This window comes from Nycticebus coucang, chromosome 7 (assembly GCF_027406575.1).
Source record: "Nycticebus coucang isolate mNycCou1 chromosome 7, mNycCou1.pri, whole genome shotgun sequence".
NCBI classification, from domain to species: domain Eukaryota; kingdom Metazoa; phylum Chordata; class Mammalia; order Primates; family Lorisidae; genus Nycticebus; species Nycticebus coucang.
In genome coordinates, this window is record NC_069786.1 from 95,956,426 (window position 1) to 96,028,514 (window position 72,089).

Genomic DNA, 72,089 nt, shown 5'->3' on the forward strand with positions numbered 1-72,089 from the left:
TACTTTTATTAGAAACAAAATAATTCTGTGAGATTCAGGGAAAATATTAACAAATTTAATAACACTAGAAGCAGAAAAAGTATTGACAAATTTATCTATAAGTTAGTTCTTTGGAAAAAGAAGACGCATATGTGTCAACCCGGGTAAAGAAAGGAAGAAGTAACATGAACATGCAAAGGATGACTGGAAGAAAGAAGGCGGGGGAGTAAAAGAGGATAGAAGGAAGCGCAATGATAAATGTGGGGCCTTTTTTTGATGTAAGTAAAATTCAACATTTATCCCTGAATGAAAGTTAGAAAATCAGAAATAGCAGTATATTTTCTTAACATGATTAATGATGAAAGTCAAACTTCCATTTGCATAAAAAATAAAGAACTACCACAGACTCACAACATTATAAGTTTAAAAAGAGAAAAGTTACAAAGTAGAAACTTAATATTATCGCCTTAATAAGTGTAGTATTTTTAAATACAAAATTTTATAATCATTTAGCTTGGGCTGTTTAAGAACAACTTTATTATTAATTTTAAAAATTATAATTCTGCAGCAGATCCTGCATATTCTTTTGAATGGATTTTGTCTACGGGTGAAAACTCAGTTGCTCTATAAAACTATTAAAATCTCTCCTTATCAAAACAGTTTCTTAATCGAATTTAAAGCATAGGAACTAGTAGAAAATAAAGTTTCATTCAGACTACTTTCCTTTTTTTTTTTTTTTGTAGAGACAGGGTCTCACTTTTATGGCCCTCGGTAGAGTGCCGTGGCCTCACACAGCTCACAGCAACCTCCAACTCCTGGGCTTAAGCGATTCTCTTGCCTCAGCCTCCCGAGTAGCAGACTACTTTTCAAACACAGAATTTATATAAACGAATCTCTTCAAACTCAGAGACTCTAGGCAGCCCCTGACTTTCAAGGCCAGTTCACAGCTGCACAACTCTTTGGAGACGCTGTCGTCACGTGACCACATGCGGGCCAAGGAGATGCAGGAGTGGCCACGACCACCTGGAAGCTCTGGGGGTGTGCCCTCTCCTGCCTTCTTTCATCTGTCCTGAAAGCAAATGGGCCCGCTGGGTAGGAAGCAGCCACCTTGAACTGCGATGTGGAAGCTGAGTGTGGAGTAGCAGAACCACGGACAGAAGGAGCCTAATTCCCCAACAAATTGGAAACTGACACGTCAGTTCTAAACTGCTTACAGACATCTTCATGAGAGAGAAGTGTACTTCTTTCTTTTTAAATCCACAACTTTTTAAGGTCTTTCACTCATGATTAAGTACCATTTTTGTTGTTGTTGTTGCGGTTTTTAGCTGGGGCTGGGTTTGAACCTGCCACCCTCCTGTACATGGGGCCCGCACCCTACTCCTTGAGCCACAGGCACCGCCCTAAGTATCATCTTAACTAATGAAAACAGTGAATGTCCCAGTCTAGTATCTCCATTCTGCTGCCATACAGATATGGTCACTGTTCTTCTCTCAGTGTTGAGAAGCACCTTCAGCTTGATCACATCCACAACTCAAGCTTATTAGATTCTCTCCAATACTATTCAGATTTTAAATTATCAATGCACTTGGACTCAGAAACCTACCAGGGACTTGCAGTGTGAGCCTGAGTAAATCATGCAATCTTCTGCCCTCATTTCCTCCTCTCCTGAGTACAGCACTCCTGTCTCAGTGGTGTTAGAATGATGCTGTGAGGTAGACGCTGGAATTGTCACTTTGCAGAAAAGCAGACAGAGGTTCAGAGAAATTAAGTCCCCAAGATTACACAGATAGCAAATAGAAGAACTGGAATCCAAACTCAGATAAGTCTATTCTAAGTTCTATGATCCATCAGATCAATCACTATTTTCTACTTCTCTTGCCTTCTGAACAATAACTGAGATAGCCTGTGCACTGAGATTACCTGTCTCATAGTAGATGCATATGATGTGTGAATCATCTCTCCCTTTGCTCTTACGTGTTGGTGAAACAAGAATATTTTGCTGAGGCGGCACCTGTGGCTCAGTGAGTAGGGCGCCGGCCCCATATGCTGAGGGTGGCAGGTTCAAACCCAGCCCCGGCCAAACTGCAACAAAAAAATAGCCGGGCGTTGTGGCGGGCGCCTGTAGTCCCAGCTGCTTGGGAGGCTGAGGCAAGAGAATTGCGTAAGCCCAAGAGTTGGAGGTTGCTGTGAGCCGTGTGACGCCACGGCACTCTACCGAGGGCGGTACAGTGAGACTCTGTCTCTACAAAAAAAAAAAAAAAAGAATATTTTGCTTTTATTCTCCTCCATATACTACATACATTAGGGCAGCTTTGTGAAAGAATCAGTCTGGACGAATTCCATGTTTAAATGAAAATATCATAGAATATAATTTTACCCTTGAAGAATCCCAGGCCTGGTAATTTTTCAACAGATTGAATGCATTAAGCTTTTGTATACACATACACCCATGCTAGAAGATATACAAAGTAAATCGAAGAGTAACAATTTATGTCCTTTAAGAATGTATAACTTAAAATACGCCACAGAGATATGGGCTCAAATACACAAATTCAAATAAACATCAACATGTGAATAAAGAAGAACAATACAACCTTTCAGTCCTGTGTTGAACAGAGCTGCATTTAACATACACACACAAATCAGAATAGTATTTAAACATAAACAGAACCTTCATGAGTGGGAAGGATGGAGAGTTTTTCTAAAGGAAGAAGGCATCCTCCTCCCAATCAACTTGACACACCAGAATTTCTCTAATAGGTATACAGTGATAAAAAAGCAAGCATTCAGATGCTGGGTTGCAAAACTATGTTTGTACAAACCATTTATTCAGCAAAATGACCCCAATAAAGTGAAGCTACTTCTCTAAAGTTGGGGATTTTGGAAACTTATTCCACTTAAGTTTCTTTCTTAATTATTAAAGAATTAAATTTTTTTAATTAATAATGTTATAGAGAAGCAACAAAGCAAGGATTTTTTTCCTCTTTGTTTTGACATTTAGAAACCCTCTACCCATTTGTTGCTTATAGACTAAAAAATACATTAGGAAAGAAAATCAACAATGAAGTTCACACCATAGGAAAACCAATTAGCCAAAATTTTAATTAACGTTTAGTGTATGACAGGACAGTAATGAGGCAGGGAAAGTCAGGGCTTCTTCATGTGTTTTTCACTTTGAATGAAATACTTCTTTGCCTCATTTCTAGAAAGTCCAAGTTATACTTCCCTTAAGCAGTAGACTTCCGCACTGGTTAAATCAAACACTCTCCACCTCACTTCCACTTCTCTATTGCTCAAATTCCTTTTCCCAAAGTCTGACTTTCAAAAAAAAAAAAGTTCTCATAATAAATTTAAGTTAGGTCAACTCTGCTCCTCTTCAAAACTTAAAAGAAAGAGCAGCTTCGATTGCAGCCTCTGGCCAAATCTACCACCTGTGTATTGACAGATTTAAAGAAAATCAACATTAGAAATAAACAAAGCAAAACTCTATTCTACTTCCACTTATGAACTGTGTCTGGAAGATTAACCTGAAAATTAGAGTAGGGAAGACTCTGCAGTGATTCTAACACTGAATATAAACACAGCCCGAAGCTGAAGGTTTTCATCTTGGCCTGATTTACTCCTTCCTTTCCTCCATCTATTTCATTCCCAAGGCAGTGACTCAATATTTCCTTCTATTGAAGGCGCTGAAGGAATAAAATCTGTCTTATCCAAGCACAACAATTTCATTCATCTTATTGTAGTCACATCAATTAGGAGTTAACAGGTAAAAATAAAACATCAAGGACCTTCCTTTTGACCCATGAGATCTTTTCTGACCAATCCTGGTGTCCTAGGACAGCTCAGTTCAAACTTTTCACTATTTTTTATTTATTTGTTTAACAAATATTTATTCAACGCCCATTCACTGACCATGCACCGCACTAGATATTTGCTGTTTATCACTTATTTGATATTTGGCTTGTGCAGACATAGACTGATTGAGCCTTCTTATTCACATCTCTTACCATCCGACACAAATATAAGTTCCTTGATGGGAGTGGGAGTTGGAAGAGAGGTGGACTATACCTTGCTCGTCTTTTTGTTGCCTAGCAGAGCACCCAAATAGTATTTTCTCAGTAAATATTTTAAATAGTGAAGACCAGGGTTAAGCTGAATGTTATTTCCAGTTTGAAGGCTTATTAGACTCAAACCGTTGTCGCCTTTTCTCAATTAAAAATTTTGAGGTTACTTTATGGTCTGTGGACTGTAATGGGTACAGTTCACCTCTCTACAAGTTAAAAGGAAATTGAATTTCAATCTTTGGGGATTCACCTACATTCCAGACGCTGCCAGATGTGCTGGTTACACATGCCTGCTTTGTGACTACAATGGGCCCAACTTATTTTACTGACTGCATTGAAACAATAGCTAATTTTATTCCAGACTCTGCACAGTTCCCCCAAACTTCAGCTACCATAATAATATATTAAGAACTTTAACACTTCAATGCAAGACCTGCCAACAAGAAATGCACCTTTAGTGATGTGGGCTGGCTTGAGACTGTTTTAGGAAAGGTAAATATCTTTTTAATTCTTTAGTCTTTCATTAAATATAGATGTACAGTTTCCCTGTATTCTCCCAAAATATATGACCAAGGAATTTATAGCATTTAATTAAAATTCATGTTACAGAGTACAAAAATGGGACATTGTTATTACTATTTCCATTGAGTGTACAACACTGAAAACAGAATTGTTAAGTTGTTAAATGCCCATGTCTCCGATATGGTACTAGAATATTTATGTAGAACTTATTAATATGGGGGACAAAAATTGGTTCTGTCAGCCTTACCCTTTCATTACCTCTGCCAGGGTAACCAACCTATTGCCCTGGGGCACATGCTGATTATTTGAGGACCATTTTGTTCCCCTATGGTATCAGATATGGCAAAAAGTATACATGGACCTTTTTCTTTGCTTGTCAACTGTCCTTATTGTTCGAGTATTTAATGTGTGGCCCAAGGCAACTCTTATTCTTCCAGTTTTCAGAGGAGAACAAAAGTTGGACGCCACTGCATCTGTAGGATGTAAAAGAAAGAGATGTGATAGAAGAAGGTGGTTCAGTTATTAGAAAAAAACCTCTGAGGAGCAAGTACTTAGGGTATTTTGTGTTTCTTAAAAGAGGAGGAAAACGGCTTACCACCAATGTCAGAACACTTGGGGGGAAACAGAGGCTTTATGAATCTTCTGGAAAGTTTGAGATGAGTCTTACATGATTTGGAGACTAGTAATTGATTCTGACATTAAAAATGTTAAAAGAACCAAAGCTGTCTCTTGTGGGGTGACAAGAAAAAAGAAGCTACGGTGTGAGAAAACATCACCTCTGTCATTGACAGACAAAGGGAAACCCTTGAGAAAGGGATGGGCTTGAGTCAGATTGTGTCACTGATGCTGAATGCCAGGGCCCGGGTTCCCTCCATAGAAGAGTCTATGGGGCAAAGCTGATATAAAATTAGATGAGGACGTGTATTTTGCTTTAGGGAACAATGCAAGAAGTCCCAAGTAAAGTTGGGTTTCTGAAAAGTCCACAAGGTTGTCCCAGAAGGCTTGACAGCGTAATTTGAAACTGCTCTATAATTTGTAAATGTTTTCAATGAAGACCAGTTTTAAACCATTTGAGGATATTAACTTGGAGTTATAATAATAGCATAGTTTTTCATATCTAAATGGCACATTTTATAAATGATCATTCATTCCATAAGCAACAATTAGCTATCTACTATGCACCAAACACACAGGGAATGGCACGCTGCCCTAAATAAGATAAAAGGACTGGAATTTAGAGTCTAGAGAAAATAGTGATGTTATCAAATATAATCACAAGTGTGATGAGTGTTGTAGGACGACTCACCTTGCCTAAATGGCTTAATCTATCCAAATATCTATCATCTGTAAAATGAGGATAATCATAATAATTTTTTCTTATAGTTTCTGTGTGGATTAAATGAGGTAAATTACCTGAAATATTATGATTCTTCAATAAATCTTAGCTCTAACCATTTTTTGTATGATTACATGATGACAAGGAATTGTGTAGCAGGGATATTTATATTGCTTTTAAGGGTATAATATGATCTCTAAGGAAGTTATATTAAGGAAAAGTAATAATTAGCTGAATAAAGTATAAAGGGGTGTTTTAGGCAGAAAGAATAATACATTTACAAATAATTTTAAGGGCTGGAACTGAGAAATAATGCATCTTATTTGAGAACCTATACTTGTTCTGTCCAATACAATAACCTTTAGCCAAATGTGGCTAAGTTGAAATGAAAATTAATTATAATTTTAAAAGTATAAAAATTCAATTCCTTAGTTACGCCAGGCACATTTCAAATCCCAACAGTAATATGAGACTAATGGTTACTGTCTTAGAGAGCATACCAACAGAACATTTCTGTCATTTCAGTAAGTTCTACTGAAAAGCAATGAACTATGATTTAGAACAGCTTGAACCTAGAGTACCAAGGAGACAGTGGTGTGTTGTGAGACTGGAGAGGCCAGTACAGTCAGAGATTATAGTGGACATTGTGAGCCATGTAAATGACCTGGGATTTTATTTTGGAGGTTATGGAAATCTTTTCTTAACAAATCATCTATTTTATAAAGTAAATAAAAATGAAACTATCTTTACCCTTAACCTTATATAAATTGTGTAATACCTATCTTTACACCACACCTTTGCAATTTAACTTCTCACCAAGAAAAATTTGAGGCAATGAGGATTACATTCACATTTTTTCTTTTATACTACAATTCTGTGCTTGCCCCAAGCCAACAGCAACTAGTCAAAGTTTAAACTACAATCCAGTCTACCTTTTGTCCAAAGGAGTCTGTGACTAAATACATCCACATTATATATTTTTGCTTATTTGCAAAATATATAACTATATATAGTTCTATATATAGAACTTTTTGTAAATGTTTACAAAAAGAAACTGATGTTGCTGTCCTTAGATTCCATTAAAAAAAATAAATACTGATGCCATGAAAATGTTGAAAACATACTTCTGGAAGGAAATAATTTTTTCAAGTTAACTGTCTACAAAAAGCCTTTAATTTTGCCTCTGTATTTTTCTATGCAAGCAAAGTTATAGGTAGTTCTACATGGTAAATAAAGCCAACTTGAGAAGGGTAAATTGTTGGCACAGTTGTTAGGAGCAGCAATTGAGGACAGTGTGGAAGATGTGTACAAAAATCTAACTAACACTCACATTGACTTTGTATGTTGGGCACCACCACAGCTCTTAAAATATGATGTAGTCCTTTATTAATGAATTTTACAGTACTAAAAATTGCTGCTACTCTATTAGCAACATTCATTCCTTGCATTATTAATCTTTCTAACCCCTTCAAGCCCTTACTATCTAGTTATAAAAAACACTTGAACAAATAATAGAGACAAAAAAAAATCACTCCCTGCAGAATCAAAAAGAATGTTACATGAGGTTCAAGACAAAAATAAAAACACTTCTTATATTCTGAGGGAAATAGAATTCAGATTAAACCCAATTTATACTGGGTGGCTTTATTAGGCTTTTTTTCTACTTCAATGGGGCCTTCTCAAGAGCCTGTGAAGGTTACAAAGCTTATTCACTAGGTTCTCTTCATTATAAATGGAGAGCTATGTCAGGACCAACAAAGCAATTTGAAAATTATTAGGCATTATATTCAGCCACATAGTTATAATGTACAGCCCTCAGAAATGTTGAGGATGGATGGTGTATTCAAGTGAATTGATAAAATAAATCACTTACTAGCTGAACTCTGATTTCACAGTATATTTATTTATTCAACTTAGAGTTTCTTAACTTTATGAAAACCTCCAAAGTATAGAGGCTGTCCATAAATAATCACCACATTCATTTAAGTAAAATAAAATATATTTAGTAAACTTTTACCAGGTGTATTATTTCTCACCTGATATGTTTATTATTCTATACTGTGGTCACCAAAATCTATTTCAATGAGGCTAGTTAACGTAAAAAAGAAAGCCAAAAAACACGAGCCAAAAATGTCCCTTAGCATTATTCAGCAGATAAGTTCCATATCATAATCAGTTCTCCACAAAATGAGTCATTCTTATAATTATGTATCCATAGAAATAACCTAAAACATTGGCAACCAGACAGAACATTCCAGCAGCTGCCAATGAATGAACCCAAAAGTCACCAATAGTACTCCAAAACTGAATATTTGCACTTGAAATTTATTTGCTGTAGCTTTCACTTAAAATAGGGAATTATTTTAAAATTTTGCATTAAGAAGTTTCATCTATGCTGTATTGTCTGATACATAAAATAAAATGAGGGCATTCAGTGTTCACAAACCAACGTACTACAAAATGAGTAGATCTTTTTTTTCAAGAGAGTGTTGGAATTGACTGTGCATAAGCATCATAGCATAAATCTAACCTCTATTACATTTTCAAGTCAATCAGTCATAAATGTGCAAATTCAAGTTTATTTCTGAATCATGCAATAGTCCATGGAACTGAGTCCATAATAAAGGCTTTTATTTATTCATTTAAAAATGACATTTACTGAGTGCCTATCATGTCCTGGATGGTCTGGGGTCCAAGGAAACTGAGAGAACAAGACAGACATGTTTGCTGTCCTCATAAACCACAGTTTAGTAGGGAAATGAAGTGTGGCTTAAACATTACTTTATATTTGATTTTCTACCCTGTGAAGTAGGCAGAATAGGCATCTCTAACCCTGGCTTCCTGCTTAGGAAATCAAAGTCCTGGGAAGAAGAATTAGGAGTTGTCCTTCAGCTCCATTATTATGTGGAACAACCTGTACTTGAGCAAAATTCATCCATCTCTGAGTTGAAAACGATTGCATGTGTCTCTGTCGCTTACCAAGCTCAAAACTAGACAATTTGTAAATGGGCTTACTGATCAAAGAACATGTAAAACTTTTATTGTATGTACCTTTGGGGTGCACCATCATGTTTTGATATATGTATACATCATGAAATGATTAAACTAAACTAATTAATATGTCTGTTTCCTCACCTAACCATGATTTTTTTTGTAGTGAAAACACTTGAAATCTACTCCGTTCTTAACTCAAACTTTAAATCTACTCCTTTAGCTAACTTCTTTAAGAGTAAAATAACATTAACAACTAGAAATACACAACACATTATTAACTATAGTCACCATGCTAAGCAATGGATTAGTAACACTTTTTTCCTCCCATCTAAATGAAACTTTGTACCTTTGGACCATCATCTCCCTTTTCTCTATCCTCCTTAAATGAATGGGATGAAGATCCCTGAGATTAAGGCAGAGGCAGGGCTTTAGGAGTTATGTTGAAATTGGGTCAACAACACAGGAGGCTGCAGTATTATTTCTTTCATTGTATTTTAGTAATGCAATCTCAGAAAGAACCTTGAATTTAAGAGCTAGTTAGGATTTTACTTTCAGATATTACTGTTAGTTTATATGCAAGGAAACAGAGGACCAAGAATCTGATCAAATCACACAGCTACTTAGAAATAAGTTAGGATAAAAAACAAGGATTCCCAAATGCATTGGTTATTTTTCCAGAAAACTATATTGTACACCAAGATTTGCAAAGTTTCATGATTCCATAGCAACCACAATGTTATCTAAGACCTCAAGATATCCTCATCATCCTCTCTAGAGAAAAATATTGCTTCATGAAATAGACCAGACTCTCCTTTGAAAATAAAATTAAACTTACATTAAATGGAGGTAATGTGTTCCCTTAGTTTAAAAAAAATACCAACAGCAAAATTATTTCACATGCATTGAGAGGAATAAAATATGACTCAGGTTGCAATTATCAGTGAAGAACAGTCATTCTGTAGCCAGCCCCTTTGGGGAAATGGATAGTTTCTTTATGCCCTTCATTTACACATTTTTCTTAGACTTAATGGCTGACAAGTGACCATTTCATTACTATAAGATGCTTCACTCCTTTCCAGAGTTGATTCTTCTTTTACTTGTGCTTAACAGTAGCAATAGCATTTATAATTAGTTGCACCTTCATTTTCAATGTCAAAGTGACTTTGTGGATGGTTACATGACAGCATCCCAGTTTCTCAAACATTTTACTGTTGGTAAGAGACCATGTACATTTGCTGAAATACACATCACATATGTTTTTGTCCCGTTACTTCCCAGCGGTAAATGAAAAATGTGTCTGTTTTTCCAAGCCAAGAAGAGAGAAGAATCTTAGCTATGTACATATACCTCAGATTTATGGTCCAAGGAATCTACACCTACATGGTGGTATTTTGGTCTGGGAAGGCCCTTGTTCATGTCTCCTTCTGCCTGGACCTATGTAAATCTGTGCAGCTATTAATACACTTAATTCACAGAATAGAAGAAACTCAGGAACTTTTAGAATGCCACGATAGTTAGGAGCATGGGTGTGGAAACACGACAACCTGAGTTTGAATCCTAGCCTGTGTAACCTTGTGTGAAGTGTTTTACTTTGTGTATCTAGATAACAGTATCTTTTAAAACGTAGATATTAATTGTTCTTACATCATCAGCTTCTTATGATAATTAAATGAGACCATTCAAGTAAATTAAAGAAGTTTTGTGCTTAGCACATGTGTATATCACATAGGAAGAACACAAAGCCACTTGGCTATTGGCATTGTGATTGTCTTTTTAACTGAAAAATATTGATATTTACAGGCTTTCTATCAATGCTGTACATCTCATAGTTTTATAATGTCCGGGCCCATGTACCTGCTCTGAGCTACACATACAGAAATAATATAGTGGGAAGAAAGAGTTGCCTATTTTACTCAGCAGAGGGAAAACCTGTTCTTCTGGTTTTGTATGGTCTTGTATGGTTTCACACATACAAGAAATAATATACTGGGAAGAAAGAGAGTTTCCTATTTTACTTTCACACATACAAGAAATAATATACTGGGAAGAAAGAGAGTTTCCTATTTTACTCAGCAGAAAAGGAAAGGTTTTCCCTCTGCTTTTACCTATGAGTGATTAGAAAAAAATCCATGCCATTCTTCACTATCAAAAAATCCTGATAAAACTCAAGCAGGAGAACTTAATAGCAACAGTAGATATGTAGCTAGATTACAGGTGCTAGTCTATGCACTTGGCTCACCGTGATGCTACAAGACTAGAAGGTGTAGAGGTATCCCCATTTTACAAAGAGGGAGGGAAGTATCCAGGGTCATGAAGCTGAAACTGGGAGCCTCGATTAGAACCTAAGCATCTCAGGTTCATAGTCTGGCTCTTTACCACTCTATTATAAAATTTCTCTATGTAAGTCTTGAATAATTTGCTACAAACCAATAGTCATGAAGATAAAAGGCAAATGAATTTTTATAGGAGGCTTTAACAAGGATGTTCAGAGCTCTTAGTGGTGAGAGCTATTAACAGAATATTTATTAAGACCATACTATGTACCCTATTCTAAGACATGGGTGTAAAACAATTAAGGGAAAAGTCCATTTCCTTAGTTTATGAAGTGAATAGAGATGGTAGGCTAGAATAATAAAAGAGATGTGTCTGATTATAAATTCTCTAGAAAAAAATAACCACCAACCATGATCAAAGACTTCCATCTACCATTTCTACCTTGCCTCCCCCACATCGATTCACGGGGCCACTGTTCACATCTCTCCCTGAGCCAGTGATACGAGTCATGTAGACCCAGTTCATCAAATCCTTCCATAATTGCAGGAATAACTGTTCTACAGAAAAACTGCAGTTGACACTTATAACCCGAGGTGATGACATTTATAAGACCTCACTCAGCACAAATGGGGTTACCAAGTTAATAAATTTAATAGAAAAATAGTAGGGGGTGCAGGTGGAAATGTAGTTATAGTAGGTATATTTGTGTCAAAGAGAAAGGTTTGACAGACTGGAAACAAGAGGGACCAGTGAGGGACACCTGTCCAAAACCTGGGAGAATTGTTGACAAATCATATGCCTGTGGTTCTTCAGGCGTGATTCCGGCCCCCTCCCTGAGGGGTGCCCAAGATACTTTCAGGAAGTCTGTAAGGTCAAAACTGTTTTCATATAATACATTTTGTTTTTCACTTTCATTTTCTTACAGTGATACAGTTTCACACTCTAGATTGCAACTAACTGTTAGGAAACTGGTAGAGCTTGGTGGTATAGCAAAGCACAGTATCCATATTTTTCTGTCTAGTCTATTGAGATTGTTATAAGAAGAATACTGTGGACTGTGTGGCTTATAAACAACAGAACCTATTTCTCACAATTCTGGAGGCTGTGAACTCCAAGATTAAGGTGCCAGCAGATTTGTTGTCTGGTTGTTACCAGACAAAGAGGTCCAGTTGCCTGTCACTGTCAGCCAATATGCAGAGGTGGGATAGTTCCACCAAACTTTGTCAGAAGGTCAGCAATTCCAGATAATAGTGAGATTAGAGTCTCTAAGACTGCTCTGTTCTTCCATTTTCAAAATCACAGTTTTATATACAAAAAATTCAAAGCAAAGACCTCATTAAATAATAATAAACAATTTTAGGGCGGCACCTGTGGCTCAGTGAGTAGGGCGCCGGCCCCATATGCCGAGGGTGGTGGGTTCAAACCCAGCCCCGGCCAAACTGCAATAAAAAAATAGCCGGGCGTTGTGGCGGGCGCCTGTAGTCCCAGCTGCTCGGAAGGCTGAGGCAAGAGAATCACGTAAGCCCAAGAGTTAGAGGTTGCTGTGAGCCGTGTGACGCCACGGCACTCTACCGAGGGTGGTACAGTGAGACTCTGTCTCAAAAAAAATAATAATAATAATAAACAATTTTAAAATATTAAAATAATAATAATTTTAAATAATAATCAGCATAACTCACTGACCTATTACAACATTCCAGTACAAAAGTTAATTTCCTAAACCAATCTACCTAAACTACTCAAGATAGACATCTTTGGGATGGGAGCTAAATTTATAAAATAAGAATGGCCAGAGACTATCCTAAGTTTAATCACCAGAGAAATGCAAATCAAAACCACTCTGAGATATCTAATCCCCATAAGGCTAGCCCACATCACAAAATCCCAAAACTATAGATGTTGGCATGGTGGGAATGCCAATTAATATGGCCCTTTTGTAAAGAAGTTTGGAGAATACTCAAGAAACTAAAAGTAGACCTGCCATTAGATCCTGCAATTCCTCTACTAGGTATATACCCAGATGATCACAAATCATTTTACAATAAATATATTTGCACCAGATTGTTTATTGCAGCCCAATTCATAATTTTCAAGTCATAGAAGCATCCCAAGTGCCCATTGACTCATGAATAGATTAAGAAATTGTGGTATATGTATGTCATGGAATACTATGCAGCCATGAAAAAGATGGATACTTTACTTCTTTTATGTTTACCTGGATGGAGCTGGAACATATTCTTCTTAGTAAAGTATCTAAAGAATGGGAGAAAAAAGTATCTAATGTACTCAATACAACTATGAAACCAACATATAATTACTTACACATTCATACAACTGATAAAACATAACTATAGTCCCGAAAGAAAGAAGGAAGAGGAGGGAGAGGGGAGAGGAGGGGTACTGATGGGAGGAGGGAGGGTATTTTATGGGACCTCACCTAACATGCATAATACAATGGTACATTTCAGAACTATTAAGAGTAGAGTATAAATGTCTTACCACAACAAATAAGCAAGCGAGGTGATGGTTATGTTAATCAGTTTGATGTAAGCATTCCACATTGTTTATCAATTCAGCACATTGTACCCCATTAATGCATTAATGTACATGGTCATAATTTAATAAAGGAAAAAAATAAGAATGGGAGACAGGAGGTAAAGGTCACTAAGGACCTAACCCGACCAGACTAGCTGTGTCATGTTGGCCCTGCCTGACTCTACCTTATTCTCACCATGTGTGCTTTCATGATGAGTGACCTTCCTCCTGAAGTCCATAGGTGGCTGTGTTGTCATGTGTCTTTATATCATGAAAAGGAGTGAAGGAGGTGTCTCAGGTCTCCTTATATAGTGGAATGATCAGCTCTCAAAGAACCCACCTCCTAATGCTATTCTATTAGTGTTAGGATTTCAGTATATAGGTTGAGCATCTTAAGTCTGAAAATCCGAAGTCCAAAATGCTCCAAAATTTAAGACTTTTAATTTCAAAATATAAGGGGGTAGGGCAGCGCCTGTGGCTCAAAGGAGTAGGGCGCCGGCCCCATGTGCTGGAGGTGGTGGGTTTAAACCCAGCCCCGGCCAAAAACTGCAATATTATTTATATATAATACAGATGAATTATATATATAATATATAATTACCCATATATATATGGGTAAAATGTTCATTGTACCCAATAGGTGAGTTTTTACCCGTCCTTCCTCCTCCACTTTTTGATTTATGATTTACATCCCTTTGTGCCTGTGTGTGTTATTCAATTAGCTCCCATCATCAGAAAGTACATATGGCATTTGTCTTTACAACTCTAAGGTACTTTGCTTAGGCTGATGATCTCCAATTCTATCAAAGTTGCTGTAAAAGACATTATTTCATTCCTTTTAATACTTCATGATATATGTACTAATATATACCAGATTTTCGTCATCCACCCATGAATTGTTGGGCACTTATTTTGATTCCACATTTGCCATTGTGAATTGTGATGCAGTAAACCTTTGAATGTAGGTATCTTTTTGATAAAAAAATAACTAATTTTCCATTGGGTAGATACTCAGCACTGGGATTGCCAGGAATGATAGGTTGATATTTATTTACTTGAGCCATCTCCATACTGTTTTCCACAGGGCTTGTACTAACTTGCAGTCCCACAAACAGTGTGTAAGCATTTATTTTCCTCTGCATCTACACCAGCATCTTCTGTTTTTTGACTTTTTATTAATGACCATTCCTAACAGAGTAAGGTGATATCTCATTGTGGTTTTAATTTGCATTTCCCTAATGATTAGTAATGCTGAAAATTTATTCATGATTTTTGGTTATTTTCATATCGTTTTTGGAGAAAACTTCTATTTACATTGTTTGCCTACTTTTCAATGGGGTTGTTTTCTTTTTCTTGCTGATTTTTTTTTTTTGAGTTCTTTGTAGGTTCTATATATTAGCCCTGCATGAGACATATACTTTGTGAACACTTTCTCCCAATCTGTAGGTTGTCTACTTGCTATGTTGATTCTTTTCTTTGCTGTGTAGAAGCTTTTAATTTAATCAGGTCCCATTTATTTATTTTTGTTATTGCTGCATTTGCCTTTGGGGTCTCAGCCATAAATTCTTTGCCCAGGCTGATGTCCAGAAGAGTTTTTCCTACATTTTCTAATAAATTTGTGTAGTTTCATGTTTTACATAGACCTTTAATGATATCAAACAGAAATAGAAGATAAAAGACCAAAATAAGCTCAATCCAAAATAAAAAGGAGATATTACAAATGATGCCACAAAAATACAGAATATTATTTATAAACACTACAAAAATATCAATGTACATAAACTAGACAATGTAGAGTAAATGAACAAATTTTTAGAAACACACAACTATCCAAGACTCAGTCAGGAAGAAATAGAAACCCTGAAAACACCAATAGCAAGCAATGAAATTGAGACAACAATAAAAATCTACCAACTTAATATAGCCTCAGCCCCAGTGAGATTTATAGACAAACTGTACCAGGCCTACAAAGGACTGGTATCTATCCTACAGAAATGATTTCATAGGATTGAGAAGGAGAATCCTCCCTAATTCATTTTATGAAGCCAGTATCATCTTGATAACAAAGCCAGGAAAGAATATAACAAGGAAATAAAACTACAAATGAACATCCTTATGAATATAGGTGTGAAAAGCCACAATAAAATACCAACAAATCTGGAGGCAACATATTACAGGCTTCAAATTATACTACAAAGCTATAGTAACCAAAACAGCATGGTCCTGGTATAAAAGTGAAGACATATACTTACAACCAACTGATCTTTGACAAAGCAGACCAGACACTGGAGGAAAGAAGCCTTAATCACTAAATGGTGCTGGGAAAACGCCACAGGCAGAAGAATGGAAAAGGACCCCTATCCCTCACTACCTGTAAAAATTAATTGTTGATAGACAAAATGCAAGACTTTTTAAGTGCTGACATGATGCTCAAAGAAAATACTCATTGGAACATTTTGGATTTGTTAAATTTGATACTGAAAAGAGAATATAATAGAAATATTCCTATAGGCACCCTCCCCCAAGAAAAGTCAAATTTGAAATAGTTCTGTTCCCCAAAATTTTGGATAAGGGATGCTTAACCTGTATAAATTTTGAATGGATGTAAATAGCTAATCTATTGCAGCTATTAAAACAAACATTGGTTTTCTAACCAAAAGCTTGTGTCAATCTAGGTTTTCTACCTATTTTTCCACCAGAACAAGATTTCAGCAAATTGAATACAGAAGCAGGCCTGTGAAGCCAGATGCCTCTTCTTTTTTTTCTTGTTTTTTATTGCAGCTCAATTTATTTTTATTTTTTATAAAAATTCTTTTTTTTTTTTTTATTGTTGAGGATTCAATGAGGGTACAATAAGCCAGGTTACACTGATTGCAATTGTTAGGTAAAGTCCCTCTTGCAATCATGTCTTGCCCCCATAAAGTGTGACACACACCAAGGCCCCACCCCCCTCCCTCCATCCCTCTTTCTGCTCCCCCCATAACCTTAATTGTCATTAATTGTCCTCATATCAAAATTGAGTACATAGGATTCATGCTTCTCCATTAAATTACACATACAAGAGATTCTTTGAAATGTCAAATAATGTCATCATTATTATTAAACTTTTGTTTGTTTGGAAAACATTTGTTTTTCATTTAAAAATATTATTTATGTTAATATGTAATAAAATATTATTTTAGAACAAATATTATTTTGAATGTTTCTCAGTTTTAATCTAATACAGTAAATATTGATAGGTATGATTCACATACATAAAATAACTTTAGGGCCTTAAATAATTTTCAAGAATTTTAAGGGGCACTAACACATAAATGTGTAAGAACTTCTTGTCTAGACACACAAAGCTAGAAATAATAAGATCAAGTTCCACCTTCCCCTTGAAAAGATCACTGGAAGTATATCACACAAAATAAATAAAAGAAGGCACATACCAAGTTTAGTTACAGAACCAATGAAGATTATAAGTTGGAAATAAAGGAGTAAGGTAACAATTAGAAAGAATAATTACTTTATGGACTTACTTTAATAAACATTATACCAGCCATATATATATATATATAATTTATATATTATATTATTTATATTCATTTTACATATTCTGTATATATTAACAGCTAGCAATATTAGGAAGATATTATTCCTCATTTAGAGATAAGAGAACATGTGATGCTCAGAGCTGTTTAGCTATTTGTGTAAAGTCACACTGCTACAAACTCAGATCTTTCAGATTCCATGCCTAACAGAAAACCATTTTTTTGCATCTAGAATTCTGGATTTTCTTGCTACATTAAAATAAATGCAGTTCTATCTCCCCAGTATATTAGTAATAACACTGCTGCAACTTTTCATACCCTAAGATACAGGGAGAGAAAATATGGCAAACTTCAAAGATAACATTTCTGCTTTTCTCTTGGGAGAGAACTGTCTTTGCAGCATTGTGCAAATGAAGCCCTGGCTAATGGCAGGTGGCATTAGGGGCTGAATGAAACAGCGAGAACATTAACAATTTACTATAAATGATTTTTCAATTGAAGAAAAACAGGAAATGTGCCAGAAGGCTGTGGATCAGAGGTCAACACCTGCTCCTCCCTGCGTGTGTCCACAAACTCTGTCATCTTATCTGCTGGGAAATCACATGCAGTGAGATGCTAGCCAAGCGAGGGAGTACCGAAGCCTTTCTGCCAGTGACTGCTGGGTCTTAGCTTCCCAAATGCCACTTAGTGGCATTGTTTTCTTAAAAGAACTCACATAACCCCCTTAACACTATGGCAAAATGAAGTCCAAACATGACTTTTCTTGAGGATCAGATGCCTCTATGCCTCACCAGTGTGTGTTATAAGTGACATATACATTGCTTCATTGCACATGTGCATTCATAGGAGTCGTTAGAAATGGAAGAGGGGAGTGTCCCTTTGTAAAATGGTTGAATATTCAGAAAATTTTGAGTGCTTGCTACCTATTGCTAAAACTAAGTTCTAGGCAAGTAGGGTCAAGAGTTGGGGCCCTCCTTTGCCCAGTCTCCAATAAGAAAGGAAAATACAACTTGGGGATGCTGCCACAGAGAACACTGATGTCCCAATTACCAATATTCAGGCTTATAGAATAGTAGTTATGTACCAGGGAGGCAAGTTAAGAAAACTTGAGGTACTACCCAACCATTCATTGATGGTGTAGCATGAATTGCTACAATATTTTATCCCCTCAGCTCCTACAGAGGGGATATCAGTTGGAGAAAAGGATGCCCTATGTCCCATCCCCAGCTTAAGAGCCTTGGCTGGGAGATTTTGCCTGGGAACAGAAACAAGCTTTAAAAGCATATAGCTCCTAATCACTTCCCAGAGAAACTATCTTCATTTGAAAGGGAATGTATTAGTGTGCTCTCAAAACCTATCAAAAGCCTCAGCTCAGTGAGATGGGAACTTCACTCCAGATTGGTGCAACCAAGAATACTGTTGTCTCCTCCCTCAGCTACCAGTCACAGGCTTATTCTCCTGGGAGAAGCACAATTTCACTATTTCTCACCCTACCACCAGATACCTAATGCCTAGGTTAGAGAAGGTAATGCCCTTACTTTTTCTACCCAACTCCCACTGGTGAGACAGAAGCTCTATCTTGAACATGGTGCCAGTGACAATACTGGGGATCTGGCCCATAAGGTAGTGATTCTACATCCCACAAGGGATAAGTGAGAAGACTTATGGCCACTACCTACCCTCTAACAGAACATCAGCACACAAAGCTAGATGAGAGAAGCAGAGCTGTCTCTAACTCCACCTTCAGAGCCATGGCCCTGTATAATAGGGAGGAAATAGAGAACTTGAGAAAGAGAAAGCTAGGAGGAATCCACCTGGAGTCAAACAAACAAATTTCAAACTCTGACCAATGAAACTACTCCTTTTAGGCAGCCCAAATTTGATTGGATTCGTTCATAGTGCAATTTAGGCCCTTGAGTATTGTTGGAAACAATACATCAATCTTCTGGCAATTAATAGTGCTTTATAGCTGCATGTAGTCAGGAAAAGAGACAATCACACTGAGTTCTGCTAAACTATCATTATCTTAGGGTATCTGTGGTATACCAGGCTTGTACCTTGCTGAGGAGAAACATCAGAGGCTTAATACTGCTGGAAAAATAAATTTCACTAAAATAATCCAGCCAGTCACTAAACAGATAAACAAGCAAATAAAAATAAGGCATAGATGGAAGAGGGAACAAGTACCAATTGCTACAATATCTTGTCTAAAGTGTCTAATTTTTAACAAACAAAACCTATGGGACGTTAAAAAAAAAAAAAAACTCAGGAAAACTTGATCCTTACACTGGAAAAAAAAAAATTAGGCAAATTAAATTGCCTGTGAAAGCAACCAGATGGCAGACTTAACAAAGATTTCAAAATAGCCATTATAAATATGTTCAAAGAACTAAAGGAAACATAATTAAATAAGCAAGAGATATATATGTTATAACAAGGTCATGTCAAATAAAGAATATCAATAAAGAAATAAAAATTATAAAAAATAGTCAACAGGAAGTCTGAAGTTGAAAAGTATAATAACTGAAATGAAAAAACTCATTAGAATTTTCCAATAGTAAATTTGAATTGGCAGAAAAGAATTTAATGAAACTGAAGATGAATCAATAGAATGTGAACTGAAAAACAGAGAGAAGAAATAATAGATACATTTAAATAAAATTTCAGAGAAAAGGGAGACACCAGTATGGGTACCAGCATGCACAGAGTGGAAATCCCAGAAGAAGAGGAGAGAGGAAAAGGAACAGAAAAAATATTCCAAGAAATGACTAAAAACTTCTCAAATCGACTAAAAAAACTGTGATCTATAATCCTAGGAAGCTCACTGAACTTCAAGTAAGATAAATGCAAAGACATCCACAAACAGATTCCAGTAATGAGAAATAAAAATAAAATACTAAGGCTCACAATGGGCTGAATGGACCCACTGTTGTTCAAGGAGACCCCTAACCACCGTTAGGCTTTCTTTCCTAAGAGTAAATTTGAAACCAGAGCTTTTGAAAGTCTTGCTCCTCTACTTGTACAACTGACCAGCATTTCTTCCTCTTAAGAGACCACTGACCATGGATTGGTTCTGGTTGCTTTATGGAGGTTGCACCCAGGAATGCCACTGTGTCCTCTGTTTCACCTTATGGTGTATAGAGCCTAATTTTAATGCATTTAAGTGAACATGAGACTGTGTAATATGGAAATTTGTTTGCTATGTATGCACAAGCACCCCTTTGTAAATATACATAGCTCTTCCTAAGTGAATATGTACACTTAAACAACCTATTCAGCATAAATTCCTTCTCCCCCTCCTCCCTTGAGGTTCTTCTTGCTCTTTGTTTCTAATGGAGGTTACGCTGCTAGCCTACAAGATGGCCAGCCTGCAAGCTGCAAACCTTTATAAGAAATAAAACTCTTCTTTCCAAATGTATGAACCTTGTGAGTCTTTGGTTGGCAGTAAAAATATTGAAAACCAAAGCCAAGAAGGAAATCTTGAAAGCAATGAGAAAAAACACAAAAAAATCAATGTTCAGCTAACTTCTTGGCTGAAACAGTGGAGACCAGAACATAGTATGATAATGTACTCAAAGTGCTTAGAGACAAAAACTGCCAAAGTCAACTAGAATTTCACACCAAGCAAAGCTATCTTTCAAAGATAAAGATGAAATAAAGACATTTTCAGATATACAAAAACTGATAGAAATTTTTTCTAGAGGACTTGTCTTATAAGAAATACTGTAAGATGGCTCGGTGACCGTGGCTCAAGTGGCTAAGGTGCCAGCCACATACACCTGAGCTGGCAGGTTCGAATTAAGCCTGGGGCCACCAAACAACAATGACGCTGCAACCAAAAAGTAGCTAAGCATTGTGGCAGGTGCTTGTAATCCCAGCTACTTGGGAGGCGGAATCGGGAGGATCATTTGAGCCCAGGAGTTGGAGGTTGCTGTAAGCTGTGATGCCATGGAACTCTAACCAGGGTGACAGCTTGAGGCTCTGTCTCAAAAAAAAAAAAAAAAAGAAAGAAAGAAAGAAATATAATTCAAACACACACACACACACACACACACACCCCTTACATGTACACACACAGAACTGAAGATAATATGTAATTACAAAAGACATTGTACGTGCATCATTTTCTCCCTTAACTGATTCTACTCTTAACTGATTTTAAAAGAATTGTGTAAAATAATATATATATGATGTTTTATTAGGTATATAATATAGAAACATACTATATTTGCTTAAATATATAAAGAAAAGAGGTGAGTAGAAGCAAAGCTATACTGGTCTAACAAAATAACTCCAGGAGGAGGAGACAAGATGGCTGACTGAAGCCAGCTTTCCACAGAGGCTCCCATCCAGAAGGAGAGTTAAAGGTCAAAAATTTAGCAAGTAAACTGGTGGATTTGAGCTGCACTAAGAGAGAAGGTTGAAAAATGCATGTCAACCATGCTGAGGCGAGCTGCGACCACAAGGATACAAACAAAAGGTACAAAATACATCACCAAGCGGACAGAAGTCCCCTCCCCCATGAGAACGGATCGGAGTGCCCCACAAACAATCAGGCAGAGTTCAAAGGTCCTCCCACTACACTCCATGGGAGAGAACCTCTAAAAACTGGACTTACCTCCCCTACTAGGGTGCCACAGCTTTCTCCTGCCAGGCATAAAACTGTATAAAACTGTATATAGGCTATACCTGGAATTCTGAGCTCCCAGCACTCCCTTCCACTCACACTGAGGTCTGGAGGCCATTCCCCCAGGAGTTCAGAGTCTTGGGTGATTTCTCAAGGGGTGAGGATGGTGCCTGGACTGCAGCTGGTTGGCGCCGGCTCCAGGGCATGGGAGTGAGGAGAGGACAGTTGGCTGAGAGGGGACCACACCGGAGTGATGCTCCCAGCACTCCCCTCCGCTCTCACTCTGATATCTGCAGGCCTGTCCCCCAGGAGTCCAGACTCTTGGGTGATTGCTTGAGGGGTGTAGACAGTGCCAGGGCTGCAGCCGGTCGGTGCAGACTCTGGGGTGCAGGAGCGGAGAGAGGACAGTTGGCTGGAAGGAAGCTCCACCAGAGCAGCAGTTCCCTGAGGCATAAAACAGCAGCCCTCTTTTGCTAGCAATACGGCTCGCTACCGAATATTCTGAAGCCACACCCTCTGTCTCCCTGGGCAACCAGAGATTGTGAGTATAGGATTTGCCTGAGGCAACACCAATGTGCAAACCAGGGAAACTACCAGGGCGGGGCTGACCCAGAGGTCTGCTTTACTGAGCCTAAGACGCACCTGGCCCTCAGGGGATTGTCAGCCTATAGACAATACAAAAGCAAAGACAAGCTGATTTGGAACTCAATTCAGCTTCTCTTCTGCAGGGGAACCACAAAGTTGTTCTGTTCTGTTCTGTCAGTAACATTAATCAGGGGCGAGACTGGACCTGAGGAAAAAAACCCCAACCTTCATCGAGCACCCGAGGTTGTGAGGTCTCACCTCCTCCTGCTAGAGAGAGGCAAAACACAGCAGCCTGGCAGACTTCCTTGTGATTCAGGCAGGTGCAAACTCCTGGAGTATCGGTTGACTACAGGCAACTGGGTCAGCCAACTGCAGGGCTATAAGTGACTGGGTGTGACAGTGGTGCAAGGTGGGGAAGGAGGCATTCACCTTCCCAGACTGATCTATTGGCTGGGTGGCTTCTCCTGACTCCATGCAGCACTGGAATAAGCCACACCAGAGTAGTCACCAGACCCCTGTGATCCAGTTCCCAGAGACCTCTTAAACTCTTTCACCCAAGACAGGTGCAGACTGAGACAATTGACTTGGACCTTTTGAACTGAACCAATCGCCTGAGGATAAATCAGGTGGTGCCCTGGGTGCACAGTGGTAGGAAGATTTGATTTTTCTTTTCCAATTGTTTGCCTGTGGGGGGCAGGGTGACTTAATTGCTGATATTTCTCCATAGCTGAGACTTCAATCCAGAGTATCTGTTTCACTAGAGTGGAAGAGAAACCAGCTAAAAACAAGACAGAACCACTTAGCCCAACCACACCAGACAGGCTCCAGTTTCTCAGGACACAACATTATACAGGCCCTCGACAAAGCCCCAGGGGAAAAAAATCAAAGGAAGTAAAACAACCATGGGGTGGAATCAGTGGCAAAACTCTGGTAACATGAATAACCAGAATAGGTCAACCCCCCCAAGGAAAGATATGGCAGAAGTAATTGAAGATCCCATTCATAAACAACTGGCTGAGATGTCAGAAATCGAATTCAGAATTTGGATTGCAGACAAGATTAATAAAGTGGAATTAGGAATTCGAGGAGAAATTCAAAAGTTGTCTCAAGAATATAATGAATTTAAAGACAAAACCACCAAAGACTTAGACACACTGAAGCAAGAATTTGCAGCCCTCAAAGATATGAAAAATACAGTAGAATCCCTCAGCAAGAGAATGGAGAAAGCAGAAGAAAGGATTTCTGACATTGAAGATAAAGCCTTTGAACACTCCCAAACTCTCAAAGAGGAAGAGAAATGGAGAACAAAACCAGCTCATTCTTTCAGAGAGCTCTGGGATAATTCGAAGAAGGGCAATGTCCGAATCACTGGAGTTCCTGAAACAGATAAAGTGGCCTCGCTGGGCACAGAGGCACTTCTGCATGAAATTATGAAAGAGAATTTTCCAGACATGCCTAGAGATTCTGAAATTCAGATAGCAGACAGCTTCAGAACCCCAGCATGATTCAACCCCAATAAGACATCCCCCAGGCATATCATAATTAACTACACTAAAGTTAATATGAAGGAGAAAATTCTCAAAGCTGCCAGGAGAAAGAAGACAATTACCTTCAAAGGGAAGAATATTAGAATGACTGCAGATCTCTCTGCTGAAACTTTTCAAGCCAGAAGAGGGTGGTCACCGACTGTTAATCTCCTAAAGCAAAATAATTTTCAACCCCGGATCTTATATCCAGCTAAACTGAGTTTCATTTATGATGGAAAAATTAAATACTTTAATGACATTCATATGTAGAAGAAATTTGCCATAACCAAACCAGCTCTTCAGGATATTCTCAGACCTATCCTCCATAATGACCAACCCAATCCTATACCACAAAAGTAAACTCACTCAGAAACTTTGGATCAAACTGCAATTTCCACACTGGCAAAAGGATTAAAAATGCCCACTGGACTTTTGAAAAACTCGATACCCAAAACTTCACCAGACTTATCAATATTCTCGATTAATGTGAACGGATTAAACTGTCCTCTAAAGAGGCATAGGTTAGCTGACTGGATACAAAAACTCAGGCCAGATATTTGTTGCATACAAGAGTCACATCTTAACTTAAAAGAGAAATTCAGACTCAGGGTGAAAGGATGGTCATCCATATTTCACGCAAATGGTAATCAGAAAAAAGCAGGTGTTGCAATTTTATTTGCAGATACAGAAGGCTTTAAACCATCAAAAGTAAGGAAGGACAAGAATGGTCACTTCATATTTGTTAAGGGTAATACTCAATATGATGAGATTTCAATCATTAATATCTATGCACCCAACCAGAAGGCACCTCAATTTATAAGAGAAACTCTAAAAGACATGAGCAACTTGATTTCCTCTAGTTCAATAATAGTCGGAGATTTCAACACTCCTTTGGCAGTGTTGGATCGATCCTCCAACAAGAAGCTGAGCAAAGAAATTTTAGATTGAAACCTAACCATCCAACATTTGGATTTAGCAGACATCTACAGAACATTTCATCCCAACAAAACTGAATACACATACTTCTCATCAGCCCACGGAACTTACTCCAAAATTGATCACATCTTAGGTCACAAGTCTAACCTCAGTAAATTTAAAGGAATAGAAATTATTCCATGCATCTTCTCGGACCACCATGGAATAAAACTTGAGCTGAGTAACAACAGGAATCTGCATACTCATACAAAAACATGGAAGTTAAATAACTTTATGCTGAATGATAGCTGGGTCAGAGATGAGATTAAGAAAGAAATTGCCAATTTTTTGGAACAAAACGACAATGAAGACACGAGCTATCAGAACATCTGGGATACCGCAAAGGCAGTCCTAAGAGGAAAATTTATAGCACTGCAAGCCTTCCTCAAGAGAACGGAAAGAGAGGAAGTTAACAAGTTAATGGGACATCTCAAGCAACTGGAAAAGGAAGAACTTTACAACCCCAAACCCAGTAGAAGAGAAGAAATAACCAAAATTAGAGCAGAATTAAATGAAATTGAAAACAAGAATTATACAACAGATCAATAAATCAAAAAGCTGGTTTTTTGAAAAGGTCAATAAAAGAGATAAACCTTTGGCCAACCTAATCAGGAAAAAAAGACTAAAATCTCTAATCTCATCAATCAGAAACTACAAAGACGAAATAACAACAGACTCCTCAGAAATCGAAAAAAATCCTTAATGAATATTACAAGAAACTTTATTCTCAGAAATATAAAAATCTGAAGGAAATTGACTGATACTTGGAAGCACGTCAGCTTCCAAGACTTAGCCAGAATCAAGTGGCAATGTTGAACAGGCCCATATCAAGTTCTGAAATAGCATCAACCATACAAAACCTCCCTAAAAAGAAAAGTCCGGGACCAAATGTTTTAATGTCAGAATTCTACCAAACCTTTAAAGAGGAATTAGTACCTATATTACTCAACCTGTTCCAAAAGGTAGACAAAGAAGGAAGACTACCCAACACATTCTATGAAGCAAACATCACCCTGATCCTCAAACCAGGAAAAGACCCAACAAGAAAAGAAAATTATATACCAATATCACTAATGAATATAGATGCTAAAATATTCAACAAGATCCTAACAAACAGAATCCAGCAACACATCAAACAAATTATACATCATGACCAAGTTGGTTTTATCCCAGGGTCTCAAGACTGGTTCAATATACATAAATATATAAATATAATTCAGCACATAAATAAATTAAAAACCAAAGACCATATGATTCTCTCAATTGATGCAGAGAAAGCTTTTGATACTATCCAGCATCCCTTCATGATCAGAACACTTAAGAAAATTGGTATTTTCTTAAACTGATAGAGTCTATCTATAGTAAATCCACAGCTGATATCGTATTGAATGGAGTTAAATTGAAATCATTTCCACTCAGATCAGGAACCAGGCAAGGTTGCCCATTGTCTCCACTGGTCTTTAACATTGTAATGGAAGTTTTAGCCAATGCAATTAGGGAAGAAAAGGTGATTGAGGGTGTCCCTATAGGGTTAGACGAGATCAAACTTTTGCTCTTCGCAGATGATAAGATTGTATATCTGGAATACACCAGGGATTCTACTACAAAACTCTTAGAAGTGATCAAGGAATACAGCAGCGTATCAGGTTACAAAATCAACATTCATAAATCCATAGCCTTTATATATACCAACAATAGTCAAGCTGAAAAAAAAAAACAGTTAAGGACTCTATTCCATTCACAGTAGTGCCAAAGAAGATGAATATTTTAGATGAATATTTTGGCACAGTAGTGCCAAAGTATATCTAACAAAGGATGTGAAAGACCTCTATAAAGAGAACTATGAACCTCTAAAAAAAGAAATATCTGAAAATGTTAACAAATGGAAAAACTTACCATGCTCATGGCTGGGAAGAATCAACATTGTTAAAATGTCCATACTACCCAAAGCAATACACAATTTTAATGCAATCCCCATTAAAGCTCCACTGTCATACTTTAAAGATCTTGAAAAAATAATACTTCTTTTTATATGGAATCATAAAAAAAACTTGAATAGCCAAAACATTACTCAAAAATAAAAACAAAGCAGGAGGAATCACACTACCAGAACTCAGACTATGCTATAAATTGATAGTGATCAAAACAGCATGGTACTGGCACAAAAACAGACAGGTAGATGTATGGAACAGAATAGAGAACAAAGAGATGAACCCAGCTACTTACCGTTATTTGATCTTTGACAAGCCAATTAAAAACATTCAATGGAGAAAAGATTCCCTATTTAACAAAAGGTTCTGGGTGAACTGGCTGGCAACCTGTAGAGAACTGAAACTGGACCCATACCTTTCACCATTAACTAAGATAGACTCTCACTGGATTAGAGATTTAAACTTAAGACATGAAACTATAAAAATACTAGAAGAAAGTCAGGGGAAACTCTTGAAGAAATCGGTCTGGGTGAATATTTTATGAGGAGGACCCCACGGGCAATTGAAGCAACTTCAAAAATACACTACTGGGACCTAATCAAACTAAAAAGCTTCTGCACAGCCAAGAACACAGTAAGCAAAGCAAGCAGACAGCCCTCAGAATGGGAGAAGATATTTGCTGGTTATGTCTCTGACAAAGGTTTAATAACCAGAATCCACAGAGAACTCAAACATATAAGCAGGAAAAGAACAAGTGATCCCATCGCAGGGTGTGCAAGGAACTTGAAGAGAAACTTCTCTGAAGAAGACAGGCTCATCATCCTTAATCATCAGAGAAATGCAAATCAAAACTACTTTCTAACTCTCGTAAGATTAGCGCATATCACAAAATTCCAAGAACAGAGATGTTGGCATGGACGTGGAGAAAAGGGAACACTTCTACACTGCTGGTGGGAATGCAAATTAGTACATGCATTTTGGAAAGAGATATGGAGAACACTTAGAGATCTAAAAATAGATCTGACATTCAATCCTGTAATTCCTCTACTGGGCATATACCCAGAAGACCAAAAATCACATCATAACAAAGATATTTGTACCAGAATGTTTATTGCAGCCCTATTCATAATTGCTAAATCATGGAAAAAGCCCAAGTGCCCATCAATCCACGAATAGATTAATGAATTGTGGTATATGTACACCATGGAATATTATGCAGCCTTAAAGAAAGATGGAGACTTTACCTCTTTCATGTTTACATGGATGGAGCTGGAACATATTCTTCTTAGTAAAGTATCTCAAGAATGGAAGAAAAAGTATCCAATGTACTCAGCCCTACTATGAAACTAATTTATGGCTTTCATATGAAAGCTGTAACCCAGTTATAAACTAAGAATAGGGGAAAGGGGGAGAGGGAGGGGAGGGAGGTGGATGGGTATGGGCGGAGGGAGGGTGATTGGTGGGATTACACCTACGGTGCATCTTACAAGGGTACATGTAAAACTTACTAAATGTAGAATATAAATGTCTTAACACAATAACTAAGAAAATGCCAGGAAGGCTATGTTAACAGTATGATGAAAATGTGTCAAACAGTCTATAAAACCAGTAGCATATGGTGCCCCATGATCGCATTAATGTACACAGCTATGACTTAATTTTTTTAAAAAAGGCAGAAATTATCAGACTGGATGAAAAACCATGATCCACATGTTTCCTATGGGAAACACAATTCAGATTCAAATATACAAATTAATGGGAAGTAAATGAATAAAAAGTAATATCATATTAGCACCAACTGTAAAAAAACTGGAGTGTCTATAGTTATTATACACAAAATAAAATTTGAAAGAAAATGTGTTACTAGAGATAAAGAAGCTTATAATTATACAATAATAAAGCTTATAATGATACAATGATAACAATAATACAATAATTGTTACATATTCCATCAGGAATATATAACAATATCAAAAATATATTCCTCTGGTAACGCAGTACCAAATACATGAAGCAAAAGGCAACAGAAATGAAGAGAGAAGTAAACAAGGCAAAAATACTGTCGTAGACTTCATTACCTCTCGTTGAATAATGAAAAGAACTACCAGGCAGAAGAGAAAGAAACAGAAGATGTGGACAATATCATAAATCAACTAGAGTTAACACTTTACCCAGTAAACAAAATATGTGTTTTTCTCAAGTGCATGTGAAACATTCTCCATGGCTTTAAACAAACATCAAAAATTTAAAAGTATAACAATAATAATGTAAATGAGATTAGAATATCAAAAAGAAATTTGGTAAACTCACAAATATATTGCAATTAAATAACACACTTAGGGAATTCTGGGAAGATGGCTGAGTAGTAGCAACCCTCAACAGAGGCTCCTGACCAGAGGGAGAATAACTGGAAAGAATCCGATTCTATGAAGCCAAAGGTGGGGAGGTGAGCCAAGAAAAGTTTGTCAAGTGTGACCCCAAGGAAGAGCATTCAAGAAAACAAATTTCAGATATAAAGTCTATCGACTAGAGGATGGGAGACCCCTCCCCCAAGTGGAAGGCCCACCACGGGCTCCCTGCCAGCAAGCAGGCAACAAAAGACCTCTCATTTTACCTCACTGGAGATAGCCACTAAACACCAGCTCTCTTTCTCCAAGGAGGTCCCACTTATGAACCTAGACACCACCCCACCACGCATAAAACTGAACAAATATTTTCCCCCACAATTCCACCCTTCCCCCCTGGCATGGTGATCTGAAGTTCTGACCCTTGCAGAGCTCAGTGTGTTTGGTCTTTTCCTGTGAGATCTGGGCATAATGTGGACCACCAACCATCAGGATAGAATCTGTGACTACTGGGAAAGAAAGAAGACATGGGAAGAAAGGGACACTTGGCGGGAGGAGGAGCAGTCCTCTGGTTATGACTTTGCCCAGCCAGTGGTAGGGTTGACCCTCAGTTCAGACTGTGTCTGGCAGGAGGCGGTGCAGAATCACCAGTGTCTGATAGTGCCCACAAGCAGGAGAATGGTTGCCTGGTGTGGACTGAGTTTTGTGGGTCGGACTGGTTCCTGGCCCCAGGTGGCGGGCAAACAGAGGCTTGCTAAGTATAGACTGAGACCTGAGGGCAGGGTGTGGTCCCCTGATTCCAACAGAGTGTCAAACCTCTGGGTGTGGACTGAGACCTATGAGCGGGGGCATATTCCCCTGCATCCAACTGGGCCAGAGGCAGAGGTTTGCTGGGTGTGGACTGAGACTAGAGGGTAGGGCATGGTAAGACCAGCAGGCAGAGTCATGGTCCACATCTCCAACTGGGCTACCAAGCAGAGAAGCAGACACCAGTGTGGACTGAGTCTGGTGGGCAGGGGCATGGACCCCTATCTCCAATTGTGCTGTTGGATACCTTTGGATCCCTCTCTGTTGATCAGGGCTTTTAGTTTTGACTGGAAGTTGTGTCTAGGGCTGTCCACCTGGGGACCCTCTAAGGTGACCTTCGAAGCAGTGTAGTGGAAAGGACTGAAGGGAGGGGGGCAGGGCACCACAGCTGTCTGTATCTCTCCACAGCTGAGATTTAAACCTAATACCATGGCTTCTTAGGATAGGGTAGAGTTTGGCTGATATCAAAACAGAGCTAGCTTGTGTTTTTCACCAAGTAGGTCCTCAGAGTCTCTGGTCAAAACTCTGAAAGGGGCCTTTGTAAGGTTGTAGGGGATAAGGCACAATTACAAAGCCTAGTGCTTTGGTAAGGGGCTGATTATCTCTACTACCTGGGAACCCTAATTCAATCTCACCCTGCAAGTTCTAATAATCAAACGGTGGAAAATAAACATGGTGCAGAACAAATGGAAGAACTTTGGCTTCATGAATAACCAGAGTAGATCATCCCCACCCAAGGAATGACAAAGGAGATACAACTGAAGATGCCATGCATAGACAAATGGCTGAAATGTCAGAAATTGAATTCAGAATATGGACAGCAAATAAGATGAATAGAATGGAAAAACAGTTAGAAATTGAAATCCAAAGAGTAGTTCTATAGTTGTCTCCAGAAATTAATAAATTCAAAGGCAAAGTCACCAAAGATATGAACACAATGAGAAAAGAGCTCAAGGAAATGAAAAAGGTATTTGAGGATCTCTGAAAAACAGTAGAATATCCTCAGTAAAAGAGTTGACAAGACAGAAGAAAGTATCCTGAAATTGAAGACAAAGCTTTTGAATGTTCCCAAATGCTCAAAGGGGCAGACAAATGGAGAGCAAAAACTGATCATTCCCTGAGAGACTTGTGGGATCACTCCAAAAGATCAAACATATGTCTTATAGGAATTCCTGAAGAAAAAGAGAATGGTCCTAAAGGTAAGGACGCTTTACTCCAAGAGATTATGGAGGAGAATTTCCCAAGCATTGCAAGAGATACGGAACTTCAGATAATAGACAGTTTCAGAACCCCAGCAAGAGTCAATCCAAATAAAGCATCTCCTAGACATATTGTGTTAAACTTTGACAAAGTTAAAATAAAGATGAAAATTCTGCAAGCAGCCAGACATAAGGAAAACATCACCTACAAAGAGAGAAATATCAGAATGACTGCAGATCTCTCAGCTGAAACATTTCAAGCCAAAAGAGATGATCATTGGCCTTCAACCTCCTAAAACAAAACAACTTTTAGCCTAGGCTCCTGTATCCAGCTAAACTGAGTTTCATTTGTGATGGAGAAATCAAATACTTTAACGACATACACATGTTGAAAAAATTTGCCATAACTAAACCAGCTCTATAGGATATTCTCAAACCCATCCTCCACAAAGACCAGCACAATCCTCTACCACCAAAGTAAATCACTCAGAAATTTTAGAACAAAACCCAACTTCCACAGTGGTGAAAGGATTAAAAATGTTCACTGGACATTCGAAAAACATGACACCCAAAATATCACCAGGCTTATCTATTCTCTCCATTAATGTGAATGGTTTAAATTGTCCTCTAAAGAGGCAGAGGTTGCTTGACTGGATACATAAACTCAGACCAGATACTCATCTTACCTTAAAGCAGCAGTTCTCAACCTGTGGGTCATGACCCCTTTTAACAATGAAAATACATTGCAGCATTAGTAATGTTGAGAACCACTGCCTTACAGGATAAAAGTAGACTCAGGGTGAAGAAATGGTCATCTATAATACAGGCAAATGGAAATCAAAAAAAGCAGGAGTTGCAATTTTTTTTGCAGATATAATTGGCTTTAAACTAAGAAGATAAAGAAAGATATGGATGGTCACTACATATTTGTCAAGGGAAACACCCAACATGAAGAGATTTCAATACTTAACATTTATGCACCCTACCAGAATGCTCTTCAATTTATAAAACAAACCCTAATGAAGATGAACAACTTGATATCTTCTGCACTATAATAGTTGGAGATTTTAACACCCCTTTGACAGTTTTGGATAGAACCTCCAAGAAGAAACTAAACAAAGAAATATTAGACTTAAACCTGGCCCAAGAACAAATGGACCTAACAGACCTCTACAGAACATTTCATCCTAATAAAACAGAATATACATTCTTCTCATCAGCCTACAGATCATCCTCCAAAATTGATCATATCTTAGGACACAAGTCAAACCTCAGCAAATTTAAAAGAATAGAAATTATTCCTTGTATCTTCTCAGACCAGCATGGAATAAAAGTCAAACTCAACATCAGTGGTAATCTTCATACTCAAACAAAGTCATGGAAAGTAAACAAGCTTAGGCTGAATAATAGCTGGGTCAAAGAGGAGGTTAAGAAAGAAATCACCAAATTTTTGGAACAAAACGATAATGAAGACACAAACCATTAAAACTTGTGGGATACTGCAAAGGCAGTCCTAAGAGGGAAATTTATAGTAGTGGAAACCTTCATCAAGAAAACAGAAAGAGAGAAAGCCAACAACTTAATATATCATCTCAAGCAACTAGAAAAGGAAAAACATGTCAACCCCAAACCCAGCAGAAGAAAAGAAATAACCAAAATTAGGCCAGAATTAAATGAAATAGAAAACAAAAAGAGTCATTCAGAAGATCAACAAAACAAAAACTTGATTTTTTGAAAAAAATTACTAAAATTGATAAACCTTTGGCCATCTTAAGCAGAAACAGAAAAGTAAAATCTCTAATGTTGTCTATCAGAAATGATAAAGGAGAAATAACAACAGACACCTCAGAAATTCAAAAAATACCCAATGATTACTACAAAAAAAAGAACTCTATTCCCAGAAATATGGAAATCTGAAAGAAATGGACCAATACCTGGAAGCACACCACCTTCCTAGACTCAACCATAAAGAATTAGGAATCTGGAATGACTTATATCAATCACTGAAATAGCATCAACAATATAAAATCTCCAAAAAAAGAAAAGTCTGGGACCAGATGGCTTCACATCCGAATTCTATCAAACCTTTCAAGAGGAACTAGTACCTATATTATACAACTTTTTTCAAAGCATAGAAAAAGAAGGAATAGTTCCCAACACGTTCTATGAAGCAAATATCACCCTGATCCCCAAACTAGGAAAAGACCTAACAAAGAAAGAAAATTATAGACCAGTATCATTAACGACTATCAATGCAAAAATATTCAATAAGATCTTAGCAAACAGATTTCAACAACATATCAATAAAATTATACACCATGATCAAGTTGGTTTTATTCCACACTTACAGGGTTGGTTCAACATATGCAAATCTATAAATATAATAAATCACGTCAATAAAATAAAAAAACAAAGACCATATGATTCTCTCAATTGATGCAGAAAAAGCTTTTGATAATTTCCAACAACCTTTCATGATTAGAACACTTAAGAAAATGGCATAGAAGAGACATTTCTTAAATGGATAGAGGCCATCTACAGCAAAGCCACAGCCAATATCATATTGAATGGAGTAAAACTGAAAACATTTCCACTAAGATCTGGAACTAGGCAAGGATGTCTACTGTCTCTATTGCTATTCAACATAGTAACGGAAGTCTTAGCCTTCGCAATGAGGCAAGAGAAGGCGATCGGGGTATCCAAATAGGGTCATAGGAGATCAAACTCTCACTCTTCACTGATGATATGATCCTATACCTGGAAAATCCCAGGGACTAAACTTCAAAACCATTAGAAGTGATCAAGGAATACAGCAGCATCTCAGGATACAAAATCAATACTCACAAATCAGTACCTTTTGCATATGCCAACAATAGTCAAACTGAAAATATAGTCAAGGACTCTATTCCTTTTACAGTAGTGCCAAAGAATATGAAATATCTGGGAATTTACCTGACAAAGGATGTGGAAGATCTCTATAAAGAGAATTATGAAACTCTGAGAAAAGAAATAGCTGAAGATGTTAACAAATGGAAATACATACCATGCTCATGGCTGGGAGGAATCAACATTGTTAAAATGTCCATACTACCCAAAGCCATCTGAAGATTTAATGCAATCCCTATTAAAGTACTTTTGTCATACATTAAAGATCTTGAAAAAAATAGTGCTTCATTTAATATGGAATCAGGAAAAAACCTCGAATAGCCAATACGTTACTCAGAAATAAAAACAAATCAAGAGGTATCATGTTACCAGACTTCAGTCTATACTACAAATCTATAGGGATCAAAACAGCATGGTACTGGCACAAAAATAGAGAGGTAGATTTATGGAACAGAATGGAGAACCAACAGATGAATCCAGCTACTTATCATCATTTGATCTTTTCTAAGCCTATCAAAAACATTCAGTGGGGGAAAGACTCCCTATTTAATAAAGGGTACTGGGTGAACTGGCTGGTAACCTGTAGAAGACTGAAACTGGACCCCAACCTTTCACCATTAACAAAAAATTGATTCCCACTGAATAAAAGATTTAAATTTAAGAAATGAAACTATAAAACTACTAGAAGATAGTACAAGAAAAACTCTTGAAAAAAATCAGCCTGGGAAACTATTTTATGAGAAGGAACCCCCAGGGCAACTGAAACAACACCAAAAATACATTCCTGGGATCTGATTGAACTAAAAACCTTTTGCACAGCCAAGAGTACAGTAAGTCAAGCAGACAGACAACCTTCAGAATGGGAGAAGATTTTTGCAGATTATGCTTTTGACAAAGGTCTGATAACTAGAATCCACAGAGAACTCAAATTAATCAATAAGAAAAGAACAAATAACCCAATTTCTATGTGGGCAAGAGACTTGAACAGAAACTTCTCTGATGAAGAAAGGTGCATGGCCTACAAACACATGATAAAATGCTCATTATCTTTAATCATCAAAGAAATGCAAATCAAAACCACTTTGAGATATCATCTAACTCCAGTAAGATTGGCCCACATAACAAAATCCCAAAACTACAGATGTTGGCATGGATGTGGAGAGAAGGGAACACTTCTACACTGGGGTGGGAATGCAAACTACTACAACCTTTTTGGATAGCAGTTTGGAGAATACTCAAGGAACTAAAAGTAGACCTACCATTAGATCCTGCAATTCCTTTACTAGTTGTATACTCAGATAATCACAAATCATTTTACAACAAAAACATTTGCACCAGAATGTTTATTACAACCCAATTCATAATTGCCAAGACACAGAAAACAGCCAAAGTGCCCATTGACCCATGAATGGATTAACATATTGTGGTATATGTGCACCATGGAATACTATGCAGCCATAAAATAGACGGATACTTCACATCTTTTATGTTTACCTGGATGGAGTTCAAACATATTCTTCTTAGTAAAGTATCTCAAGAATGGGGGGAAAAAGTATCCAATGTACTCAAAACTACTATGAAATAAATATATAATCACCTATACATTCATATGAATGTTAAAACATAACTATAGTCCAGAAAGTAGAAGGGAAGAGGGGAGAGGAGAGTCATTAGGAGGGAGGGTATTTGAGTGGGGACCTCACCTAATGCACATGATGCAATGGTACATTTCAAAACTATTAAGAGTATAATTGTGATGATTGTGTTAATCAGTTCAACCTAAGCATTTCACATTGTATATCAAATCAGTACACTGAACCCCATAAATGCATCAATGTATACAGTTATGATTTAATAAAAACAAAAAATAAAAATAAATAAAACAAATAAATAAATAAATAAAATAAATAAATAACATACTCATCAATAATCAATGAGTCAAAGAAGAAATCAAAAGGGACATGATAAAATACTTTGAAATGCATGAGAATAAAGGTACCAACTACCAAAACATATGAAATGTAGCTAAAGCATTCCTTTTAAAGAAAATTTATAGCTTTAAATACTTACATTAACAATGAAGTAATGTGTCAAATTAATAAGCTAACTCTCAACCTAAAACAGTAAAAAAGAAGAACAAACTAACCCTGAAGAAAATAAAAGAAATAATAATATTGGAGTAGAAATTTCTAAAATAATAAATCATAAAGCAATGTGGAAAACCAATGAAATCAAAGCTGATTTTGGATAGGTCATGAAAATTGACAAATTTTTATTTAGATTAACCAAAATAAAAAGAACAAGGACAAATTACTGCTATCAGAAATAAAAAGGGGACATTACTATTGACTTTACAAAAATAAATAGGATTACAAAGAAATACTATAATTATTAATATGCCCCTAAATTAGAAAACATAGATTCAATGAAAAAATTTCTAAAGAGATGTAAACTACCAAAAATTACATAGTATGAATAGAACTATACAAAGTAAAAAGATAGAATTAGTATTTTTAAGTGATGATTTCATTATAAAATTCTTCAAAATATTTAAAGAACAATCAATATTAATTTTTCACAAACTCTTCCACAACATAGAAAAGGAGGGACATTTCTCTATTTTCTAAAGCCAATATTATTGTGATACCAATGGACAAAACAAAACAAGAAAATAAAACTGCAGACCAATATCACTTATGAATATAAAAGCCCTCAACAAAATAGTAGCATACTGAATTAGGAAAAGAGAATTATACACCACGGCTAAGAGGGATCTATCTAAAGATGCAAAATTGTTTTAATAGTAATAATGTAATATACCATGTCAATAGAATAACAAAGAAAAGCTCACATAATCATCTCAATAGATAGAGAAAAAGCATTTGACAATATTTAACATCTTTCCATGATCTAACCACTCTAAGTCTGGAAATATCTGCCACCTGGTCAAAAATATCTACAAAAACAAACAAACAAACAACAACAAAAAAAACCCACAATTTATGTTTGGTGGTGAAAGACTGAATTCTTTGTCATTACAATCAGAAACAATAGAAGAATGTCCTCTAACCAGTTCTATTTAAAATGTATTAGAGTTCTAGCCAGGACAAAGAAGCAAATAATAAATAAATAACAAATAATATTCAAAATGTAACAACAGAAGTAAACCTATTTCTATTTGCAGATGATATGACCTTCTATATACAAAGTCCTAAGAAATTCACTAAAAACATAAGAACTAATAAATGAAGTCAGCAATATCGCAGAATACAGGATTTGTATAAAATCATTCATATTTCTTGATATTTCCAATATCATTCCAGAAATGAAATTAACAAAAAAAAAAGAAATAGCATTAAAAAAATAAAATACTTAGGAAAAATATCATGTGCTCTTGGATCTGAAGACATAATAAACTTAAGATGGCAATACTCGTTCAGACTGATCTACAGGTTCAATGTAATCTTTACTAGAATCTAGCTATATCTTTGTAGAAACAGCCAAACTGATTCTAAAATGTATATGTAATTGGAAGGGAGCAAGAAGAGCCAAAACATTCTTAAAAGAATGAAATACTCACAATTCTCAATTTTGAAACTTATTATAAAGCAATGGTAGCCAAGACAGAATGGCATTAGCATATGTGTAAAGATAGACATACAGATAAATGAAATAGGATAAAGATTCCAGAAATGAATCTCGTGAAACTATGTGGCCAACTGCTTTTAGGCAAAAAACCTTCAATAGGAAGGGACTCATCTTTTCAAAAAATAGTGATGGCATACTGGATAGACACAGGCAAAACAATGGTACTTCATACTATTCATACTATTTCATAAGCTAAGCCAAAATGGATCAAAGAAATACATGTAAGACCTAAAGGTATAAACGCCTTAGAAAAAAAAATAGGGGTAAATTTTTATGACCTCATATTTGCCAGATTTCTTCCACATGACACCAAAAGCACAGGTGGCAAAAGAAAATAAATGTGAGTTAGACTTTATCAAAATTAAACATTTTTGTGCATAAAAAAAATTATTGAAAAAGTGAAAAAGACAACCCACAGAATGGAGAACATATTTGAAAATTAAATAATTTTCATATGAACATATGAGAGTATGCTATCTAAGATATATAAAGAACTCTTACAAGACCAAAACAACAGAAAGACAACCCAACTTAATAATGGACACAGGACTTGAACAGAGATTTCAAAAGAGAATTTACACATAAGCAACAAGCACACAAAAAAATTCTCAACATAATTTATCATTGGGGAAATATAATTCAAAACCACAATAATGAGATATTGCTTCATACCCATTAGGATGACCTGGATAGAGTTGGCTATAGTACTTTTTTAAAAATAGAAAAAAAATAACAAGAGTTAAAGAAGTAGTGATGAAATTGGAACACTTGCACATGCTGATGGGAATGTAAAATGGTGTGGACACTGTGGAAAACAGTTTGTTGGTTCCTCGAAAATTTAAACATAGAATTACTATGTGACTCAGCAATTTCACTCCTAAATACATCCAACAGAATTGGAAATAGGCATTCAAATATGAGTTTACCTTATAATTTTTCATAGCAGTATTATTCACAATAACCAGAAAATGAAAATACCCAAATGGCCATCAATGGATAAATGAAAAAAATAAGCAAAATGCAATATATCCATACATTGCAATATTTTTCCTCCATAAAAATAATTAAGTACTGACACTGTAAATGGATGAACCTCCCAAATATTATGCTAAGTTAAAGAAGCCAGGCACAAATGACTTACACGTTATATGATTCAATTTATTTGTCCACAATCTTCAAATCTGTAGATACAGGAAATTGCTTAGTGATGGGAACATTGAGCTTGTGAAGGTAATCTACTAAAGGGAATAGGCATTTCTCTTTTTTGTAATAGAAATGTTCTAAAATTGACTGGAAATAGTTGTACATATTTGTGAATATACTAAAAACCATTTAATTGTGCACATTAATAAGCCTGTTTTTAAAAATTATTATGGGTATGTAGTAGTTGTATATCTTTATAGTGTGTATGTGATGTTTTGATGAAAAATGGATTCTTTATGACAATCATCAGCATTCAGAACAATGGTTGGATAAAAATGAAATGCTAAAACACAGTTCAAAATCAAACATTCATCAAGAAAAGCTAATTGTGTCTGTTTGGTGGGAGATCAGTACTGGTATTCTCCACCACAGCTCCATGAAACCTAGTCAATTGATTACAGCAGATGGCTATTGTAACCAACTGGATGAAATGATGAAGATGCTTGTGATTAAGCAGCTGAGCTTGTCAATAGAGACAAGCCAATCCTCTTGCAAGACCACAATCTACCACATGTTGTACAAACAATGTTGCTCCAACTACAGAAGCTGGACTTGGAAACTCTCTGTCATATGCTCTATTCACCAGACCTTGCACCAACTGACTACCACCTCTTCCAGACTTTGGACCACTTCTTATAAGAAAAAGTATTCAATTCTCAACCAGATGTGGAAAACAACTTTCACAATTTCATTGCCACTCACTCTCGGCTTCATCACTGCTGGCATAAACAAGCTACCTTTAGGATGGCAAAACTATGTCAACGGTTTAGGTGTATACTTTGATTAATTATACTACTTTTTGTTTGAGCGATAACAAACTAAAAGTGAAAGCTGATATTTTATATTAAATGACCTTAATAATTGCAGCACCATAAAGCCTTAGATGATGTTAAGATTTGATTGATACTTCTGTATGGAATTGAAGCAGAAATATTTATCTCACATCATTCAGCAAAACTTCATAACAAAACACATGCAATATAACAGTTCTTCAGAGACTTGCCTATCTCCAAATCCCTGAAGGTGTCCTTTATCTGCTGGCTACCTTCTCTCTCCCACACCCTCCTCTCTCCCCACCTTCCTGCCACATGGGCTCCAGCTCCTCTGTTTCCAAAGATCTTACTTAGAGCTTGCTTTCTCATACAGAGCCATTTAGCTGTCTCTGAAAACTTTTCTTGTTTGTTGTCTTAATACCCATCTTTCAGCCCAGAAAAACAAACACACAAACAATCACCACCACCAAAACAAAGAAACAAAAACTAAACCCTGGGATTTATCCTTCTTATAAAGGATTTGGGAGAAAAGGGGTAAGATTTTAAATAAATGTGTAATACATGTTTTTTCTTTCATCAATTATATAACTTTCCCTATCACATGACACATTTCTATATTTCATAGACATCTATTTAGTCCTCAGATGGAGGCAGACCCCATGCTAGTGCCCTTCCAGTCTTCAGATTTTTCTTACCCCAGCCTATAGTCCACTGTCTACCATTTTCATCACCCTCTTACCAGACTCAACAGCTGCCTTGCTTACGTAAGTTTGACTGGGAAAACTTCAAATCTATAAGAATTGACTTAGTCCCACTCTCTACATCCTAGGTTAATAATCCCAGAAGGGAGAAAGAAATCACTCAAATTTACATTTTGTTACCAGCACAAATTCATTCAGTCATCCACTTATTTATTTATTCCACAAATATATTTCATTTGGCTTATTATGTTCCAGAGACTAGAGACAGAATAGTGAACAATAATAGCTAACACTGTATAACTGAGTGTTTTATATGCATGAATGTACTTAATGCTCACAACAATTCTACATGAAAAGTACTCACATTATTTACATTTCCCAGATGAAGAAAGTTAAGCAGAGAAATATTATATATCTTATCTAAGTCCTAGAGCTAGGAAAACCAAAAAGGAATTTGAACCTAGGAAGGATGAGCCTTAAACTCACTGCCATCCTTCTTCTGATTTCTATATACATGGAGTGTAAAACCTATCAAGGAAAGAAAGATACTATGCAAGTGTGAGAAAACGGTTACTACAACAAGAGTATTGAGGACTTAGAAACATAAATGTAGTCATGATTAACTTAACTGAGACATTCAGTAAAACTACACCAGTGTCTGAAGATCCTAACATACTTTTTTTATCTTTCTCCTGACCTCTAGAATGGTATTTTAACCATTCACAACCTGACTCCAAGCACTCTTCTTCTGTTTTCCTGCATGCTTGGAAGATCCCTCAACTCACTAATCTCCAGCCTTTCTATGTCTGAAACTGATGCTCAGTCAGTAGACTCTGATTCAGACAACAAATTATTATAAGATAGGAGTACTTCCACTCCAGGGAACATCTCCTCCTTGCCTGGAATCTGTCCATGTGACCTAGCCCTGGTCACACTCCCACCAGCAGGGGTCCCCAGCACTACTCATCTTTAGCAACTAAAACATTTCCTTCCTTCTTAAGATGAGAGATATTTCTCCCCCAAAGAAGCCTTTGTTCGGTTTTCTTTTTCTGATTTTTAGATGTTGATGTTAGTCAGGATTCCAACAATGTATCTCCTTAATTTAGACTCTATACTGTTTCCTTGAATGATATTAACTATATTCACAGCTATAATTTCAATCTTCAAACTAATGATGACCAAATTAATGTCTCTAACTCAGACCATCCCTCCACATGTCAGCCCTTCATGTGCAACTGCCTACTGAACGTCTCAGCTTCAATGTCTCACAGCAACTCCCACTTTTTATGTGATCCTCTCCTGTACTGGCCTCCAAAATCTCCTGCTCCTTGTATCTTCTCTATGTCAATGAGTGGTCCTAACCACACTCAATTGTCCAAGCCAAAGCTCCTTCTTGAACATTTTCTCTTATGGATTCTCAATTTCAGTAAATGTTCTTTTTTTAAATCTCTCTTTTTTTTTTTTTTTTTTTTTTTTGTAGAGACAGAGTGTCACTTTACTGCCCTCGGTAGAGTGCCGTGGCCTCACACAGCTCACAGCAACCTCCAACTCCTGGGCTTAAGCGATTCTCTTGCCTCAGCCTCCCGAGTAGCTGGGACTACAGGCGCCCGCCACATTTTTAAATCTCTCTTAAATCTGGTAATCTTTTCATCTATACCAAAATCATAATGGATCAAGCTTTCCATTGCCACCTCTTGCTTTGACTATCTCAAAAATCTCATAACAAAACCCTGTTATTTGCCTTTTAACAATTTCTTGTCCTCCCTAAAGCAAAAGCAAAGGTTTTGTGTCTTTTCGTTTCAAATCCTTCATTGGCAACATATTGCTTTAGGATAAGAACCAACAGCCTTTCCTTGAAGTATAAGATCCTTCAAAACCTAGTTCCATTTTATGTTCTGATCACTTTGAACTTCTTTTCATTCTTTGCCAAAATATAAGGAGAAACTTGGACTTTTTTACACATCTATCTCTTTGCCTGGAATACTCTTAACTCCTCTACAACATCTTTGCCCAAGCTAACTCAATTTTATTCTTCAGAACTCAAGTATCACTTACTGTTACTACAAAGAGAGTATTGAGGGCTTAGAAACAAGCATCCTTTCATGAATGCCTCCATATATTGAAATAGATATGCCTGAAGGTATATCTATCCTACAAGAATACTTTGTAGTAACAAATATCCTTTCATGAACACCCCATATACTGAAATAGATATGCCTGATATGCTCTCATAACATCTTGTACTTCTCTGTGATGTCACTAATTTACATAATTATAATTTATGCTTTCATTGTCAGTCTTTCCCCCTACATTTTAAACATTAGAATAAAAGACATGGTATCTACTTTTGTTTTCTGTATTTCCAGCGACTAGTGCAGTGCTCAATAAATGCAGTAGAACCTTGTAAGTTGATCACCCAAGGTGATTATAATAAACTTGTCAACATACAGAGGGTCAACATAAGGAACTCGGCCTACCCTACTCATATGTACATGTGGTACATGTCTGGTATATGAAACTTAGGTAAAATTAAGGAGGTTGTCAATATAGGGAAGTGGCCAACTATGGAAGTTCTACTGTAGTTCTTGAAACAATATAAATGATAAATTAAGAAAATGTTCCAGTCTCTAGGTACCTTATATTGTAGAATATACTTAAACCAATAAATTCAATTCCATGTAATAAAATTCAGGGTAGAAGTATTAACCAAGCACTTTGAGAATATAGGAGATGTATAATAAATTAAAAAATATATATTGCCCCTAGAATTAACACCTTTATGTTCTTTGAGGTCACAGAATCTTATACATTTAGGTAGGACCCATAGCCTGCTATGAAGGATGGTATGGAGAATAGCTATGATGTGACATGGACCTTCAGTCCAAATAATCATTCAGGGATCCACACTGATGGGGACTCTGCCATGGATTAGCATGCATAGATCACTTCAACTTACATTCCATTGAAGACACATTAGTCACAAGTCTATATCAAACTTCAAGATGGTTAAGGAAAGTACTATTATCAGAGAAATCATAGCCCAGTAGTACTTCCATTATTGCAGAAGGGGGAAATAGATTAGATATGTTAGATAGATAGCAGTCTTTGAAATAGATTTATACACACTTGGATTTAAAATTAGGCATGAGAAAAAAATTTCTGTGTGACAGAAAGAGTGTATTGAAATTATAATAAGATTATATTGTGCTTATGACCCTTACACTTTCATATATGGGAATTTGTTATTATTGATATTCTACCTGGAGCTGACTTGGATGACTTTATAGAAAAGTACCTCCTTATCTAAATATATGCTTATATGTGGCTGCATAATTATTTACTTTCCTGAATTTTTGTCCCATTCATTGTTAAGAGATTCCTAGTACCTCTGCCTCTTATCTCAGAGGTATAAAGGAAAAGATCCTCTCAACCTCTCTTAACTAAGATCTGAAAACCAAGGGAGTGATGGTGTAAGTTTAATCTAAGACTGAAAGCCTGAGAACTTAAGTTCTCAAGTGCAAAGGCCAGAAAACTTGGATTTCTGATTCCCGGGGGGAGTGGGGAGAAAAGATAGGCATTTCAGCTCATAAAAGAGAGTAAATGTGTCTTTTCTCTGTCTTTTGATTCTATCTAGACCCTACACTAATTGGTGCATGCATATCATAGGTGAGGGCAGATCTTCTCTACTCTATTGATCGAGTCCAATACCAATCTCATCCAGAAACACTCTCACAGACATACCCACAACATTGAGGTAGACAATCTTCTTAAATACAACATGAAAAAAAAAATCTTCTTAAATACGATATGAGAAAAAAAGATAAATTAGAATTTACCAAAATAAAAGTTTATACTTTTAAATGACATGACTAGAAATAAAACAAATATCCATGCCTCCAGCTTCTTGGAAGGCTGAGGCAAGAGGATCATTTGAGCCCAAGAATTTGAGGGTGCTGTGAGCTATGATGCCACGGCACTATACCCAGGGCAACTGAGTGAGCCTCTGTCTCAAAAAGAAATTAAAAAGAAACAAAGGAAAAGAATCCCACAGATTATTAGTAGAGAAAAATTATGAAACATATTTATGGCATCCAGTCTAGATAAAAAATTCATTTTTATAATGTTTAATTGATACATAATTATTGTGCATATTTATAGGGTGTAGTGTAATGTTTAGATCCATGTACGTGATGTGTACTGATCAAGGCAAGATAATTGTTATAGCATCACCTCATATTTTTCTATTTCTTTGTGTTGGAAACTCAAAATCCTCTCTTCTAGCTTTTTTAAAATAAATTATTCTTGACTATATTCACCCTACAATGCTATAACACTGATTTCTCCTATTGAGATATAATTTTGTTAGATAAAGAACACTTCACATTCAATTATAACAAAATGAACGATCTAAAAAAGGATAAAAATGTACATATACTTTACCCCCCAAATAGTGCATGAATTGCCACAAACATACAAAAAGACATTCAACATCATGAACCAAAATAGAAGTGAAAAGTAAAGGTAAATTATATTATACTATTACACACTCATTAAAATGACTAACATTTAAAAACTGAAATTTCTAAGTGTGGTGAGAAGATATTGGTGAGGGGAATGTAGAAATGGTACAACTTTCAAAAAGAGTTTTGGAAAATTTTTTATAAAGTTGCCTGTACATTTACTACACATCCCAGAAATTTTATTTCTAATTATTTATCAACAAAACAAGACAAAACAAACCCGTATCTAGGCAGAGACATCTACATGAATGTTAAAAAAAGCTTTATTCATAACAACCACAACTGGAAATAATCTAAATGATCAACAAGTGATTGAATAAGCAGATTTTGGTATATCCAAAGGAGAAAACTTTTTCTCTGTCCTCTTGGGTTTGTTTAGTAATGGAGGCCTGTAAGTTAAACTAATGACAAAGTAACAGGAGAAAAGGCTTACAATTTTTTAAATATTTTATGTTACATGCATAGGGACTTCACAATAAAAAAAGAAAGATTCAAAGAAACTGTTAAATTTAGGAGCTTATATACCATTTTAACAAAGGGCAATCAATTGTAGAGAAGTGTCTAAATCAGGGGTCCTCAAACTGCGGCCCATGGGCCACATGAGGCAGTGTGATTGTATTTGTTCCCGTTTTGTTTTTTATTTCAAAATAAGATATGTGCAGTGTGCATAGGAATTTGTTCATAGTTTTTTTTTTTTTTTTAACTATAGTCCAGCCCTCCAACGGTCTGAGGGACAGTGAACTGGTCCCCTGTTTAAAAAGTTTGAGGATGCCTGGTATAAATAAAAGAAAGGCACTTGGGGCATCTAGGGTAGACAAATTATGGGAAGTGACTAGGAACTATATGAGAGGGTCTAATGGAACATAAAAGTTCTTTTATCAAGATTTAGGCTTGTTTATACAGACTCATCTTGGTGCTGGCTCTCTGTCTTCAGTGACCAGGGTTACCTCATCCTGGTATTGGAGAAGGGAGGAAAATTTGTTTGCTATCTTCACAAAGGAAAATTTATGCCCTACTTTTAGGCAGATAAAGGGAAGGCAAAGAATGTTCCTTGTATCTGGTAATGCTCAATTGCTTTCAGCTCAAAACAATATTTATGTCAAAGTGGTATATTTTGTGGTCATGTATTCTGGACCCCTTCACCATAAAATAGTGAAGCAATTGAAAGGAATAATCTAGATATTACTGCCACAAGATGTATGAATCTCAAAATCACTATGTTGGATTTAGTTTTTTAATAAAAAACCAGATACGATAGATTATATGCTGTACTTTTTTGTTTTGTTTTGTTTTGTTTTGTTTTATTGTTGGGGATTCATTGCGGGTACAAAAAACCAGGTTACACTGATTGCATTTGTTAGGTGAAGTCCCTCTTGCAATCCTGTCTTGCCGCCAAGGTATGGCACACACCCAGGCCCCACCCTTCTTCCTTCTATCCTTTCTCTACTCTTCCTTTCCCCACCCCTTCCTCCTTCTTTCTCCACTTCCCCCATCCCCACCATGTCCATAATTGTCATTAATTGTTCTCATATCAAAATTGAGTACATAGGATTCATGCTTCTCCATTCTTCTGATGCTTAACTAAGAATAATGTCTTCCACTTCCATCCAGGTTAATACGAAGGATGTAAAGTCTCTATTTTTTTAATGGCTGAATAGTATTCCATAGTGTACATATACCACAGCTTCTTAATCCATTCCTGGGTTGGTGGGCATTTAGGCTGTTTCCACATTTTGCCGATTGTAAATTGAGCTGCAATAAACAGTCTAGTTCAAGTGTCCTTATGATAAAAGGATTGTTTTCCTTCTGGGTAGATGCCCAGTAATGGGATTGCAGGATCAAATGGGAGGTCTAGCTTGAGTGCTTTGAGGTTTCTCCATACTTCCTTCCAAAAAGGCTGTACTAATTTGCAGTCCCACCAGCAGTGTAAAAGTGTTCCCTTCTCTCCACATCCATGCCAGCATCTGCAGTTTTGAGATTTTGTGATGTGGGCCATTCTCACTGGGGTTAGATGGTATCTCAGGGTGGTTTTGATTTGCATTTCTCTAATAGAGATGATGAACATTTTTTTATATGTTTGTTAACCATTCATCTGTCTTCTTTAGAGAAGATTCTATTCATGTCTCCTGCCCATTGATATATGGAATTGTTAGCTATTTTCATGTAGATTAATTTGAGTTTTCTATAGATCCTAGTTATCAAGCTTTTGTCTGATTCAAAATATGCAAATATCCTTTCCCATTGTGTACATTGTCCATTTGCTTTGGTTGTTGTCTCCTTAGCTGTACAGAAGCTTTCAGTTTAATTAAGTCCCATTTGTTTATTTTTATTGTTGCTGCAATTGCCATGGCAGTCTTCTTCATGAAGTCTTTCCCCAGGCTAATATCTTCCAGTGTTTCTCCTATGCTTTCTTTGAAGATTTTTATTGTTTCATGCCTTAAATTTAAGTCCTGTATCCATCTTGAATCAATGTTTGTGAGTGAAGAAAGGTGTGGGTCCAGTTTCAGTCTTTTACATGTGGATATCCAGTTCTCCCAACACTATTTATTGAATAGGGAATCTTTCCCCCAAGGTATGTTCTTGTTTGGTTTATCAAAGATTAGGTGGTTGTAAGATATTAGTTTCATTTCCTGGTTTTCTATTCGATTCCAAATGTCTATGTCTCTATTTTTGTGCCAGTACCATGCTGTCTTGATCACTATGGCTTTGTAGTACAGCCTAAAATCTGGTATGGTGATGCCCCTGGCTTTATTTTTATTACTAAGAACTGCCTTACTAGTTCTTATACAGGTTTTTTTCTGGTTCTATATAAAATGCAGAATCATTTTTTCCAAATCTTGAAAGTCCAATGTTGGTATTTTAATAGGAATGGCATTGAATAGGTAGATAGCTTTGGGAAGTATAGAATCATTTTTTCCAAATCTTGAAAGTCCGATGTTGGTATTTTAATAGGAATGGCATTGAATAGGTAGATAGCTTTGGGAAGTATAGACACTTTAACAATGTTGATTCTTCCCAGCCATGAGCATGGTATGTTCTTCATTTGTTAATATCCTCTGCTATTTCCTTTCTGAGGATTTAATAATTTTTTTTACAGAGGTCCTTCACCTCCTTTGTTAGGTATATTCCTAGGTATTTCATTTTCTTTGAAACTATGGTGAAGGGAGTTGAGTCCTTAATTAGCCTCTCATTTTGACTGTTATTGGCATATACAAAGGCTACTGACTTGTCGACATTGATTTTATATCCTGAGACATTACTGTATTTTTTGATGATTTCCAGGAGTCTGGTGTTTGAGTCTTTAGGATTCTCTAAGTATAAGATCATGTCATCAGCAAAGTGGGAGAAATTGCCTCCTTTGCTCCCATTTGGATTCCCTTTATTTCCTTGTCTTGCCTAATTGTATTGGCTAGAACTTCCAGCACTATGTTGAATAGTAAAGGTGACAGAGGACAACCTTGTCTGGTTCCAGTTCTAAGAGGAAAAGCTTTCAGTTTTACTTCATTCAGTAAAATATTAGCTGTGGGTTTGTCATAGATAGCTTCAATCAGTTTCTGAAATGTGCAACCAATGTCTATACTCTTCAGTGTTCTAATTAGAAAAGGATGCTGAATTTTATCGAATGCCTTTTCTACATGTATTTAGAGGATCATGTAGTCTTTATTTTTGCCTCTGTTAATATGGTAGATATCGTTTATGGACTTGTGTATGTTAAACCAGCCTTGCATCCCTGGGATGAAACCTACTTGATCATGATGTATGACTTTTTTGATGATAAGCTATAACCTATTGGCTAGAATTTTGTTGAGAATTTTTGTATCTATATTCATGAGTGAAATTGATCTGCGATTCTCCTTTTTAGTTGGGTCTTTTCCTGGTTTTGATATCAGGGTGATGTTTTCTTCATAGAATGTGTTGGGAAATATTCCTTCCTCCTCAATGTTTTGGAATAATTTCTGCAGTATGGGAATAGCTCTATCTTCATTTGATAGAATTCTGGTGTGAAGCCATCTGGACCAGGGAATTTTTTGTTGGAAGCTTTTTTATTATTTCTTTAATCTCAGTGCTTGAAATTGGTCTGTTCAGGAGGTCTATTTCTTCCTGGCTAAGTCTAGGGAGAGTGTCATTCCAAATATTGATCCATTTCCTTTATATTGTCAAATTTCTGGGCATAAAGTTTCTGGTAGTATTCAGAGATGATCTCTTGTATCCTGTGACATCAATTGTTATTTCCCCTTTATCATTTCTGACTGAGGTTACTAGAGATTTTACTTTTCTATTTCTAATTAGTCTGGCCAAAGGTTTATCTATTTTATTAATTTTTTAAAAAAACCAACTCCTTGTTTCATTAATTTTCTGAATGATTCTTTTGTTTGCAATTTCATTTATCTCTGATTTAATTTTAGATATTTATTTTCTTCTACTGGGTTTAGGCTTAGATTGTTCTTCTTTTTCCAATTCCATAAGATGGCTTATAAGTTTGTTAATGCACGCTCTTTCTGTTTTTCGAATGTAGGTATCTAAAGCAATAAATTTTTTTCTCAAAACTGCTTTTGCCATATCCCACAGGTTTTGGTAGCTTGTGTCTTCATTGTTGTTATGCTCAAGGAAGTTAATGATTTCCTGTTTTATTTCTTCCTGCACCCAACTGTCATTCAACAGAAGGTTGTTTAATTTCCATGACTTTGTGTGGGGTTGAATGGTTTTGTTAGAGTTTAGTTCCACCTTTAGTGCCTTGTGGTCTGAGAAGATACAAGGTAAAATTTCAATTCTTTTGATTCTGTTGAGGTTTGTTTTGTGTCCTGGGATGTGATCAATTTTGGAGAATGTTCCATAGGGCAATGAGAAGAATGTATATTCTTTATCTTAGAGATGGAGTATTCTATACACATCTGTGAAGCACAGTTGTTCTATGGTCTCATTTAAGTCCCTTATATGTTTGTTTAATTTCTGTTTAGAGGATCTGTCCAGATCTTGAAGAGGAGTGTTAAAGTCCCCTGTTATTATGGTATTATTGGATATCATATTGCTCAGACTGAGTAAGGTCTGTTTCAAGAATCTGGGAGCATTTAAATTGGGTGCATAAATATTTAGACGTTAAATGTCTTCTTGTTGTATTTTTCCCTTGACCAATATAAAGTGACTATCTTTGTCTTTTTTGATTTTAGTTGCTTTAAATTCACATGTATCTGAAAATAAGATTGCAACTCCTCTTTTCTGAATTCCATTTGCGAAAAATTGTCTTCCAACCTTTATCTCAGCATTTTAATTTGTCTTTTGAAGCCAGGTGTGTTTCATGCAGACAGCAAATGGATGGCTTGTGGTTTTGAATCCAGTCAGCCAATCTATACCTCTTCAGTGGGGAATTCAAGCCATTAACATTTATTGAGCTAATTTATATGTGGAGTAGTGTTCTATTCATCTTATTTTGTGAGAGTCCATTGCTTGGTTTTATTTTTGCATTAGTTTGGAAGTTAGGTTCTGTCCTTTAATTGCTGAGTTCTTACTTTGCTGCTGATGCATCATGATGGTCAGTGTGTAGAACAGGTTGAAGTATTTCCTGTAGAGCTGGTCTTGTGGCAAATTTCCTCAATGTTTGTATATCAGTAACTGATTTGATTTCTCTGTCAATTTTAAAGCTTAGCTTAGCAGAGTACATAATGCTGGGCTGGAAATTGTTCTGTTTAAGTAGATTAAAGGTAGATGACCATTGTCTTCTTGCTTGGAAAGTTTCATTAGAGACATCTGCGGTCACTCTGATGGATTTGCCCCTGTAGGTCAACTAGCGCTTACTCCTGGCAGCTTGCAGAATCTTTTCTTTTATCTTGACTTTGGACAGGTTCATCACAATGTGTCTTGGAGAAGCTCAGTTAGAGTTGAGGTGACCTGGGATCTGATATCCCTCTGAAAGGAGTGTGTCAGAATCTTTTGTGATTTTTGGGACATTTTCATTTATAATATTCTCTAGTATGACTTCTATTCCCCTGGGGCATTCTTCTTCCCCTTCTGGGATACCTATAACTCATATGTTTGAACACTTCATAAAGTCCCATAATTCTGTCAGTGAACTTTTTGCTTTCTCTCTCTTCTTTTCTGCCTCTTTAACTATCTGAGTTATCTCAATAGTTTTGTTCTTTACTTCTGAAATTCTTTCTTCTGCATGGTCTATTCTGTTGTTGATACTTTCTATTGCATCTTTAAGGTCCCTAAGTGACTGATTCAATTCCTTGAGCTCTGCTATATCCTTTCTATATTCTTCATATCGTTCATCTCTTATTTGATTCTGTTTTTGGATTTCCTTTTGGTTATTTTCCACTTTATTAGCAGTTTCCTTCATTGTTTCCATCATTTCCTTCATTGTTTTCATCACATGTATTCTAAATTCCCTTTCTGTCATTTCTAACATTTCTTTATAGGTAGAATCCTCTGCAGGAACTACCTCACAGTCCCTTGTGGAGGTTGCTCTAGACTGGTTCTTCATGTTGACAGGAGTTTTCTGCTGATTCTTCCTCATGAGTGATTTCTTTTATCTGTTTCCTTGCCCTAATTTTCCATTCACTTCCTTTTGATCTTTAATTTGCTGTGCCTCTGGACTAGGGTTTCAATGATTCAGCTGCCAGTGAGATTAGACCGAACAAATACATGCAACCACTTGCCAGTTTTCCACTGCTTTTGTTCCCCTCCTGGGCTCCAGAAGTCTCCTGCTGACTCCCTGTGTCCTCAAAGGGATGATTATAGGCAGATCCCCACCAGCAGAGATGCCTGGAGTCTTGTCTCCCCAGTCTCACCATGCCCAGTTGCAAGGAAGCTGTTACTCAGCCACCATCTTGCTCCTTTTCTATATGCTGTGATCTTACTTATATGAAATTCTTGAAAAGGTGAAGCATAACTATAGAAAGAGTAGACTACATCTAACATACTAAAATGATGAGCTCTTTCCATTGTACAGAATCCTCGACATATCAAGGCAACTATTATAAATGCAAGTAAATGGCATAGTATCCTTTAGCCAGATGATCTATAAATATCTATTGGTAATATATATATGCATATTCTAATGCTAATATCAAAGAAACACAGATGCTGAATATTCTCAGTTTTAATTTTGCAAATGCAGCCACATAAACAAATAATAGATTAGGTTAAGCATACTTTTAATTCATACACTATTACTATTTAAATGTCTAAGTGACTGACAATATATGAGTAAAGTATAATATGAGAAAATCAGCATTACTAGGAGAGCTTTCAGACTTTACTTTCATTTTTCTTAATTTAATTTTCAATCAAAATGTTACCTCAAAATAGGATTCTGTAACTAATGTGCTAAAACCTATATTGAAGGTAAAATGCATGTCAACCTTGATTTTTCTCACTACATGACATGGTCTGAATCTTAAAACCTTACAAAGTACAGCTAGATATACTTCTGCAAAGTTCCACCCATGCCAATGGCACCATTTCCATGGTAACTTTAATGCTTGCAAAGGAAAAAAGCAGAAGGAGTCTTAAGAAAATTGTACAAAGTGAACAAAATAAATTATTAGATTGAACATATGTGGCATAAACAAAATATGGGGTGCAGTTATTAAAAATGAATTGCCTTTTTAAAAACTGAAAACAAGCATAACTCAAGCATGGAACTTAAACTTCTGGGAAATGTGGTCATCCTATACTCACAACAGTAAAATTATCCCAGTATGTCTGCTGGCACAAAATTGGGAGCTGAACATAGTCAGTCATACTTCTACTGTGGAGGCTCAAATGTCCATGCTGTTTTTACATTATTGATTCATTAAAAAAAAAAATAGATGCTTAGCCATTAGATTTACACCAATACTAAAAAATATCTACTACATATTTGTATTACACTAATACAAAATACATATTTTAATATTATTTTGTAAATTATTTTCTTTCCCCCAAATAGAGACACGATGTCAATTTTATACAAAAAATACATTTTGAACAGTATTTTCATTCCATCAAATTGCAAGTGTCTCATTTAAGTTTGATATTTTCAAGATAAGTCACTGACACTAAAACAAATCACAGGGAATTAAAGATATTTGTGGCAACATAAAACTAGGAACAAAATGCACCTTATAGTTAAATGAAATATTTTATTCTTATATGGTTGTGTCTGAATCACCTAAACTAAAATCAAGCCATGTTTACTTTTCACAGATACTTGTCAGACATAGTATCTTAGATTTCATTAAATCTGTTTTATTAAATCTATTTTATTAAATCTTTATTACCAGGTTCTGGCTTTTTTAAAGTCTATCTTTCTGTTTCTATCAATTCTGAATATTTAGGTGAATGAATTACATACTCCACCAAATGTCATTGGAAAGAGGAGCCATGTAGAATCACTGAAGACTCACTTGGCCTTCATCATTTTGTTTTAGCTTAGCACTAATAATATTAATCCCCTAAACTGAAAACTAAAATTTGATTTTCAATTGTTCAAGGCCTCTAATCAAATATATCCATGAATAATAAGATATGATGTCTTCAGAATTATGAACTAAAATTTGATTTCCAATTGTTGCTTTATGTAACTGATGAATGCATTGAATGCCTACTATGTGGTGCCATCTTTGGTATTACAGACACAAATACAAGCCTGGGATGGCACAGTTCATAAGATCTGAATTTTTAGTGAAAATGAGAGAAAAGATACTAATAATGGCTTACATATTATAAAAATTGAAGAGGTTTCCCCTCTTTCAAGAACAAATGTAAGAAATAAAAGAGATACTGAAAATCATCTACTCTTAATTCCTTTCTTTTACGTCTAAAAAAAGTGATTATCACAAAAGTTGTATGCCTATGTGTGTTTTTTCAGGGTCTTATAAAAATTTAAAGGGAATTTATGCAAAACAGGATCTCATTGAAGTTACCTCTATACATATATAACTATATATTATATGGTATGGTAAGGGAAAGAAGGTGCACTTAAATGGAAATCTGAAGGAGGTTTGTATATGCACATTGCCATATTTTTTATATATGGCACAGACAAGCTGTTTGACAGTTTTTTCATTTATTTTATGAGTTCAATTAAATATCTGTTGCTTAATTCTTCAGATTGTTGTGAAATTGAATGTCATGATGAATTAAAATGTTCTATGTAAACCTTAAAGTATAATAAAATATAACCCTTGCTGTTTTACATAATAAATCTGGATATATAAAAAAGATGTTTAATTTCATTATGAGGATTAACCAGATTAACAAACAAATACATAGGTATTTATGAAGTAAAAGAGAAAATGAAGGCTATTTAATTGTTATCCATTCATTATTTCTTGTCATGTTGAGATATACTCAAATCAACAGAGAGAAAAAAATAATTAGCACACACAAGAGATGTATATCTATTTCCTCTTTCATTCCTGAGATAAGAGTATGGGACTTCCATTCTGCTTACAAGCTGGTGAATGAAAGGTCATATGCTGGTCATGTGACACCTGCTGCATTCACAGACCCTTCTAAGGAAAGACATCCTACCCACTGAAATTAGTGAGAAGGAAGATCATTTGTGGAAAAAAGGAAATATTCATAACGTGAATTTGCAACTGAACCCCAGGAAACTTTAGTAAATACTCCATCGATGGTGATTAATGGGATTTGGATAGATAAAAATTAAATAAGATTATTTTGTCAATCAGATGAGGTACAGACTGAAAGCAAACATAGGGTTATGCAGTAGTTGTGGCACTGCTCAAATACGGAGGAAAAGCAATAATTTGTATTATGAATCTGACTGGCTTTTTAAAACTGTTTTGGAAGCCTTGAGAAAAGAAAATGTGAGAACCTAAGAGCCTCCCTGACCTCCTGAAGTTGCAAAGGCAAAATGTGATGAAAATCAGGGTCAGTGGTGCAAGGAGATGCAAATCTAAATATACAACATCAACAGGTCTTTTAGTGCCCTGAAAAAGAAAAGATGGCATGTTAAGACCTGAAATGAGGACATTTGGGTGTAAAACATATTATCTTGATCCCCTAAGTTCCATCGAATTTTCCATGCTCTTTTCCAACTTCAGGGCAGTAGCCCTCCTTTGACTGGAAACCTTATAATGAATAACCTCAAGACAAAAACTTCATACCATGCTCTTGGCTGGAAACAATCAACATTGTTAAAATGTCTATACTACCCAAAGCAATCTACAGATTCAATGCAATACCCATTAAAATACCAACATCATACCGTGAAGAACTGGAAAAGAGTTTTTCATTTCATATGGAACAAGAAAAAAACCCATATAGACAAGAGAATTCTTAGTAATAAAAACAAAGCCAGAGGCATCACACTACTAGACTTCATGTTATATTACAAGTCTACAATAATCAAAACATCACAGTACTGGCACAAAACTAGAGACACAGACATAGGGAACAGAATAAAAAATGAAGAGATGAAACCATTCTCTACCAGCAGTGCAAAAGTGTTCCCTTTTCTCCACATCCGCACCAACATCTCTGGTCTTGGGATTTTGTGATATAGGCTAGTCTCACTGGAGGCGTGGATGTGGAGAAAAGGGAACACTTTTGCACTGCTGGTGGGAATGTAAATTAGTACATTCCTTTTGGAAAGAGATATGGAGAACACTTAGAGATCTAAAAATAGATCTGACATTCAATCCTGTAATCCCTCTACTGGGCATATACCCAGAAGACCAAAAATCACATCATAACAAAGATATTTGTACCAGAATATTTATTGCAGCCCTATTCATAATTGCTAAGTCATGGAAAAGCCCAAGTGCCCATCAATCCACGAATGGATTAATAAATTGTGGTATATGTACACCATGGAATATTATGCAGCCTTAAAGAAAGATGGAGACTTTCCTCTTTCATGTTTACATGGATGGAGCTGAAACATATTCTTCTTAGTAAAGTATCTCAAGAATGGAAGAAAAAGTACCCAATGTACTCAGCCCTACTATGAAACTAATTTAGGGTTTTCACATGAAAGCTATAACCCAGTTACAACCTAAGAATAGGGGGAAGGAGGAAAGGGAGGGGAGGGAGGGGGGATGTGGGTAGAGGGAAGGGGATTGGTGGGATTACACCAGTGGTGCATCTTACAAGGATCTATGTGAAACTTGGTAAATGTGGAATGTGGTGGGATTACACCAGTGGTGCATCTTACAAGGATCTATGTGAAACTTGGTAAATGTGGAATGTAAGTGTCTTGGCACAGTAACTGAGAGAATGCCAGGAAGGCTATGTTAACCAGTGTGATGAAAGTGTGTCAAATGGTCTGTGAAGCTAGTGAATGATGCCCCATGATCATATCAATGTACACAGCTATGATTTAATAAAAAAATAATAATAAAAATAAAATAAAATAAAGAAACCAGTCTCTACTTGCCATCTGATCTTTGATAAACCAAACAAAAGCATCCACTGGGGAAAAGAATCTCTATTCAACAAATGGTACTGGCAGAACTTGATATAAAAGACTGAAACTGGTTTCAGTCTTCTACAGGTCGCCAGCCAGTTCATCCAGCACCTTTGTTAAATAGGGAATCTTTTCCCCACTGAATGTTTTTAATTGTCTTGTCAAAGATCAAATAACAGTAAGTAGCTGGGTTCATCTCTTGGTTCTCTATTCTGTTCCATACATCTACCTCTCTGTTTTTGTGCCAGCACCATGCTGTTTTGATCATTATTGATTTTATAGTATAGTCTGAGGTCTGGTAGTGTGACTCTTCCAGCTTTGGTTTTTATTTCTGAGTAATGTCTTGGCTATTCGAGGTTTTTACTGATTCCATATAAAATGAAGTATTATTTTTTTGAGATCTTTAATGCATGACAGTGGAGCTTTAATAGGGATTGCATTAAAATTGTAGATTGCTGCGGGTAGTACGGACATTTTAACAATGTTGATTCCTCCAGCCATGAGCATGGTATGTTTTTCCATTTGTTAACATCTTCAGCTATTTCTTTTCTCAGAGTTTTATAGTTCTCTTTATAGAGATCTTACATGTCCTTTGTTAGGTAAACTCCCAAATATTTCATCTTCTTCGGCACTACTGTGAATGGAATAGAGTCCTTGACTATTTTTTCAGCCTGACTTGTGTTGGTATATATAAAGGCTACAGATTTATGAGTGTTGGGTTTGTAACCTGAGATGCTGCTATATTCTTTGATCACTTCTAAGAGTTTCGTAGTAGAATCCCTGGTGTTTTCCAGATATACAATCATATCATCTGCAAAGAATGAAAGTTTGATCTCCTCTGACCCTATGTGGATACCCTTGATCGCATTTTCTAGCCAAATTGCAGTGGTTAAGATTGGAACATATTCTTCTTAGCAAAGTATCTCAAGAATGGAAGAAAAAGTATCCAATGTGCTCAGCCCTACTATGAAACCAATTTATAGCTTTCATATGAAAGCTATAACCCAATTATAGCCCAAGAATATGGGGAAAGTGGAAAAGGAAAGGAGGGGAGGGGGGAGGATGAGTTAAGGGAGAGTAATCAGTGGGACCACACCTATGGTGCATTTTACAAGGGTACATGCAAAATTTACTAAATGTAGAATATAAACGTCTTAACACAATAACTAAGAAAATGCCATGAAGACTATGTTAACCAGTTTCATGAATATATTTCAAATTGTATATAAAACCAGCACATTGTACCCCATGATTGCATTGATATACACAGCTATGATTTAATAAAATAAATAAATAAGAGTGAAACTGGATCCACACCTTGTACCCCTTACAAAAATTGACTCAATCTGCATAAAAGATTTATATCTAGCCAGGTACAGTGGCTCACGCCTGTAATTCTAGCACTTTGGAGGCTGAGGCAGGTAGAGTGCCTGAGCTCACATGTTCAAGACCAGCCCAAGCTATAGTGAGACCTCATTTGTAAAAAATAGCCAGGCATTGTGGCAGACTCCAGTAGCCCCAGCTACTCGGGAGGCTGAGGCAAGAGAATTGCTTGAGTCCAAGAGTTTGAGGTTACTGTGAGCTGTGACACCATGGCACTGTACCAAGGGTGACAAAGTAAGACTCTGCCTCAAAAAAAAAAAAAAAAAATCTAAGACATGAAAGAATAAAAATCTTAGAAAAAAAAATGTGAGAAAAACTCTTAAGAATGTTAACCTGGAGAAAGGTGGCAGACCAGAAGGATCATTCACCTGAGCTCTCCTAGAATGACTGGGGAAAAAGAGAGAACCCAGTCACACCTGGCACAAGGATGTTACCCAGAAGCATAGCTCGAGGATGATGGCTAGGAGGTGGTGATCTGGATAAAGTGTCTGGTCTGGAGCAGTAGAAATCTAATGAATTAGGCAAGCTATTGCAACCATCTGGGATCAGATGGCCACCCACAAAAGTCCAGAACAAGAGGAAGCTTTTCCAGAGTTTTCAGTTGTTGGAGGAAAGATGTACATTGACCAATTTCACTAATGAATATAAATGCAAAAATTCTCAATAAAATCCTAGCCAATGGATTACAGCTACACATTTAAAAAATCATTCATCACGGTCAAGCAGGGATGCAAGGCTAGTTAACAAATCCATAAACATAAATCACTATCTCAACAGAAGCAAAACCAAAGACGATGTTATACTCTCAATAGAGGCAGAAAAAGCATTCGATAAAATTCAGCATCCTTTTCTAATTAGAACACTTAAGAATTTAGGCATAGGTGGCATGTTTCCTAATCTAATCAAAGCCATCCGTGACAAACCCACAGCTAATACTATACTGAATGGAGCAAAACTGAAAGCTTTTCCACTTAGAACTGGAACAAGACAAGGTTGTCTTCTATTGCCACTACTTATTCAATATAGTGCTGAAAGTTCTACCACTACAATCAGGCAAGAGAAGGAAATAAGGGCATCCGAATGGAGGAAAAGAAGGTCAAACTCTCACTCTTTGCCAATGATATCATCTTATACTTAGAGAACCCCAAAGACTCAAGCATAAGACTCCTGGAAATGATTAAAAAAATACAGCAATTTGCAATAACTGTAACCTGGTTCTTCTTAGCCTCATTGAATCCCCAATAATAATAATAATAATAATAATAAATACAGCAATGTCTCAGGATAAAAAGAAGTGTCCACAAATCAGTAGCTTTGTATATGCTAATAACAGCCCAGGTGAAAAGCTAATCAAGGACACAATTCCCTTCATAGTAGCTTCATAAAAAATTAAATACTTGGAATATATATAAGAAATGAGGGGAAGGATCTCCACAAAGAAAATTATGAAGCCCTAAGAAAAGAAATAGCAGAAAAATTAACAAATGGAAGAACATACCATGCTCACAGCTGGGAAGAATCAACATTGTTAAAATGTCTATACTACCCAAAGCAATCCACAGATTCAATGCAATCCTCATTAAAATACCAACATCATACTTTCAAGATTTGGAAAAAATAATTCTTCATTTTGTATGGAACTAGAAGAAACCCTGTATAGGCAAGGCAATTCTTAGTAATAAAAACATAGCCACCAGACTTTCAGCTATACCACAAGGCCATAGTGATCAACACAGCAGGGTATTGGCACAAAAATAGAGACATTGACATTTGGAATCAAATAGAATATCATAAGATGAAACTAATATCTTACAGCCACCTAATCTTTGATAAACCAAGCAAGAACATACACTGGGGAAAAGAACCCCTACTCAATAAATGGTGCTGGGAGAATTGGATAACCACATGTAAAAGACCGAAACTGGACCTGTACCTCTTACCACTTACAAAAATTGATTCAAGATGGATAAAATATTTAAGTATCCAATGTACTCAGTACTATTATGAAACCAATATATAATCATCCACACTTTCATATGAATGATAAAAAACAACTATAGCCCAGAATGAAGAAGGGAATAGAAGTATGAGAGGAGGGGAAAAGGGAGGCTGGATGGAGGAAGGGTAATTGGTGGGCCTCACCTATGTGCATAATGCAAGGGTACATGTCAAATCTATTAAGAGTAGAGTATAAATGTCTTAACACAACAATTAAATAAGTGAGATGAAGGCTATGTTAACCAGATTGATGTAAGCATTCCAAATTGTATATAAAATCAGCACACTGTACCCCACTGTGCATTAATGTACCATTATTATTTAATAAAATATAAATAAATAAAATAAAGAGACTCATGGCTGCATTTGGGAAAAAAATCTAAGGCATGAAACTGTAAAAGTCCTCAAAGAAAGTGTGGAAAACATTTGAAGATATCAGCCTGAGGAAAGATTTTATGAAGAAGCCTTTGTGGCAATTGCAACAAAAATAAACAAATGGCACTTAATTAAACTGAAAAGTTTCTTTACAGCTAAGGAAACAACAATCAAAGCAAACAGACAACCTTCAAAAAGGAAAAAGATAATGCCATATTATGAATTGTGCAAAAACTTGATAACTAGGATCTATAGAGAACTCAAATTAATCAACAAAAAAAGACCCAACAATTCCATCTATCATTGGGAAGAAGACATCAATAGAACCCTCTCTAACGAAGACAGACCCATGGCTAACAAACATATGAAAAAATTCTCATTATCCCTAATCATCAGAGAAATTCAAATCAAAACTACCCTGAGATATCACCTAACCCCAGTGATAATGGCCTACATCACAAAGTCTCAAAGCTGCAGATGCTGGCGTGGATGTGGAGAGAAGGAAATACTTTTACACTGCTGGTAGGACTGCAAATTAATACAACCTTTTTGGGAGGAAGTATGGAGAATCCTCAAAGGACTGAACTTAGACCTCGCATTTAATCCTGCAATTCCATTATTAGGCATCTACCCAGAAGGCAAAAAACAATCCTTTTGTCACAAGGGCATTTGTACTAGGCTGTTTATTGCATCTCAATTTACAATAACCAAAATGTAGTAATAGCCTAAATACCCACCAACCCAGGAATGGATTAACAAACTATGGTGTATGTATATCATGGAATACCATTCAGCCACTAAAAAAGATGGAGACTTTACATCTTTTGTATTAACTTGGATGGAGGTGGAAGACATTCTTCTTAGTAAAGCATCACAGGAATGGAAAAGCGAGAATCCAAAGTACACTATTCTAATATGAAGGCAATAGATGAGCTAAGGCAAGGAGGGTAAGGGAATGAACAAGTGGGGAGGGAGAAGGTTGGGGAAGGGGGTCATGGGCCCACTTCTTGGAGGTGGGACACAATTATAAGAGGGACTTTAACAAATGCAATCAGTGTAACCTAATTCTTTGTACCCTCAATCAATCTCAAATAAAAGACCTTCTAGTCGCTTTGTCATTTACAAAGATGAATAAAAATATATAATAATTTAAAAAAATAAAGAAGTACAGATGGAATTCATTAAGCTTTCAGTGGATGACATTCTAAAGAAAGATCCCAGTTAAGAAAGATCCCAGTCAAATATGGAAAAATGCAGAATAACCACACCTTCAGAAAGATGCCTGAAAATACATTTTTGCTTTTCATCCACTGATTGCTATAAATCTACATGCTCCTACCTAACCCAAATCAAGGGGCCTGTAAGGTTACAAATGACTGATACCCACGACAGGATCAACTGAAACTGCTGACCTCCATGCTACAACCAGACTTCCCAATGCTCCCCAAGCAGACATAGCAAAATCATTAAAAGGTTTGCTAACTTTAAAATTAGCAAACAGTTTTCACGTTTTGAAATTATTAAGTACATAGTAGTTAGATTTTTACAAAATAACATACATTGTTAAGAATGTGTAACTGAAATTTCTTAAATGCAGCTTTATTGATTGCAGTTAAATTAAAGTGGCCATCCAACATGAGAAGTTTTTCCACCCTTATTTTACAGGAACCCAGGTTTAATTAGAAAAAAACATTGAATTGACTAAGATTAAAATGCTACAATGAATGTTTTTATCATTCTTTGTGATATATAAAAAAAAAATGACTTGAAATGTACAGAAACTATTCTTCCAGAATCTCCAGGTTTCTAATAAATGGTAAGAAAACACACTTTGGCAATAAAAAATAAGTACCTGAGAACCCACAGAAATGCCATCACTTAGAAGAAAGTAATGTACTATAATTGTCTGGTAATGTGAATAATAAGTTAACATTTTTCAAAAGACTTGACAGTGTAGAAAATCTATAGAAGACAAAAAAAAAAAAATGACAAAGGTAAAAGAGAAGACCACAGAAGCACTGGTGATTCACGACAGTAGAGTGGGTACAAATCTAGAGAGAGGTAAAGAATTATTATGGATAAAAGAGAGTTGAGGAAAAAATATAGAACCAAAGTTAGCTGCTAGTAGCAAAACGTTTAGAAGTAGACATTACTTAAATGCTTCACTTATGTTAACTGATTTAACTCTTGTGACCCTGGGATACCTCCCTTTTACAGACAATAAAACTGAAGCACATAGAGTTGAAGTAACTTGCCTAAAGCAACGCAATTAGGAATTAACAGACTTGGGATTGCAGTGCTAGAAGTCTCACTCGAGAGTCCACTATGCAAGACAGGTCCCTGAACCAGCCTCCAACACTTTTTTTCCAATTGAAATAAAAAAAAAAATATCAAATTTACCATTTTAACCATTTTTAAGTGTACAGTTCAGTGGCATCGAGTACACTCAAATTGCTCTCCAACTCTATTGCCATTCTCCAGCCAAAGAACTCAGTTCATCTTGCAAGATTGAAACTCCATACTCATTAAACGATATTTCCCAATAACCTACAACTTCCATCCCCTGATAATCACCATTCTACTTTGGTCTCTATGAATTTTACTATTCCAAGTAGCTTGTATAAGGAGAAATCACACAATATTTGTCATTAACAGCTGGCTTATTTCACACAGCATAATGTTCTCGAGATTCAGCCAAGTTGTAGCAGGCATCAGAATTGTCTCCAGAAAGACATGGAAACAAGCCAAGTAGCCACCGGTATGTGAATGGATTAATAAAATGTGCTATATGTATACACCATGGAGTACTATTTATCCCTTAAAAAGTGGTCTAGTATTTTTTGTAACAACTGGGGTGGAACTAGAGACCATTCTTCCGATCGTATACAGGGGTCCTCAAACTGTGGCCCGCGGGCCACATGAGGCAGTGTGATTGTATTTGTTCCCATTTTGTTTTTTTTTTACTTCAAAATAAGATATGTGCAGTGTGCATGGGAATTTGTTCATAGTTTTGTTTTTTTTTTTAAACTATAGTCCGGCCCTCCAAAGGTCTGAGGGACAGTGAACTGGCCCCCTGTTTAAAAAGTTTGAGGACCCCTGAAAACAAATAACACATGTACTCAATACTAAATTGTAACAGTTGAGCAACACTGATGTGCACATGTGCAAGTAAAACTCAATGAAAAGAAAGCAGGTGAAAGGAGGGTGAGGGAATGGGCAAATTCACACCTGACAGCTACAATGCACTATTTGGGTGAACAACACACTTACAAATTTGATTCAATCTGTACAAAAGAAAATTATGTAACCAAACCGTGAGTATCCACATAATATTCTGAACTGAAAACAATTCACTTAAAAAAATGAAATGTACAGTATAGCTATAATTCTATACGGAGATATAATAGAGGTAGAATGGCTTGAACAATCTTGAAAACTAAGAAGTTGGTGAACAAAAACAACAACAACAACAAAAGGAATTTAGTGAACAAACCCTGATTTCACAAATTATTTTAAAGCAGGAGTAATCAAAAGTGTGGTAGAGGCATAATGTATATTTAAATGCATGTATATCCATTTCTGTTTCAACTTTTAACAAAAATAACATTGTAAATTATAAAAAAGAATATAAAATTATTTAGCTATTTTTAAAGCTAAATAATATTCCACCATATGTATATACCACATTTTTTAAACCCATTCATCACCGATGATTGCTTTGACCTTTTGTTTCTGCATGTACAAATATCTCCTTGAGTCCTTGGTTTCAATACCTTTGGATACATACTCAAAAATGAATTTATGGCTCATAGCTGCCATATAATTTTCCATAGCACTTATACAATTTCACATTTCCACCAACTGTATACAAGTGTTTCAATTTCTGTGCATCCTCACAAAAATTTGTTTCTGTTTTGTGTGTTTTTTGTTTTTAAATAACTGGTACCCTATGGCCAAGAAACACATGAAAAAATGCTCGTCATTCCTAAGCATTGAAGAAATGCAAATCAAAATCATCTAATATTAGTGAGAATAGTCCCCATCACAAAGTCCAAAAGCTGCAGATGTTGATGAGGGTGCAGAGAAAAGGGAACACTTGTACACTCTTAGTGGGATGACAAACTAATACAGCTTTTTTGGAAAGAAGTGTGGAGAATCTTCAAAGAGCTAAACATAGACCTTCCATTTGATCCTGCAATCCCATTACTAGGCATCTACCCAGAAGCAAAAAAAAAAAAGTGCTTATATATATGCACTCTAATGTTCATTACAATTCAATTCACAATTGCACAGATGTAGAAACAACCCAAGTACCCATCAACCCATGAATGGATTAATAAACTGTGGTATATGTACACCATGGAGACTTTACAACATTTTGTATTTACCTGAATGAGGTTGAAGAACATTCTCCTTATTAAAGTCTTTCAAGAATGGAAAAACAAGCATTCCATATACTCAATACTAATTTGAAACTAGCAGATGAACAACAGGCCCGCAGGAGAGGAAAAACACAATTAAATTCAAGAAGGGGTGAGGAGAAAGGGGCTCAGGCTCAGTAAGCGCCCAACTAATGTTTACAACATAGGAGTATATGGCAACCTCCTTGGTGAAGGGCTCAAATACAACTCGGGCCTTTCCTAACAAATGCAAACAATGTAACCTAATCATATGTGCCCTCATATAAATCTGAAATAATAATTTTAAAAATAACTATCCTAATAGATATGAGGTGGTACCTCACTCAGATTTCAATTTTCATTACCTTATTAATTAGTCATGTTGAACATCTTTTTATGTATTTGTTGCCATTTGTATATCATCTTTGGGAAATACTTATTCAAGTCCTTCCATCAGTTTTTTGATTGGGTTATTTATTTCTTTGTTAATGAGTGTGGAAGGCCTTTTATATTCTGTATATGAACCCTTAAACAGATACATGATTTGCAAATATTTCCTCTCATTCCATAAGTTGCCTTATGACTATTTATTGTGTTCTTTGATGCACAGAAGTTTTGAATTTTGATGTAATCCAATTTAATCGATGTTTTTTCTTTTGTTGCTAAGAAATCATTGCCAAATCCAATGTCATAAAGCATTCCCTTATGTTTCCTTCTAGGAGTGTTATAATTTGGGGTCTTATGTTTAGGTCTTTAATCCATTTTGACTCTAATTTTTGCATACTATGTAAGGTTAACCCAACTTAATTGTTGTGCGTGTAGGTATTCAGTTTTCCTAGCATTATTTGTTGAAAAGACTGTCTTTTCTCACATTAAAAGGTCTTGGAACCCTTTTCAAAAATTATTTGACCATACAGGAGAGCATTTGTGAGCTATTTTATTCCACTTATCTATATTTCTGTGTTTATGCCAGTATCACATTGCTTTTACTACTGTACTAACTTAGTTTTAAAATCGGGAAATGTGAGACCTCCAACTTAGTTTTTCTTTTTCAAAAATTTTTCATAAAATTTAATACATAAACTTAATTCTTTGTGAATCTCTAAGAGAGGGAGAGAATTAAAAAGGTTTTTATTTCTTTTTTCCTAACAATTTTATAAGACCACTATTCTAGGTAAAACAGTTTGGGAAACTTGCACTTTTACAAAATTCAGATGTTTTAGGAATTCTGACTAATCTCCACTCATGTACTAAGAGTTGAAATTCATTGGATTCTAATTTCCTTTTAAATTGAACTTTAAATTTTATTTTTATTTAAATTTCAATTTATTTACATTTATTTCAATTTAAATTTTCTTTCAAATAAAAATTCTATGTTTTATATTATAAAATTTTTAATCCTTAAAAACATACTAATATTATGACATAGCCATGGTCTTAAATAATTACCATTAAAATTGCCCGAGAGAAACAAGAAACCCAATTGTGGATTAAATAATAACATAGTTTATTTCTTTGTTTTGTCAGAATCCAAATGCAGGTGGCCCAGAGCTGAGCTGGAGTACGCTATCTGTATCTTCCCTTCTCAGGACCACTCATAGTCTAACATGTACTGATCATGATGACATGCAAGTCAGGATATTTGAAATGACATGAAACAAGAAGTAAAATTGTTTGCCAGTTCACTTAAGAGCAAAGCCATAGAGATGATTCTGTTTTTCTGATGCATCTCTTAAAAGAAAAAGCAAATTATGGTGGAAGTTATTCAGAGGGCTAAAAAAATCAGCTACCTTGTGCTTTTATGAATATTAACTGCCAAGATTTTTCAAATTAAAATCTTATGGTTAGACAAGTAAGATGAAAAAGTCACTGTATTTCAGGAAATCAAATTTATCAACCAGTGACTTTATAGTACATCTGATGTTTTGTGGCCTCCATAAATGATGCTCTCTTTAAAAATAAACCTGTAGATTTGTGTGGCTGTTTACACACGTACATTTACATGGCATCCCGTGTTTTAAGAGTAAAGTCTGCCATTATTTCAGGAACCGGTATGCATCATTCTATATAAATTCAAAAAGAGGAAACATCCACTGGAATTATAAATTAATTTCCAATTTTATAATTACTACTATCTTGAATGGAGAGGCAAGTTGAACTCTTCATAATATGTAGTATAATATTGCATATGAACTGAACTCTCAGGCTATGCTCTATGTTAGCTCATTAGCCGCTGTATGTCTACACGGACACACATCCCCTTCCTGCATTCCTGCCAAGTTTTACCACTTTGACATTTGTCAAGAAAATCTCTTTAAATTCAAGGATATAATCTCTGATGAAAATCATCTCATCACCTGTGCCCTTGTTCCCGGCCCTATTTATTCTCCTCTAAAGCCTTGCTCTGCCCCTTTAACCTTCTGGGTGCCTTCAGCCTCTCCTTTTTTTGGAGGCACCTCCACTTCAGGTAATGAGCAATCCAGGTCTCTTCTGTTTTAACAGTGAAACCATTCTAATGATCTTATACCCTCCTCTTATTATTGCCTTACTTTGCTTCACTTATTAAAAACATTTCTCACAATATGAATTTATTTCCTCCTTTTTAATACTCTCCTCAATCTGACTTCAAATTGGAATATTTTCTCTGAAGATTTACTGGTCTCTTAATTATCAAACCCAATGAATATTTTAAGGTCTTGTGTACGCTCTCTCTGGCATTTGATATGGTTGGCTATGTTCTCCTACTTAAAAGTATTCCATAATGTGTTTTCTATGACGTTGTAACTTCCTTATTCTCCCTCTATTTGCTTATCATTCTTTCTCAGTTCACTTGAGATAATTTTTTTTCAGAATCTTTTAGACATTTATTCTTGATTATCTTTTCTCTTCAGTTGAAATGCCACCCCTAGCTGATAGCATCAACTGCCCTGCTTTTACCACTGACACATTTACAACTATAAAGTCTATACACTGCAGTGAAGGGTTCTTCTGAGTTCCCTACAAGAACTATATGCTCAGTATGCTCAAAATGAATACCTTACTGTGCTGGCTAATTTTATGCATCAACTTCACTGGGCCACAGAGTGCTCAGTTATCTGGTTAAACATTATTTCTGAGCGTGTCTGTGAGGATGTTTCTGGAAGAGATTAGCATGTGAGTTGGTGCAGCTCCCTGAGAGTGTGGAGATACCCTGATTTTTATCAGGAAAACGTGAGTAAGGTCATCATAAAGAAAGGTAACTATATTAGAGTTCTTCAGAGAAACAATCAATAGGATATATATTCTATATTTCTTATAACAAATATTGACAATTGGCTCACGCACTTATGGAGGCTGAGGAGGAAAGTCTCATGATCAGTTGTTTGCAAGCTGGAGACCCAAGAAAGCTAGGTAAAATTTCAAGGTCTGAGAACAAGATTGCTGATGGTGTAAGTCCCAGTCCACGGGCAGAAGAAGACTGCTGTCTTAGCTTACTCAGTCACGCAGAGAGAACCAATTTAAATTTCTTCTACCTTTCTGCTCTATTCAGGGCCTCGATGGATTGGATGGTGCCCACCTGCATCAGTCCCCAACTCCAGGACCCAATTTAGGCATATTCATTTACCTCATCTGCCTATATTTAATTAACTAATCTTACTAATTTTCTCTCCAAAATTTTCTCAAGTCCGTCCCACCATACATTTTTAAGTCTAAGTTCTTATATTCTCTTGTAAGAATCACTACAATGGATGTCTAACTGATCTCCCAGCTTCCAATCTTACCTCAAATCTGTATATAATGCTATTACCGAATGCCTCTCCTAAAATGAAAACCAGGCCATATCTTTCTACTAATTAAAACCTGTGGATGATTTTCAGTGCAAATTTCCAGCACATTGACATAGGCTGTAAGGTCCTTCATAATCTGGTTCCTGCCTCTCTTTCCAGGCTTCCCACCCACTGTCAACCCCATAATTTAGCCCCTCATGCTTTTGCAGCACTGAATTCCTTGCAAATCTGTGCACACTGCATGTGAAGCTTTTGCTGATGATCTGACCTCTTTGTTCCCTGCTCCCCATACGTCTGGTAAATCCTATTTATCTTTTGCCACACCTCCAGGCAATAGCTTCTGCCCAATGTCCTCCCCAAGTCCTCTGACAGAATTAATCACTTCCTTGTCTATGGTATCTCTATCTTGTGTATACTTTTACCATTGCATTAGTGCTCTCTGATGTAATTATTTGTCCATATATTTGCTCTCCCTTCAATAAATTTTTTATGTTTCTCAATAGCAGGAACCACATGCTATTCATCCTTTTATCTCCAGCTTCTAGCAAAATTATTCCTGCTGCCTTGGCATTCAGGAAATGTTTGTGCCACTAAAATGAAGGAAATTCATGGTCCTCAGAGAATACTTTGTTTTTGTTTTCTTTATAAAAACAATACATTTTAAATTATATTATAGGGCTTCTAGTTCAAGATGACAGAATAAACTCACAAGTTTATTTTTCTTCCTTTTTGAAACTCAGTAGACATGACCATGGAAAAGTAAGAATTAATTAAGGACTAAAGAGAGAACAGAAGAATGAATCCTGAAAAATCTAGATATTTCACTAATGTTTTTACTATTAAAACTAAAGGATGCACCACAGGTGTAATCCCACCTGCAGTGCATCTTACAAGGGTACATGTGAAACTTAGTAAATGTAGAATGTAAATGTCTTAACACAATAACTAAGAAAATGCCAGGAAGACTATGTTAACCAGTGTGATGAAAATGTGTCAAACGGTCTATAAAACCAGTGTATGGTGCCCCATGTTCGCATTAAGGTACACAGCTATGATTTAATAAAAAATAAAAAAATAAAAATAAATAAAAATAAAGGATACCTATTGGAATATAAACCAGAAAAACAGAACACATATAAGGATTATGTTCATACAGAACACAAATAAGGATTTTTTTCCCCCAACTGAAGCCCAAATTATACAGTCAACATACAGCAATTTAGGATATAAGGCAAAAATCCAGGGAGTTATTTTAGGTTATTTGTAACTAGCTCCAACATACCAAGGCAAAAAAGTACCACAAAATGAATGAAATTGCAATGTGTGCCTAGGAAGGAGCAGGCACACTACAGAACTACAGAACTACACCTACAGAACAAGTCGCACTCCATCAGGAAGACTTCTTCATTTGGGCTTCGCCTGGCTGGAGTGAGTTCAACTTAGCTGCCCGATGTCTGATTCCTGTCCTCCCTTTACCCATTCACATTAAAGAAGTTTGCCTGCCACACTCCACAACACTCAAACGCTCACAATTAGCCTTTCAATGCAGGGGAGAGAATTGCTTCGTCCATTTTGTGCTGCTACAGAAGAATACTACAGACTGAGAAATTTATAAAAGTATAAGTTTATTTAGCTCTTGGTTCTGGAAGCTGAGAAGTCCAAACTGGACAGGGAAGGGGTACGAATCTGGTGAGGGACTGCCTGCTGTGTCGTAACATGAACAAAAGCGTCATGTGAGAGCGAAAGTGCAAGAACAAGAGCAAGCAAGGGCTGAACTCGCTTTGTTCAAAAACTTCCTCCCTCAATAATGGCATTAATCCACTCATAAAGGTTGACCCTCGTGTCCTAATCACCTCTCAACAATCCCACCTCTTAATAGCACAATAGCAATTAAATGTCAACATGAATTTTGGAGGTGATATTCAAGTCATAGCACCAAGACAGAGAAAAATCTAAAGAGGCTTCCCGTATTTAGCAACTTACTTCTTCATTCATATTTATTAACATATAACCCCAAATCACTATATATTTAAGAAAAAGTCACAACAGAAAAAAAATAAAATAATAGATAGTGCCAAGAGGAACAAACTAATCTTAAGGTAAGTAAAGAACAGAAGAAAAATGTGAAGGAATGTTGTAGAATACATTTGGTGATATTTGATGATTTTTATCCATAATGCAAAAGCATAATGCTATGCCTACTGATTCTCAAAGAATAAAAAAGAATTCTTCAAAGCTAAAATTTCTAAATAAATTTAAACACTAAATAGCTGAAAAATAACTTAATGGAAAGATTAGAAGACAAAGGTACCAATGTACCAGAAAGTATAGCATCACATCCATGAATTAGGTAAAAGTAAAATAGGAGAAGATAAGTGGAGGAGTTTCAACATTCAACTAATATAATATCTGAAGAGAAAAAATAAAATAATCTTGAGTAAATAATGCCAGGAAATATCCCTAAGATAGAAAGAGATTAAAAACCATAAAATGTAACAGCATCCAAAGTATTAAATTGGATAAATTAAAAATACCAATATCTTGTAAAATTTCAAAATATTAAATTGAATTTTCACAAAACTTCTGGAGATAAAGAATTTAGGATTAAGAGATTGGTAGTAAATGCCAGAAAGCAAAAGAGCAAATCATAAAAATTCTGAAGGGAAATGATGTTGAACTTGCAATTCCACAACAAGCCAAGTAACTAACAAACAACTCATACAGTAGAAAGTCAAGAAATAGTCTAAAGTTGATGAGCCAAGCTATAGAAGTTTAGATATCATTTAAAGTTATAAAGTAACAAACAAAAGAACTTGCAAAAAAATGTCTGGCAGGAAAAATGCAAGGATAGCCGTCATAGGACAAGCTAAGTTGAATCTATCACATTTTAGTGAAAATTAGTTATAAGTAAACTTTAAATATGATAGATGAAGGTAGAGATGCGTACAAGTTAAAAAGAAACAGGTAAGAGAGTTTGACTGTGGGAACTGAGATTAAACATGAAACAAAGAGTTCTTAATATTCTCGTCCTCTCTTTCTCTCTCTCTCTCCTGAAGGAATGTTTGAATTTTATTAACATGTGTTTAAATCACAAGTATCATTGTGATAATATTTCTCAAATATGGCCACCATCAAATTCTTTCTTCCCTGTAGATGCACGCTGTTCCTCCATCAAGAGGTGGAATGTAGTCTACACTCTCCTTGGATCTGGGCTAACTCTGTCTTCTTTGGCCAGTGGAAGATGATAGGAACGATGCTATGCCAGTTCCAAGCTTTTGAAAAACTGGCAGTTCCCACTTCTAGTTTCTTGCAGACCAGAGCTGCACGTACGAAGTCTAATCTATCTTGCTGGAGAAAGGCCAGCATAGCACTGAGGGACCAGACATCTGAAGAAGCTATCTTGGATGCCCAGCTCGGTGTACCATTCAGATTGCTCCACTGCAACTAAAAAAACAAACAAACAAAAAAGAAAAAAATATATATATATAAAAAAAAAAAACACTCACTTGCATGCAGTCAACCCACAGAATCATGAGAAGTTGTTGGGGTTTTTTGTTTGTTTGTTTGTTTGTTTTTGTTTTTTTAAAGACAGAGTCTCAGTCTGTTTATAGAACACTGTGGCAACAGCCTCGCTCATAGCAATCTCAAACTCTTGGAGCCAAGTGTTCCTCCTGCCTCAGCCTCTCCAACAGCTGGTACCATTCACCATGATACCAGACTAATTTTTTTATTTTTAATAGAAATAGAATCTTACTCTTGCTCAGGCTGATCTCAAACCCCTGAG